At 50.6% G+C, this 69,633-nt stretch overlaps 2 protein-coding genes and 1 non-coding gene across 3 annotated transcripts; 1 reads left to right on the top strand and 2 right to left on the bottom strand.

Moving 5' to 3' along the window:
* Nucleotides 1–1,762: 1,762 nt before the first annotated feature.
* Extl1 (exostosin like glycosyltransferase 1) lies at nt 1,763–18,545 on the bottom strand. Its single transcript, XM_041652625.1, has 12 exons — nt 18,495–18,545; nt 16,986–17,757; nt 10,449–10,539; nt 10,133–10,240; nt 8,764–8,883; nt 8,101–8,233; nt 7,844–7,950; nt 5,767–5,856; nt 5,024–5,110; nt 4,598–4,758; nt 3,558–3,726; nt 1,763–3,403 (listed from the first exon to the last, which is right to left on the bottom strand). The coding sequence occupies exons 2-12, from the start codon at nt 17,735–17,737 to the stop codon at nt 3,221–3,223; spliced, it is 2,001 nt and encodes a 666-aa protein (XP_041508559.1). The 5' UTR covers nt 17,738–17,757; nt 18,495–18,545; the 3' UTR covers nt 1,763–3,220.
* A 5,871-nt stretch (nt 18,546–24,416) lies between these two features.
* Nucleotides 24,417–24,550, bottom strand: LOC121448953. Its single transcript, XR_005974422.1, has one exon. It is a non-coding gene; the product is annotated as a small nucleolar RNA SNORA42/SNORA80 family (small nucleolar RNA).
* An 8,884-nt stretch (nt 24,551–33,434) lies between these two features.
* Pafah2 (platelet activating factor acetylhydrolase 2) lies at nt 33,435–67,365 on the top strand. Its single transcript, XM_041652636.1, has 11 exons — nt 33,435–33,510; nt 39,035–39,169; nt 40,323–40,473; nt 41,171–41,267; nt 48,602–48,670; nt 49,085–49,223; nt 50,944–51,057; nt 56,984–57,075; nt 58,894–59,064; nt 59,895–60,049; nt 64,894–67,365. The coding sequence occupies exons 2-11, from the start codon at nt 39,080–39,082 to the stop codon at nt 64,986–64,988; spliced, it is 1,173 nt and encodes a 390-aa protein (XP_041508570.1). The 5' UTR covers nt 33,435–33,510; nt 39,035–39,079; the 3' UTR covers nt 64,989–67,365.
* Nucleotides 67,366–69,633: the final 2,268 nt, after the last annotated feature.

Below are 69,633 nucleotides of genomic sequence, written 5' to 3'. Positions count from 1 at the left end.
AGTCAGTGCTCTTAACCGCTGAGCCATCTCTCCAGCCCCTATATAGTTTATTTTTATTTTATGATTTTTGCCTGCACGTATGTCTGTGTGAGGGTGTCAGCTCCGGAACTGGAGTTACAGACAGACAGGTGTGACTTGCCACGTGGGTGCTGGGAATTGAACCTGGATCCTCTGGAAAAGCAGCCAGTGCTCTTAACCACTGAACCATCTCTTCAGCCCCTTAATTTTTTTATTTGATTATTATTGTGTATCCGTGCACAAGTATGGGCATTTGTGTTCCACGGTGCGTGTGGGTCAGAGGTCAACTTTCGGGAACTTGTTTTCTCTTTCCGCTGTGGGTTCTGGGTCACCAATCTTGTACTTCCGCCTAGAGTGGTCTCTCTGGCCAGGTTTCTGATCCTCTTGCCTCTTCCTCCTAAATGCTGGGATTACAGGTATACTGCAGATACATCTGGCTCTTTCAATTTTTAATTTTAGATAGCCCACGCTAGCCTGTAATTCCCATCCTCCTGTCTCAGCCTCCTGAGGAGGATTAGAGCATGAACCACTCACCACCTGACCTCTCGTTTGACCCTCTCCCCATCTGTTAAAAACAAAACTAAGAACAAAAGAACAAACTCTGCCTCTCAGCACTGTGAGCGCCCACCCCTCAGCCTCCATTAACCCCAAGATTCTGGATATTAGGGTTATCTGTGTGCCATACCTTTGTGCCTCTCAAGAGCTGGTCATCGCTGTCCTTTTCACGGTTGCCAATGTTCTGAGATAGATCTTGTGCACGTGGTCTAGACTAGCCTGGGTCTCCTGCCCTGCCTCAGCCTCCTGAGTGCTGTAGCGACTATAGACATGAGCTTCTGGACTGTCTTCCTCTTTCTCTTAAATAGTATTTGATTGTGTGTGTGTGTGTACACGTGCGCGTAGTTATCTGCATATGAACCATGTGATTGGGTGTCTGTGGAGACCAGAAGAGAGTGTTGGATGCCCTGGAACAGAAGTTATCGGTGTTTGAGCCACCCAGTGTGGTTGGGAACCCAGGCAGGGTCCTTTGCAAGAGTAGAAAACGCTCTTAAGCACTGAGCCATCTCTCCAGTCCCCACAGGTTTCGTTAAAACCAAGGTTCAGAGAGGCTAAGTCACACAGCCGGCATGAGACACGTCCCGCATACCCTGGGTAATCTGTTACCGCAGGGGTTGAGACCTGCTGAATCCAATGCTGCCTTCCACACGGGCACAACCAACGGAAGGCAGCCTATTGTCCTGCAAAGGTGTCTCCTGTCCCCTGGCTGGCGCTGGCACTGGGTGCCCTCCATCCTTGGCAGGCTGCCTAGACAGCAGCTGTACAGATTCCTCACCCTCAAGTGCTCCTGACAGCGGGCCAGGCCACCACCCCCCACTTTAATCTCTAGTCCACTCTTGCACCTCAAGCATCTGACAGCTCCTGGCTTCCAATAAACGGCCCACTTTCCACACCGGGCTGTGATAGGATCCAGGAAGGACCTGAGTCATACAGGGGCCAGGAGGGAAGCTGCAGAAAGGGGGTGAGAGGCCTCAGGGGACAGACTGTTCCGGCCAGCAACCCAGTCACGGGAGTTTCCACAGTGGCTCAATCCATCAAAGAAGGAGAACACCTGATACCTTGGGCCTGGGTTAGACCCCACCCCCACCGTCTGGAGTCACCCCAGGCCCCCACTACGCTCCCCCTTGACCCTGAGCGCCCGCCACACCATGCAGCTGCTGCGCGGGTATTTATAGCCTGAGCGTGAGTGGGCAAGGACACGTGCTTTATTTCGGAAGTGATAATTCCAGTTCCAGGTGGACGAACCAAGAAAAGTCCCTCCCAGACTCCACTCTTACCTACAGGACACCGAGAACAGCCCTTTCCCCGCAACCAGCGCAGTTGTGAACAGCCCAAACTTTGAGTGTGCAGGCCAAAGTGAGCTTCTGTCATATTCCTCCCGAGTTTCCAGACTGGGGGCTAACACACACCCGTGCCTCGACTTCCCCTCAATTCGCCCTCTGGCTCAGTCTTTAACTCCATAGTCTGGCACTGTGGCTCACGCCTGTAACTCTACTTGGGAAGCTGAGGCAGTAAGCCTGGGTTTACAGAGTCAGACCTCGTCTCACTTCTCATGTCCACCCTCCCCCCACCAAAAAAAAAAAAAATTGAAAGCCAGGATGTAATGGTGAACACTTTTAATCCTAGCTCTCTGGAAAGCAGAGGCAAGTGGATCTCTGTGAGTTCTAGGCTAGCCTTGTCTACTGAATGAGTTCAGGACAGACAGGACTATACAGAGAAACCCTGTCTTGAAAAAATGAAAAACGAAAGAAAAAAATTCAAGAAAGCAAAAACAAACACCAAACTCCATTCCTTTGAAGGGAGAGTAGTGTAGCTGACCTCTAGTGGTTAAGGCTGGTAGTGCAGTACGGCCAGTTTGGTCGCTCCAGAGACCAGCATTTGCCATCTCTGGCACACAACACCCTAAATTCTCCAGTTATTCCTGAGTCCTGGCTTCTTTGCTCACTCTTGATTGAGCCTGGCAACCTTGGTGTCTACGGATGTCTGCTTTCTTTGTGGACTAAGAACCCCAGAGCAGGGGATGGAGTTTTGTCTCGTGCACACTCTGCCCGCCCACTTTCCACAACGCTGATATCCAGTTAATACTCTTGTAACTATAGGTCAAATATTTACGATGAGCGAGGCGGTGGTTGGCGCACACCTTTTAATCCCAGCACTCGGAAGGCAGAGGCAGACGGATCTTTATGAGTTCGAGAACAGCCTGGTCTACAAGGCTAGTTTCAGGATAGCCAGGGCTACAATTGAAACCCTGTCTCAAAAAAAAAAATTAAAAAATAAAAAACTTACGATGCACCTGTCAGATCAAAGAGAGGAGGGCAAGATCCGCCCTCCGGAGCTCCCAGGCCCGTCCTGAGGCCCGGCGGTGTGCACAAGCACTCAGTGTGAACCGTGCCAGGGCTTCGAACCACCAAGGAGGTGAGTGGGCATGCGGGTTAGGGATGGATCAGGCAGAGGTACAGAGAAAGGCATTTCTGGGACCGGGATCGGCTTGTGCCCCGGCCTGTGCCAAACGCAGATTTGCCTCAGCCAGGGGGAGACCCCGCCCCTCTGGGCGCCCTGTCGTGCCCGGCCAACCCAGACGTGACTTTTATCCGTAAAAAGTTTTGATTGGTTGTCTCCTGTCCAGCAGGCAGGTGCAGCGCTTTACCTAGGGTTTCTCTAGACTGCGGTACTTCTTGCGTTGCACGGACACCGGGTCCTTGAACAGCACCGGGTCCATTCGCACTCGAGAGGACACCAGAGGCATGTGGCCGAACCTTGCTGCCACATGGTTGATGCAGTCCTGAGCCAAAGGCTGAGGCTCGGGTCTGGGCCCAGGTCCCTCAGCGACCTAAGAGGTGGAAGGGAAACGTATCCACGAAGCTTGTCTGAGCCCTCACCCCTGCTGCGGCAAGAGCTGGATTAGTCTGCAAAAGAGAATCCGCCCTCTTTCCTTTCCCAGCCCGTGCTTTCCTAGTGCGGACCAGTCCCAGGGGTCCTCTCACCAGCGGAGCGGCGTCCTGGCGCTGCCTGCCATAAGGCACCTTGATAGGGGGCAGCCTGGTGACAGTTGCTACCAGGAAGTTCATCAGGACGTCCACACAGGCAGGCGTGTCGTCTACCAGGGTCCTCAGGGCCTTACTCAGGGAGTGGGTGAAGAGGGTGTGGTAGTACCTGTGAGGTGTGAGGTAGGCTTTAGGGGGATGGGAAAGGCTGCAGGCAGGATCCATTCACCTTCCTTGGGCCCCAGACCTGAAGCTGTTTTCCAAGACCTGTACGCCACCTCCTCACAGGGAGCTCCTGTCCTGGGCATGACCAGGCTCTCCAAGTGCCCTGTGGCTTAAGAGATGGGCAGTAATGTATCCTGTCGCTACAACCCCTCCTTGGGGCCCACCTTCTGGGCTCCCAAGTCTGAACTCAGTCAGACTTGGTGGCAGGGGGAGTATTAGAAGGTTCCAAAGCCGTCAAACATGGCTACGCAAAGACCAGCTTCAGGGAGGCTGTGTACAAGCTGGGCCCCCTCTGCACACGAGGATTATCCTTCTCCATCCTGAGAGCCAGTTCCGTGATACATGGATGAGGTTTAAGTGCATTAAAGAATCACTTTCAAGAGGCCCCGGAAGCCAGGCCTGGTGGGGAACAGTGTCTGTAATCTCAGCCCTCAGCTGTATAGGGAGCCTGTCTCTGAGTCAGGGTTTCCAGACATCCCAGGCTGACCTCAAACTCACCACGCAGCTGATGCATCCTTGAACTCCTGGTCCCCCTGAGAAAGTGCTGGGATTACAGCTGTGTGCCAACATGCCCACTTTTAGTCAGGATTGGGAATGGAATCCAAGGCTTTGCACATGTTACCCAAGTGCTCTGACCAATTGAGCTAGCTTCCCAGCCCAGCTCAAAGAGGAGAAGCCCCCAGATCACATCACTGGGAAGAGGTTTATCTAGGCCTTGACCCTTGACTCCAGACAGCAGGCACCTACCCACCCACTCCTGGGTTGGGACTGGAGCCTCTGGCCCTTTCTCCCTGTGCTGGGGCCAAAGATTGCACCTGTGGTAGAAGGCAGCCGTAGTGAGGGCCATGGAGAATTCATTGGCCAGCTCAGTACTGTAGCCCCAGACACCCTGGGCCTCGTTCCAGAAGTGGTTCCACGTCAGAAAGCCGACCATCCGCTCAGGGAAGCTCTGCCACACCGCAAAGGCAAAGTCCACCTGCAGAGGGATTTAAGCAAGCTATGAGGAGGAACTTTCTGACCCAAATCCTTACAGCCAATGAGGGGAGGCCAGCCTGTCTGAGGGGTTGGGGCAGAGCTCAGGGGATGGGAGCCCTTGCTTGGAAGTTTAGCGTGAGTGTTCCTGCGAAACTCGGGGGAACTTGCCCAGTCAGGAGCAAAGGGTTGGACCTCAGGGCGTGGGAACCTGACGTGTCTTTGGTGTGTCCCCACCACACCGGAAGTCTCTTGGGTCCCGCCCTCACCTCACTGGTAGAAAGAGTGCTGTGGACATCAAGGCTGAGGATGGCATTGGTGCTGATGTTGTCGTACGGGAAGAATCGATCGCTGGCCTGTGGTGGGGCGGAGGGAGCTGAGGGCGTCTCAGCATGAGAAACACCTGTCAACCTCCACTCAGTAAGAAGAAGCCCTTCAGATAGGGTGTAGAAGGGAAAGCCAGGGATGCAGAAGCCTGCCCACAAGCCTAGATGGCAGTTTGCCCTTTGTCTCTAAGGACCCTTTAGTTGGCATCTAGGGTTCCCTCTATTATCACATCTGATGCGTTATTTGAAATAAACCTGACTTGGTGAGATGAGAGTGTCTGCCTAGAAGACCACGGCATGGGGCATGTGGTGTGGCGTTGTGCGGGTTCCCAGCCCCCCCCTTTCCAGCCCACTGTGCTTCTCTCTGCAGTATTTCTCCATGAGCCCACGTTCCTCATCTGAGACCTCACCCCTTATTTGAGACACCCCCGAAGCCTCCTGCCTCACATATTCTGGGAACCTCAGTACTCTGTATTTTCCAGGGCTAGAAGTGGAACCCAGGACCCTGCACAGAGCAGGCAACTGTGTACCAGCAAGACCCACCCTAGCGTAAGAGCTTCGGTCCAATTAGACCCTCAGCTAGAACCCATGGCCTGACTCCTTCAGACCCATAGAGAAGCCCAGCTAGGCTCAGGACATCCCGAGTCAGTCCTCCCTGGTCCCCAGTGGGAGTCCTCCCTCTTCACCTTCCTGTGCCCCTCGATGACTGCCAAGGGCACCGTTGTCTCAGGCCACCTGTCAGGGGGTGGCTCCTCACTGCTCCAGAGGATCAGGATCTAGGAAGAAAGGGGATGTATCTGAAGTCTGGGATTGGGATTAGAAGGGGAGTCTCGGGATGGTCTTTCATAGGGTGGATGGAGAACGGAGCACGGAGAGCAGCTACTTCCACACGTGTGGGAGCGGGGACTTGGTGGATGCATGTCCCTTCACTGCCACCTTCTGGAAGGCAAAAATTCTGGCTGAGACAGGTGGTGGTGAATGCCTGTAATTCCAGCATCTAGGAGGCAGAGGGAAGCAGATCTCTGAGTGGTCGCCCTAGACAGGGTCTCTTTATACAGCCGTGGCTGTCTTGGAACTCACCACGTAGACCTGGCTGATCTTGAATTCAGTCTGCCACGGCTCCCAAGTGCTGTGATCACAGCCGTGTGTCACACTTTACATACCATCCCCGTCTTCCCTCGAGGGTTTGTATCCTCGTCCTTGTCTGCTCGGTCCCAATGCCCCAACTGGAGAGAGGCTCCCTCTTCACCCTGGCCGAGCTACTCCCGTCCTCTGAGAGTCAACCTGGAGTCTTTGGTGGGTCTTTGTTTTCGCTTAGGTGGCTTTATTATTTTATGTGCAGGAAGGTTCTGCCTGCACGTCTGTGCACCAGGTGCCTGCCTGCCTGGTGCCTACAGAGGTCAGAAGGGTCACCAGATCCCCTAGAATTAACGTCACCAATGGTCGTGAGCCATATGGGTGCTGGGAGCTGAACCTGGGCTCTCTTAAAGGACAAGCATTCTTTTTTTTTTTTTTTTTTTTTTTTGGTTTTTCGAGACAGGGTTTCTCCGTGGCTTTGGTTCCTGTCCTGGAACTAGCTCTGTAGACCAGACTGGCCTCGAACTCACAGAGATCCGCCTGCCTCTGCCTCCCGAGTGCTGGGATTAAAGGCGTGAGCCACCATCGCCCGGCTTTTTTTTTTTTTTTTTTTTTGGTTAGGACAAGCATTCTTAACCAATCTTAACCAATGAGCCATTTGTCCAGCCCTGTTTGTTTTTGTTGTTATATGGCTTTTGAGACAGGATCTTTTTTTTTATTTAAGAATTTTATTGTAAAGCTCCTTTACAAGTTTTAAAGATGGAGAGATTCTATTATGATTTTTTAATGATATTAAATAATAGCACGACTTAGAATGTCAGTCATCTATGCAGGCTCACATTCTTCTACTTCAATGTCTACTTTCATATTTCCATTGGTTTGCAGAGCAAGGAATTCTGGCCATTAATGGTTTACTTTTAACAGATGATCACAGTGTTACCTGAGATGGTTTGTGACTTTAGCGTAGGGTTTGTTCCCTTAAACCCTGTCTACCAGCTTAGCATCTGCTCCGAGGCTCCTTCCTCTGCGATTACCTTCTAAGGTGTGGTCACACCAGCAGCCTACACAGATTTCAATGTAAATAAGGAATTTATACTAACACTACTCATATGTAGCCATATTTTAGAAAGCAACTTCTGCTTTTTATGTCTACTGGCAATCTGGTGTTTTTGGAGTGGTCTGTTACATAGAGGCAGGATCTTATTATGTAACCTTGGCTGGCCTTACACTCACTGTGTAGCCCAGGCTAGCCTGTCTCCATCTTTCAGCATCCTTCCAGCTCAAGTGCTGGAATTATAGGCATGAGCCACCACACTTGGCAACCTGTGTTCTCTGGAAGTGAGACTGGACAGTGTCGGTACCAAGAACCGCTAACATTACAGACCAAGGGGAGGAGTCCTCCCCTGTTCTTTCTTTGGTCCTCAGCACTGATGCCCAGGCCTGATCTCAAGGTGAGAAAATGAATGAGTGAATGAATGAGTGAGTGAATACTTCCTTCCAGCCCCACCAAGAAGCACCACCTCTTCTAGGGCTTCGCCAATTCTGATGTAGTTCAGGGAAAGAACAAGGAACCTGAGACTGAAAGCCTGCCTTTCCCCCAGATGTGTGGTCATCTAGGGCCTTGCTCTGCTCCTTGCGTCCACCCTGGGCCCCAGGGCTCCAGCTGTCGGGGGGGGGGGGTCAGACCTGGGCACAGTGCCGGGAACCTGCCACCACCTGGATAAGCTTCAGCAGGGGCTCGCCAGAGACCCCCACCCAGATCAGGGCACTGAAACTGCTCTCAGGGCTGGACCCTGGGGAAGGAGACACAGGCAGTTAGGAGGGAGAAGGTGGAGCCCCAAAGAACCAAAAGAAGTATTAGAGTTTGAGAGTATCTACAGACAAAACTGGAACAAACCTGGGGGAGCTGAGGTCACCTCAAGCTGTCCCACCCCCAGACATACCCTGTTGCAGGTGATAAAAGGGGAAGTCCTTCAGGCTTGTGGAAAAAGTAGGGAGAGCCAGGAGTGCCCCCGGAGGGCTGTTCCACATCAGTGAGGGGTGACCTGATGCACCCCAGATCCTGTCCTGAATGATCTGTGGAAAGAGGAGGCTACTGTCAGGCTGGCTAGTGTGTGGGGTTCAGACCGCAGGCTATGGGTGGGGCCTGAGAAGGGGCAGAGCCTGAAAGAGGCGGGGCCTGAAGAGGGGGCGATGGGAGGAGATACTCTACCAGGACCACTTAGCCCCACCCCTTTCCCTTGGTGGTGCAAAACACCCGAGAAGCTAGAAGCCAGAGGAGCCTGCTTCTGTAGCGGGATTGTACAGCTGACAGATGGCGACATGGTTTTCCCTCCTTTCCTCACTCCCACAGACACAAGTTCTTCCAGCACTCCAGACTGCTTCTGTCATCCATGAGAGCGAGCCTATGCTTGGAACGCACAGGCCACAGACAAGGGCAAGCTAAGACTAGGGGAAAACGCGCGTCCAGGACCACACAGCCATCCGTGCCTAGGTTTTCCCAGAAGCATCGAGGGAGGACCCACAACCCTCGAAGAATGAAAGAGAAGGATGGAGAAGGGAAGGGCTGAGGCGAAACCCGGGGCCCCTGCACAGGAGTCTCTCACCTCTAGTGTGGTGTGGATGACTTTTTCCACTGAAGAGAAGTAGGCGGTCCACAGAAACTGGGTCTGCTGGCGCAGGGAGAGAATCCGCGAAGGGAGCATTTCACGGAGGGCAGTCAGGACCTGAAGGAGCAGTGGAAGAGAAAGAGGAGGCCTGGGGTCTGGGGTCTGGCCCTGACGGACCCCGAAAGGAGAAAGCTGATGTCAGAGCTCTGGGAACTCGGAGCTTCCATGATGTGCACCCTGTGTTTAGGGTCACACAGAACTGGTTTTAAGTGGCACTGAACATTAGGTAAGGTGGCGTGTGCCTGTAAATCCTGACACCCGAGAGGCGGAAGCAGAAGGTCCTTGAATTCAAGGTCAGCTTGGACTAAGAGACCTTGTCTTAAAGAAAAAAAGAAAGAAAGAAAAAAGAAAGCCAAAACACCAAAGGGTAGGAGTGGCTGAGGATGGGGGAGGAGGAAGGGAAACGGGGACTTGGTTGACAAAGTGCCCGCAGAACATGGACAAAGCCATGGGTTTGATCCCCAACACCACATAAACTGTCACCATTGATGCATGCCTGCAATCCTAGTATTCAGTAGCTGGAGGCAGGAGGATCAGAAGTTCAAGATCATTGTAGGCTCCATAGAGGATTTGAGGCCAGCATAAGCTACACAAGACCCTATTCAAAATACCAAATTGGAAAGGGGGAGGCAGTGACTGTCACAACATCTCCAGTCCCACTTTCCCCATCTGTAGAATGGGCACATTAAACGCTTCCTCATAGTTGGTTATAAAGACTCAACTAGAAAATGCCCATTTAATGTTTAGGTCTTGTGGAGACTCAATGGATAAATATAAGTGTTGTGTGCGTGCGTGTGTGCTTGTGTGTGTAAGCCCAAGCATGTTCATGTATCTGTTTCTTTCTGACACTATCCCAGGCTAGCTTCAAACTTCCTATGTAGTTGAAGGGGACCTTGAATTTCTGATCTCCCTGCCTTGTTATGTATCCTGTCGGGGTTGTAGGTGTGGCCACCAGGCTCCATTGCTGCCTTTCAGGCCTCCACCTGACTCCCCAGACGCCTCAAGGCAGCTCCCATGTATTCTTCAGATCCAAGCAAAGTCAGTTTCATCAGATGGAAAAGACACGGAGGTCTTAATTCATTTCCTTTCAGCAGAGCTCCAGAGATCACCTGATCTAACCCATCCCATTGTAGAGATGGGGAAACCGAGGCTGAAAGTGGCTCAAAACTTGCTCTCACCAAGCCGAGTCTCCACCTTCATCTGTATCTATGGGAGCCCTTGAGGGAGGCAATGGGGATAGAAGGGGGCCAGGTTCCTGGGATCCCTCCCCTGACATGCCCCCCACCAAGGTACCCCCCTGAGCTACCTGCAGCGGGAGCCTCTCATCAGCAATGATGGCTGCCTTGGTCCAGTCGATGACTTCGGAGAAAGGCAGCTCCCAGCGCGGGCTAAGGAGCACAGGGATACAGCCGGCCTGGGGGGTAGGGCAGTCATTGGGGAGCCCAGCCCCTCCCTGCACAGACTCACCACCACCCCAATTCACAGTAGCAGTCCCTGCTGTTGGGGGAAAGGATAAGGAGGGTTGGGGGGACAGGGACCCCCTTCCTATGTGCACATGCCCAGCATTCCAGCACTCGAGGATGGAGGTGCAGAGGCTGGGGGATATTCAGGTTGGGATGTACCTGAAGGGCTTGGAGGAAGCAGGAGGCAGCAGATCGGTGGCCAGGAATGAGGCAGAAGGTGGCATTGGGTAGTGTTTCTCCTGGGTGGGTCCTGAGAAGGTACAGGAAGGGCTCTGGGCATGGGAGCCCGAGACAGCTGCCCCTCACTGTGCTTGGCGGCCCCAGTGGCCTTGCAGTGACTTTCCCGCAGTCACAAGATGTGTCCTCAGACAGCCAGACAGCCACACACTGACAGTAATGTAACCAGGGGCAGAGACCTGGCCCTGGCCTCTCCTCCGCTCACTGCTGCTGGGGACTCAGAAACGATGCCTGCCCTTGGTGGCCTCAGACACATCCCTCCTCTTCCTTGTACCTCAGTTCTTTCATTTACAAAGTGGGAGGTTATGGGTCTCGTGTCCTTCCTTCCACTTCCACTCTGGCCCAGTCCTCCACGTCACCCCAGTGACCCCCACATCCAGTCCTCCCCATCACCCAAGAGACTCCACATCCAGCCCACCCTGTCACCCGAGTGACCCCCACATCCAGCCCACCCCGTCACCCGAGTGACCCCCACATCCAGCCCACCCCATCACCCGAGTGACCTCCACATCCAGCCCACCCCATCACCCGAGTGACCTCCACATCCGGTCCTCCACATCACCCAAGAGACCTCCTCATCCAATCCTCCCTGTCACCTGAGTGACCTCCACATCCAGCCCACCTCATCACGTGAGTGACCTCCACATCCAGCCCACCCCATCACCAGAGTGACCTCCACATCCGGTCCTCCACATCACCCAAGAGACCTCCACATCCGGTCCTTCACATCACCCAAGAGACCTCCACATCCAGTCCTCCACATCACCCAAGAGACCTCCTCATCCAATCCTCTCTGTCACCTGAGTGACCTCCACATCCAGCCCACCCCATCACCCGAGTGACCTCATCCAGTCCTCCCCATCACCCGAGTGATCTCCACACTCAGCCCACCCCAAGTGACCTCTGCATCCAGCCCACCCCATCACCCGAGTGACTTCCACATCCAGTCCTCCCCCTCACCCGAGTGACCTCCACATCCAGCCCACCCTGTCACCCGAGTGACCTCCACACTCAGCCCTCCCGCACTGGAGGCCTAGCCGTGAAAGGCTTCTCTGTACTGAGGTGGGCTGGGCCTCCAGCCTGGAACTGTACAGGAAGCTCTTGCCCACAACCCTGTCTTGGAGGACAGGCCTCCTCTGTTTCCCCCCTCCTCCTCCCCCAGCCTCAGAGCTGCGATCAGGTTGTGCTAGTGAGTCTGAGGGAGCGCCCAGAAGCCACAGCCTCCTCAGAGCCGCGATCAGGTTGTGCTAGTGAGTCTGAGGGAGCGCCCAGAAGCCACCTCTCTGGAACTGCCAGTTTAGGGAACCAACGACTGCAATCTAGCTGGAGAAGAAAGGGCCAGAGGGGACCCATGGGTGCACACAGTGCTCAGTGAAGTGCGTGAAGGGGCGACCCATGACCTCCTCAGCTGATCTCTGCTCTGAGTCAGTCCTCCAGCAGAACCAGGCAGCTCCAGTAGAGGAGACTTAGTCTCAAGGAGAGGGACTGGGCTTCCGTGAGAACGAAGATGTGCCAATCCCAATCCCCGGCTATTTCAGCCATCATGCAGGATAGGTTCGGGGTCCACCAGGGGCCTCTGGAAGGAACCACAAAACAAACCTCACCCCTTTGTGACATTAAACCATAGCTCTGGCCAGACAGCCCAGCTCCCCACTCCCGCAGTGAGCTGTACGGAACTAAAAGGAGCCCACAGAGAGAAAAGGGGCCCACTGCATTGACTGTACCCCTCGGTTTCTAGCTCCCTTCCATCTTATGCCCTCTTCCTCGTCCCGAGTGTCCTCCCTGCCCCACGCAGGAAGTTCCTTCTGCTCTACAGCAAAGACCTGGCTCAGTGTCACCTTCTCCAGGAAGCCCTCCTCGATAGCCCAGCCAGCCACCATTCCTGTTCTAAGCTCTTTCCATGTACAAAGATCATTCTTGCAGCTACTCACTGAGATGGAACAGACCGCCATCCTATCCTATCTGACAGGCGAGGAAACTGAGGCCCAAAGACGCCCTTGGTTCTGAAGTAGAGCAAACTACAGCAGTGACGCTCAGCCGTCCTATGCTGTGGCCCTTTAATGCGGGTCCTCACATGGTGACCCCACCACAGAAATATTTTCGCAGCTACTTCAAAACTGTAATTTTGTTACTGTTGTGAATCATAATGTACGCATCTGGGTTTTCCAATCGTCTTGGGCGACCCAAAGGTTGAGAATCACTGCACTATAGCCTCCCCCAGCCTAGCACTGTACCACTGATCACCTGCCTCCCTGACAGGGCTGAGTTAGCAGAGCACGGGGGCTGAGGGTGCTGGGGGTTGCGAGGAGGGGCCCCTGGGAGACGGTGCATTCCCCGCGTGTGGAGGTGGAGGCTGAAGGAACAGCTGTGTGGGGCTGGGAGCGACAGTCAGAGAGGGAACTTGTGCTCTCTGTGCTGACCACCAAGCAGTCTGAGGCTAGTCTACTGTTTACATTATGCGCCGTAGGCCTAGGGCTTCAGAGCCCATGGTGAATGGCACGGTTCTGCCCCCAGCCACGGGGTTCACCAGAGCCTGTCCACGACAGAGCCATAGTGTGGCTTCCATGGTTCCTAGGGTTTTGCAGTCACTCCTACCCTGGAGGAAAATACTCAAATTATATTTAAGTACTGGGTTAATATATAAAAATATAATCAAAGTGTTTATATATCAAAGCGTTTTCAGAGCAGGGCACAGAAACATCCACTCAATTCACATTAACGACGGGAAGATGGGTGAAGAGTTTGACTCCTGGAGCCCATGTAAAGATGGACAACCTTGTCCTCTGACAGACAGACTAAACTTTTTCAGTGGGGAGGGGGATGGGATCATGGCTCCACAAGTAGAACACTGCACACGAGACCTCACTTTGGAGGCTGGAAAGCTGGCTCAGCAGTTAAGGGCACCTCTTGCTCTTGCAAAGGACTCGGGTTTGGTTCCCAGCGCCCACATGGCAGCTCACAAACATCCGTAACAGTAGTTTCTCCAGCTCCTAGGAATCAAATGCCCTCTTTTGCTCTCTGTCTCTCTCCCTCTCCTCTCTCTCTCTGTTTTGTTTTTTTGTTTTTGTATTTTTTTTTTTTGAGACAGGGTCTCACTATGTGGCTCTGGCTGTCCTGGAACACAATCTGTAGATCTGGCTGTCCTGGAACTCATAGAGATCCGTCTGGGTCTGCCTCTGCCTCCCGAGTGCTGTGATTAAAGGTGTGTACCACCATCATCTGGCCTCTTTTGATCTCTTAAAGTATCTTGCATACATATGGTATAATAAATGCATGCAAGGACACATACACATAAAATAATAAACGAATTTTAAGAGACCAGACTTTAGATCCCCCAACACCCAGCGAAATACTGAGGAGGCATGGCCGTCCATTTGTAATCTCAACATAAGGTATGGAGACAGGAGCCTACGAGCAAGCTAGCTAGCTGGACTCGGTGAACTGGTGAGCTCTGGGTTCAAGAGAGGGGCTCTGCCTCGGTGTATAAAGTAGAGAATAATTGGGAAGATAGCCATCAACTTCAGGCCTCCACACGCATGTGCCCACTTGTGCACATGGATCCCCACACATGTGTGGCCACATACATGTGAGCTAGCGTGCATGTATGCACAGGCATGTGCAGAATTTTAAAAACGGAGACGAGACTGGGCATGGTAGCACACATCTGTCATCTCGGTACGTGGGTGGTGGAGACAGGGAAGATTAAGCATTCAAGACCATCTTCATCCACGCAGTGAGCTGAAAGTTCTCCAGCCTGGGCTACAGAGAACAAACAGAAAAGAGGTACTTGGGAGTACCTACACACACCCTGGTGTACAGAGCTCCCCAGAAAAGGAAAACACAGAAAATGATGGAACCAGCACTCGGCTCCAGAAAGGAAACCTGGGTGGTCGAGCCAGGTGGGAGGGGGACGTTTGAATGTGTACCCCTTTGTACCACTGGAATTCTTCGTACTGTGAATGAATCACCTATTCATAAAAATAAAGAAATTACAATTTCAGTGGGCAGGCCCTTATTCCAAAGCAACAGGAGACTATTCAACCAAGGTGGAAAAACACTGGCACGGGGGCCGAAAGTACAGTTCTGAATCCCAACCCCACTGCAGAGTGCTTGATTGGAAAAGTGAGGGGATCTGGGGAGCAGAGAGCCCCTGGCACTCCCCACACACAACTCTCTGAGTCTGTTTCCTGTGCCCTGAGATGGGGACTCTTATCTCTTGTGGGGGCTGCTGGGAGAATCAGCAGTCATGGAGGAAGGTGGGTACAGCTCAGTTCCCTGGGCAGCCGCCGCCACCACTACCTGCCTGCCAGCCAGGGGATGTGGGATGGTGGCAGGGACTGCAGTGCCTCTTTCTCTGGCCAGTGCTTGCTTATTCGGGTTGTCCTCTGGGGCTGGTGTCCCTCTCTCACTCTGTCCCTAGGCAGCTGTTGGGTCTTTCTGAGAAACTGAGGACAAGGACTGCCACACAGCAGACCTTGGGAACAAACTCATCGTGGGAAATGCTTCCCGGAGCAGGGTGGCCACGCATCTGCAGTCCCAGTCCCCACACTCAGGAGGCAAAGGCAGCAGAATTATCGTGTGCTCAAGGCCAGCGGGGTCTACCCTGAACCTTCCAAGTAGGTCAGGGCAAAACAACAACAGCAACAACCACACACATATCTACAGGTGGCCCATCCTACACCAGAACAGTTTCCCTCAGCAAGTACAGTCATAACTAAAGTTAGCCCAGAGAGGGCCTTCTGGTGAGCAAACAGAGCAGTGTGGGCTCAGTGGGCAAAGAGAGGGGACGGTGACCCTGACACAGGAACCTTGTCACCACAGGAGAGTTTTCGGGAGGCTCTGGGCCCGAGGAGCCCCAAGTTCTCTCGTCTCCAGAAGGGCTGGCCCTGGGAATGACAGGGCAGGCTTCCAGGAGGTCTTCCAAGTGCCTCCAGGATTCCTTTCCCTTCAGAGCCTAGCGCCTCGGGCAGAGGCAGCACTGGAGCTTGGCCAGGAGAAGGAGTCCTGGGGGAAGCTGAGCTCAGAATAGCCCAACTGGAGGGTAGGGAGGGAGACCACAGGAGGAGGCAAAACAGAGACACGGGAAGACACCTGAGGACTGTAACTCAGGTCTGCCCTGGGGTGATGGAGAGGGAGCCCCGGGCCCACAGCCTGGGCAACTTTAGAAGTTGGAGTTGATGGCTTTCTGGAGGCTTACAGGTTCACTAATTAGGGTGACAGGCTTAGGTCACTTAGTAATTAGGACGTGTGCCCCGCCCACCAGCACAGGCGGAGGGCTGTCTACACAAGCTCTCCAGGCCCTTACGTCTATGCAGGCATTCTCACCGGTAGGAAGTTCTTTCGATCTGACCTAAGTCATCTTTCTAAACTCAAAGGCTGTTATTTCCTTGAGAGATTAATCTCCAAAATTAGACACAAGAGCAGATTCCAGCTGGGACCAGTTACCAGTCTCTGTGGCTCCCCTGAGGCCTTCGACGGGACTGAGTGATCATAACTCTTGCTTAAAACACAGAACTGTCATAACGAAGGCTCTGGAGACAGACAATTCTGGATTCAAACATTGGCTGTGCTCACTCTGGCCCCGTGGCCACAGGTTAAGTTACCGAGCCTGTATCATCTTTACATATTTTAGTGAGAGTGATTATGTATAATTGTGTGTGTGTGTGTGTGAGTGTCTGTACACACACAGGTGTGAAGGCCAGAGATGGAGGCTGGGTGTCTTTTTCCGTCACTCCCCACTTTATCTTTATTTGTGTGCATGGGCGCCTCCATGCCTTGGAGAGGAGTGTGTGGTGTGTGGACATCAGAGGACAGTTCCCAGACATCTGTTCACGCTTTCTAGCTTGTGGGCTTGGGGACTGAACTCAGGTCAGGCTTGGTGGCAAGCGCCTTTGCCCATCAAGACATCTTTAAATGCAGGGTCTCTTACTGAACCTGAAACCCACTCACTCAGTTAAACTCACTGTCAGGGGCTCTAGGGACCTTCCTGTCTCTACTTCCCCAGGACTGGGCATTTTATGGGGTAGGTGGGGAATGAACCCCTGTCTTTCTATTTGTATGGCAAAAACCATATGACTGGTCTCCCTCCCCCGTCTGCAACCATTGTTTATGGAAGTACTTACACCAAGTGAGTGACAGATAAATGTCTGTTACATAAAACATTACAAGTAGGAGGGACGGGGTAACAGGAATGGGGGAGGAGGAGGAGGAGTAAGCCATGTTAGGTGTCTAAGACTCTCCAAGGGAGAATTCCAAAACCCACCTTTCTATCCCTTTAAGACAAATCATTTTGGTGGAAGTCCACTCTGCTATCTTAACCCCATCTCGCCTGCTGCAGCGGAGACTGGTCAGGACTAGCTCCCTCGGACAGGATGTCACTCTTGTCCTTTGCTTCATCCTCTGGACTTGCTGCTATCGCAGCCCCCTCCCATTCAGCTCCCCAAGGGCAGGTTTACTTACAGCTGGGGTCCAGGGTCTTGTTCACAGTGCCTGTCCCAAGGGCAGGCCGAGGCATGGGTGCGCCAACCACCCTTTTCCTCTGCTACGGCCAGTAAAGTGGCCCCAGGCTGGGGACTATGCTGCCGCAGCTGACCAGGGACCCCACCTCGCAATGGGTGAGCTTCAGGAAGATATGGGAGCGCTACATCGAAGCCTGGTCGGAAGATGTCCGAGGAGGGGCTGGCCTCAGCTACCATCGCCTGTCCCAGCCTGGTGCAGGGAGCTGGGTACAGACTGAGGACCAGATGGTTCCGGCCCCCATTCCAGTACGGAGGCAGGGGCCCGCACGCTCCTCTATGGTCCTGGCTGGGGAGGAAGAGGTGGAGGCAAGCTTCTGCTGGGCTAAGTGCATAGTATTGGGAGCCTTCCAAGGAGTCCAGGATCCTGCGATGAGCCTCAGCGGTTGGTCCAGCTGAAGAGTGCAAAAAGATCTTGAGGAGATTTCCCTTACATTTGGAGGTGTCGAAGCAGGCTCCCCAGGTGCAGCTGCTCCCCCGAGGGGCTTGACGAAGCTGCGGGCCATCTTCTGGGAGTGCCTCAGACTGGAAGAAACTCCGGAGGAAGGCAGCATCCAGCCAGCGGGGCCAGCCTTGGGAGCGCCCTGGAAGCGGCCTGGGTGGCACTGCCAGGCGAAGCGGGAAGAGTCCCAGGAAGAGGAGGAGGAGCCAGACTGACAGTGCCAGCCAGAAGGACTTTCTTCTCCACAGGGGCATGTGGCCATCCACAGCCAGGGCTAGAAGGAAGTTGGGGAAGGTGAGGACCCCAGGGCAGGAGAGAGGGGCTGGGAATCAGCGTTCTGGTCCAGCACCCTCACTGCACAGACGGGGAGACAGACTCACTGAGGGCGGGCTCCCTGCCTAGGTTCAAACAGCGTTATTGGCCACCTGTGGGAATGACCCCTGTGGGAGGTCCTGGCTTTTGGAGCAGGCCTTCCCACAGCCTAGCCAGCCTTTGCCCTCTCATCAGGGCCCCTCTGCCCTGAGCCACCGCTTGGACTGATGTAACCCTTGTCCAGGCCACAAGACCGTGGCCATCTGCCCTGGTGACTGCACTCGCTGACCTTACCCTTGACCCAGAGGCAGGCAGCCAGACTACGGAGAACTAGTCTGGGCTCATGGGGGTGAGCGGCTGGGGGGTGACCAACAGTGATGTGGAAGGAAACAGGGCTGGTTTCTCCCACTCCTGCCTCTGCCCCAATGGCCTTTGAGAATCCCTGGTTACCCCTGTAGTTTGGTGGTTGTCCTTCTGTGGCAGAGCTAAAAATAGATCTTATGCCCATGTGGGCCACCGGGGCCAGCTGAAGTTAGAGTCTGGGTGCAGCCCATGCCTGCTGCCCAGGGGAATGAGAGGATTCGGGATTCTGTTCTTCCCCTCTGCTATGGCCCCTAACCCGGGCAGCTCCCCTGCACCCTCCGGCTGAGAGCTGTCGCAGGGTAAGGGTGCTGTCACAGGGCAGAGTCCAAGACCTACGCTTCGATCCTGCTCCAGCCCCACAAGCGCTGCCGGCAGCTCCAGGTCCCACGCCAGTAAGCATCTGGTCCGTCCAGATCGCTTTCCTAGCTGCAGCCTGACTCCGCCCCGCCAGCCCTGATTGGCTCCTGGCTAGGAGGCAGGGTCTCTTAACCCCTTCCGGTCTCCTTTCCTGGGGTGCTGCTCTGTTTCATTTTGTTTTCCTTTAGAGACAGGGTCTCCAGTACCCCAGGTTGGTTTCAAACAACCTTGCAGCCAGGGACCTTGAGTTTCTGATCCTCCGAGTGCTGGGATTCCAGCTATGTGTCGTCACACCTGGCTCTGGAAGACCAATAATGACCAGGAGGGCGCCACACTTCACTGTGGCCCTGTGCTGAAAGCCTTTTTCTCTCCAAGGTCTTTACCGATGATTCACAGTCACATTTATCTGGCATTTTCCCTCTTGATTATTGTTATTATCATTATCTATATTTTAAGTTTATTTTGTGGGGCTGGGACTGGAACCCAGGGCTCCGTGCCTACTAGACAGCGGTCCACCACTGAGATAGATCACCAGCCCAATTGTTTTTTTTTTTTTATTATTATTATTTTAACTGTTGAGAGATCACCAGCCCAATTGTCGTTTTTTAATTTTAATTTTATTTATTTTTTAAAAACTTTAACTTTATTTCATGTGCATTGGTATAATGATGTCAGATTCTCTGAAAGTGGAGTTACAGACAGCCATGAGCTGCCATGTGGGTGCTGGGAGTTGAACCCGGGCCCTCTGGAGGAGCAGTCAGCGCTCTTAACCATAAAGCCATCTCACCAGCCCTATTTTTATTTTTTTATTTTAACTGTTGAGAAAAGTGAAGCTCAGAGAGGGGACAAACTCTCCCTAAGGTGACCCAGCTTGAAGTCTCTGGGGGAAGATTTGAACCCAGAGCCTGGCCTGATGGGGCTTCTGTTTGTCCCGCTGATCACTGGACGGAGCTCGGCAGTGACTACCTGCATCTGTAGAATGGATGAACAGCATCCTCCCTGGAGGGTTGCCTAGGTAGGTCCTAGTAGAGGCACTGGTGGGGGGGGCAGTTTATCCACAAGGAGGTACCCTTCCCCTGATCTGGGGGGGGGATGCTGACTTGATAGGAGAGCCACTGGGTGACCATTCTATCCTCAGTGAGCAGCCAGCCTGAGGACAGGGCACAGCTGTGTGTCTAGGAACATCCCAAAAACGGAGTCGAAGGGAAACTGACCTCCTGGCACGAAGAGGTTGGTTGCTCAGGGATAGACAGCCGCTCAGGCAAATGCCATTTTCACACAGAAGGTGGGTGTGGGTATGTGCTGTTGCTGTCTTACCGGGCTGGCTTCCTCAGCTGCCTGGAATTGGTGGAGGTTTCCTTCCTGCAGGAAGCTGCCCTCACTCTCCTCCATGTCCTCATGCCGTCTCTGCTTCTCTCCACCCCCCTCTTCACAGTCATCTAACGGATCCTTAGCAGCTCTAACTTGGACCATATTCTCCCGGAGGCACTAAATAAGGATAGCGGTGTAAGTGACTACATCCTGAGCATGTTGGGAATGATGGGAAAAGAGATAGGATCATCATCCCCATTTTACAGAAGCAAAAGCCGAACTCAAGTTCCCTGATACTCTCTGCTTGTATTCCCATGGTTTAGCCAGTTCTTTTGGCTTTGGAGCCTGTCCTGGACTGTCCTGGAACTAGCTCTTGTAGACCAGGCTGGCCTTGAATTCATAGAGATCTGCCTGCCTCTGCCTCTGGAGTGCTGGGATTAAAGGTGTGTGCCACCACCACCCAGTCCCACCACCACCCCCCCTTTTTAAAAATGTTTTATTTTTATTTGGTGTGTTTGAGTGTTTGCCCACATGTATATACGTGTACCATGCTCATGCCTGGTGCCTGTGGGGGCTGGAAGAGGGCAGCAGATTCACTGGAACGTGAGTTACAGATAATTGTGAGCCGCCATGTGGGTTCTGGGAACCACACCTGGGTCATCGGCAAGAACAAGTGCTCCTTCCTGATGAGCCATCTCCCCAGCTCCACCCTCTGCTCCTTTAACCACTAAACAAGGCAATCTCTCTGCTGGGTTGGGGGGTCCTATTCCACCCCCTGCTGTTAGAGGAGAGACCAGTATTAGGGTCCAGGGACCCAGGGGCAGAGTGATATCCTCTAAGGAGTGCTATTGACCTTAAGACTGGAAAGGAAGCAATACTGTTTGCGGTTTTGTTTTGCTTTGTTGGGGCTGCACTGGATTGGAACCTTGGGGCTTCCGTAAGCGAAGTAACTGCTCTCCTACTGAAGTTACCTCCCAGCTACAAAGCAGGTTTGGTTTGGTTTGGTTTGGAGGCTGGCCTTGAAAACGCTTTGGGGTCAAGAATGACCTTGCCTTGCCCTCCCCAGTGCTGGGATTACAGAGGTGGGACGACTGTGCCAGGTTTATATGGTGCCCCAACAAACCCAGGGCTTTGTGTGTGCTACACTATGCAGAAGACTTCGATGAAAATCTTCCAAAGTGTTGGGAAAGGGGAGGAGTGGCGATGTCAGGGGACTCCCCTTGGCTCCAGACACAGGGACAGACAGGGCACAGGTTCAGAGGCAGGCGAGTAGCTGTGTGGCTTGTTTTCCCAGCACCACACAGACTCAGGCTAGATGGGGAGACCTGCTGGGTTAAGCTTAGAGCAGGTGAGCCACAAAGGTGGCCTGGACCTGGGCGACAAGGTTAGAAAGGGCAGAGTCTGTGCATTCTGGAGGTGGTTTGGCCACGGAAGAGAAGAGGCTCACGGATGAGCTAAGTGTGTGCCTTTGGCTGCAGCACCAGCGTCCTCCGTGGAGTCAGGAAAGCTGGCTCTTGTGTAAGGGTAGAAAGGCAGTCGAGTCTGGTGCGCCCCCTCCCTGCAGCTCTGAGGCAGTGAATTCCAACAAAGGCTCTGAACAGTGAAGGAGAAGCAGAATGAGAAAGATGGGTGACCAAGGCTTGAGGACTCCGAAATTGTTCAACAGTTTCGCGTGAGATTGACACATTCTATCCAGAGGGGTTAAAGCATGAGGATAAACAGCTCAAACTAGGTTCAGGAAGTCCGTGAAACTGACCCCACCCCCATCCCCAGTCAACCTGAAAGAAAGCTCTGAGACCAGACTAGCTACCTGGAAGAGCATTAGACCAGTGGTGTCCCTTGAAAGGGACACCCTTCAACCCGCAACCTGTTGAGCTGCTTGTGGGTCCTGCGTCACGCTGTTCCCAGCTTCTGAGAGCTGTCAGGTACTAGGGTGGGCCTTGGTGAGGCAGCTGTCTTTGAGTCATTTCTGCTCCGAGTAACCCCTCACCTGTATTCCTGTACGTAATCTCAATAAAAACTCATTGGTTCATCAAGTTGAACTTTGGTTGTATCCGTACTTTGGTCTGTTTGGGGGCTCCCTATCCCCAGGAAAAGTTTAGTCACACAACAGGGATACTCTGGTCATGCTCTGACTGCCACGGTACCCCCGTCCCTGGGCTCATGGCTGGGTCATGCTGGAAGTGTGTTCCTTTTGCATTGCAGCGCACACACACATACACACACCCTCTTCACCTTCATTCCTGCAGGGGAGTTTCTCGGGCCAGCGGGGCCTGGGCTTGTCTAAACCAATTCCCCACGCTTGCTTGCAGGCTTGGGTGGAGGCAGAGAAGAGGGACTGTCCTAAGCTCATCCTGAAAACAGACTTCTGGGCTGTGCCAAGGGCTCCTGGGGCATCTGTGGGACTTCATCAAAGCCACTAGAAGACCCGTGTCCTGCAGCTGGGTGCTGCTCTACAGGGTGGAAGCCATCATACTGTGGCATGGCCACAGGAAGGTGAGGACACAGTGAGGTGCGTGCAAGGACTGGGTTCAGCGCGGGGGAGGCGAGGCTCCTTTTTTCTGTGATCGTGAGGACTAGCCAGTGCCCCTGGACCTCTAAGCAGAGTGGTTTCTGCCTCCCAGCCAGGGGACAGCTGTTGCCTCCTGCCTGAGGCACACGGATCAGAGAATGGGAGCTAAGGCCACCTCCATGGAGTTTGGTCTGAATTACTCCCTTCCTCCCTCCTCTTCTGTTTCTTCAGAAGGACTGGCTACATCCTTCTGAGAGGAAGGCCCCAAACGTGAATGAACACTGTGGTTAACAGTACAGCCCAAGTGTCCCCATAAACTCCACCCTCCTGGGCAAGTGACCTTTCTGTGCCTCTGTTTTCTCTACTGCATGATGGGAATGCTCAGGATAGCTGCTTCCCAAAGAGGCGGGTGAGGTATTGAGCATGCAATAGTCTGCAAACCATGCCTGTCAGGCGCCAAACAAATAGCACCCCAGGGGCTGGGAGTGTGGCTCCGTGATAGAGCACTTGCCTCCTTTGCCCAAGGACATGGGTTCGATCTCTAGCAGGACTGGTTAGGTCCTCCCACCCCACCAGACACAAGCTGGACTCCAGTGGTTCTCAACCTTTCTAGTGCTGCAACCCTTTAATACAGTTCCATATGTTGTGGTGGCCGCCAACCATAAAATTGTTTTTGTTACCGCTTCACAACTGTAATTTTTCTACTGTTATTAATCATAATTTAAATATCTGCTTCTTGGGGGATTGTAGGTGGAGGCTGCTCATTTGTTTCCTGGCTGCCTAGACCAGAAATAATCACACAGAAACTGTATTAATTACAATACTGTTTGGCCAACAACTCTAGCATACTTCTAGCTAACTCTAACATCTTGAATTAACCCGTTTCTATTAGTCTATGTATCACCACTAGGCTGTGAGTTACTGGTGCCGGCATGTTACTCCTTCGGCAGCTACATGGTGTCTCCCTGACTCTGTCTTCTTTTCTCCTCTATCTCTGCTTAGAATTCCCATCTCGCTCTATTCTGCGCTGCCATAGGCCCAAAGCCAATTCTTTATTAACCAAGGGTAATAAAACATATTCATAGCATACAGAGGGGAAATCCCACATCACCTCCCTTTTTCTGTCCTAAATGAAAAGAAAGGTTTTAACTTTAACATAGTAAAATTACATATAACAAAACAGGTACCAAGCAAGAATTATAGTTACAATATTTAGTTCATTTCCACTTGACAAATTAAGGAAAATACTCTATAATTTATCCTATCTTCATGAGTCTAAAGTTTTATATCTAATTTATCCTTTATCATAACTAAGGAAAACTATAAGTATCTTTCTTTAACTCTTCAAAGATTCTAGAAGGTTATAATATTACCCAAATTAACAGGAAGTGCATTCTAAGCAACTTCCAAAACTCTAGAATCAACAGAGACATCTTGCTGCCTGGACAGTCATCCAAAGTTCTTCTATAACATTGGAGCAACCATCTTCAGCCTACAGACCCATAGTATCTGGCAGACTTTTCCATGAAGTAGGAAATTTCAAAGACAGTTCTGCCTATATTGGCAGTTTGTTAGTCACTTTTTTCTGTGTCCTGCAGGATGCCTTGCAGACTCTTTCATGAAGCAGAAACCTTGAAGGACTGTCTCACCTTCGTTAGGCAAGTATAGCAGTCATTTCTCTGTGGGTCCTGCTTGTCCAGTTTATACAGCATACTGTCAAGCAGTCTGGGCAAGAGCAGTTTCTTGCCTAAATGACTAGCCTTGTCACATTAAAGGCAAATTCCATAATGAGTTTTTTCAGTACCCATCAACCTCTCTGAAGTAATTGGTGCTGCCAGAAGCAGACATGTCTCACTATCATGAAAAGTCCTAAGTTCTTAAAACATTTTAAATGCCATATTCTGTATGTCTTTGAAAGATTTCAAGAATATCTATCTGAAATATAGCTCTGTATATCTAGAAAACCTAACATGACTACAAGCTTGACTATTATAGATGCCTATCTATTAACCTCTATTTCTTAATTATACATTACAATTTTTAAATTTTTTTTCTTTTTTCTTTTTTTCCCCCCTTCTTACTGTGTGACCCACTTCAGTGCCAGTAGCCTACAGGCAGAGGCCAGGCAATGGTTCGGGGCTGCAGATTGCTCTAGCACAGGACACTATGACAGACCCAGGGAAACGGGCCTGCCATAAATCCAAACCCATGCACTATACATTACATTTTTAAATGTGCTGCACAAACACAATACCTTAATCAAGAGCAGAAATGTACATATAACAAAATTGACCTAAAATTTGTATCAATAAACCAAGATCCATACCAATGCAAAGTATTCATCTCTATAGCATATCTTCCTTTAAATGTAAACAAACAAACACAAACAATCATTTAGAAAATTTGGGTGTTGTTCTCTAGACTACTTCCTGCTGATTGGGGGGCACTGTTAAATCAGGTCTTTTATGGTGTATCCTGCGTGGTAAATCCATCTCAGCCAGCAGTCCTGAAGCTGTCATGGATGTTGGACCATCTGGGCTGTTGCTTCAGGGGGTCTTGTTTGATCAAGCCACATTAGCCGGTAAGGAATCCACAGCTTTATGTCCTCTGTGGAAACAAAAACAGAACCTCTTTTCCAAAGCAATGTATCCTTAGACCCAAATTTTGAAGCCAAGATACCTTTAAAATATGTATGTTAGTTTAGCTTAGCAGCCCATACAATGAAATGTTTCTCTGAACTTAGCTCATTCACAGTCAAAAAATTCAAAGAAAACACAATAATATACATAATCCAGAGTCTCTGTGTATTTTTATGTTTATGTAGTTTATTTTTCTTTACTCCTTTAATCTATGACTATCTGTATTCTTTATATTACTTTTACTGTGTCTTTAAAGACTTTGTTTTATTTTTTAAAATCATTTACTTTATTTTTGTAACTATTTTTTATCTCTCTCTCTCTCTCTCTCAAGCCTATGTACATTTTTAAACACACTGTGACCCATTTAGAGGTTTATTTTTATCAGAATCTGTCTTTATTGCGTATATGTAATCATTTTCTGATCAGGTACACTTTTTTTTTTTAATGCTAAGAGGGTGTGGCTAGGACCAACTCCATGGCCCTATCTTTTGGCTCTGCCCAGTCCAACATGGCAGAGGTATGTTCACTGCCTCTGAGAGCCGTGCTCACTGCCCCAGATCCAGGGTCATAGAGGATCTACATCGCTATTAAACAATTTGTAACACACTGCTCACAGACCCCATTTAAGTGCTTGGCCTCTTGAAAGAGCCAGAGCTTATGCAACTAGCACAAACCAGGAAGCCCTCCCCTAAAGAAGCCTTGCAGCCCTTGCTGCCTTGGCTGAGTCAGGAAGACCTCTCTCAAAGGAGGCATGCTTTGGCCTGCAGCCAGCAAACAGAGTCCACCCCCCCACACCAAAATGCGGTTACCAAAAAACTGCGCTAAACTGCTAAACTCAGAATTGCTTTGCAAGTTTTCTCAGGTTTTATGTGGATGTCGTCAGCCCACATTGGCACTCCAGTTTGTAAATGGAGGCTGCTTGTTTGCTTCTTGGCCACCCAGACCTGAATAATAACACAGAAACTATATTAATTAAAACACTGCTTGGCCTATTAGCTCAGGCTTCTTATTAACTAACTCTTCCATCTTAAATTAACCTATTCCTATTATTTTATATTTCACCACGGGGCTCATAGTTTCCCCATAAGGTCCTGGCAGACATCTTTCTCCTCTGGTGCCTATATGGCATCTCTCTGACTCTGCCTTCTTTCTCCCAGAGTTCAGTCTAGTTTTCCCACCTAGCTCTATTCTGCCCTGCTATAGGCTGAAGCAGCTTCTTTATTAACCAATGATAGTAAAACATATTTACAGCATACAGAGGGGAATCTCACATCATAAAATGAACATCTATTATGCAGAGAAAACTGGATGTGGTGAGCAGAACTGTAATCCCAGCTCCACACCCAGGAACAGGAGATGGGAGGGTTGCTATGAGTCCAAAGCTAGCCTGGGCTAATATACATAGTTCTAAGCCAGCCCGGCATTCAGACCCTGTCTCTAAATTTATTAATTAAAAATTTTAAAGCCAGAGGCCATTAAGGACACAGGCATTATACACAAGCCAGCATCCACACCTCGGGCTGCAGGCTGAGTTTTGAGGTCTGGCCTGTCCCATGGGACAGAGTTCTTTGAAATGGCAGGATTGGCCAAACTGAGTAAATAAATTTCAAAGCTTGAGCCTGAAGTTATTTTATTCTCCTGCCTGTTCCTCTGAAATAGACTCTCTGGAGACTTCTGAAGCTGGGGCTCCCTCAAGGGAGTTTGTGGACTTTCTCAGAATAGTCCACACCCAGACACCACCATGTCAGCTCTGACCACCTAGGGATTAATCAGCAGAGCCACCAGGCTGTTACCCAGCAAGCAAGCAGGGTGCTTCAAACCCAGGTGATCAACAGCACTGGCTAGAGGATCTATTTATCCTCCTCTCCGTCCCCAGGGATGGCTGCCTGGCACCGTGAACTCTGCCAGCTTTCTGTGGGCGCCTTGAGGAGAAAGCCCACAGAGAACTGGGATGGGGGGTGGGGGAAGAAGCAGGTCCAGAAGTGAGCCCTGAGGAGAAGACAGAGAGGCCTCAGTCTCATTTCTCTCTGAATCTCGGCTCACCTCAGCATATTAGAGATCGATGCTGTTGTAACTGATGCAGACTGTGCAAGGGCTGGTCCCAGACAGGTACAAGCTCATCTAATCCTCATAACTACCAGAAGAACCAGGCCTTCTATCTGGGCTTCCAGATGAGGGGAGGGAGATGAGGAGAAGCAAGATTGCTCTTCAGGGTTGCCTAGCTGTGGGGGAGCTAGAGCTGGCACCTAGGGCGTGAGCTCTGCCAAACTTTCTACTTTCTCAGTGGACACAGCGGCAGCGTTTACAGAGTCCCTGCTATGGGCCAGGCGGTTACGGGAACCCTGTCGCTGGTCCGCTAGTCAATGAAAAGGAGCAGTTTGGTCCAAAGGGCGGAGTACAAGACACAAAAGAGAAGACGGAACCCAGGTCTGCCCCTCTGGGACAAGGAGGGTGAGCAGAGCAGCGGCAAAGCAGCTGGTGACCCGTTTCGGATTCCCCGTTCTTTCTTGTGATTTCTGTGCACGAATTTTGCTTGATAATAAACGGTACAGCAATCCTCTGGCTCCCTTCATCGCCGGTATTGTGCTGAATACTTTTCGTCTGTCTTGAGTCTTGGAGGTACCCTTTCCTCAACCACTCTTTACCAAGTCACCGACATCAGACGTGTGGTTGTGAGGCTGTGCAGTACACAACAGGTCTGGGGTGTGGGGGAAACACACGTGTCTATTCCAGACTGAGACAGGATGGGCCTCTTGTCATGTACATGATACCGTTACTTGTTATGTACATAACACCGTCACTTGTCATGTATGTGACACCATCTCAGGCTGCTCATATAGCTCTTCCAATGCCACTTCCAAACAAGCCCTAAAGCCAAGCTCTCATTTCCCACCCTACCCCAGTTCAGCTGCCACCATTCGACAGCAAGATCAGGTGCTGGGCTCTGGGCTCTGTTCTCCCTTCCCTCCCCAGCAGCCCTGACCCCAGCTTTGCCTGGCTCCTTACCAAGGCTCTCTTTGTTAAGGAAGGGTAAGCAGCTGGCCCTGGAGAGGCATAGACTTTCCAAAGGCTCAGAGGCCACCCCCACCGCCTCTTCAGTTGGCTCACCCACAGGGGCAGTGTTCCGCTCTAACCACCAGGACCAGCTACCAACTTTCTAGTCCCTGTGCCTCTTGAAACGGTGCAAATAGGTCAGGCCTTACCCATCTCCAGCACCTCCCTCCTGTTCCCAAGGAGACCACACTAGAGAATCTTGCTTCCTGACTGCTGAAGCAGTTCTCTGGGTGCCCTCCCAGGCCATGACGTTCACCCTTCTCTGGAGATCTGTAAGAAGTTCTTTTAGTGGAAGATGCCTTGGTCTGTGGCCTTGGTCAAGTTAAGCAATAGTGTAGCCATTATTTATATTTTCCGTGCGTATGTGGTTATAAGCCTAGCTATGTGTGGGCACTCCTGTGTCCACATGTATGTGGAGACCCAAGGTTGACACTGGGTGTCTTCCTCAGCGACTCTTTACTTTATTCATTGAGGCAAGGCCTCTCAATCGTACCCAGAGCTAACCTGTCTGGCTAGTCTAGCTATCCAGCTTGCTCCGGTTTTCCTCCGTCTCTTCCTGGAGTTGCAGGTGGGCTGCCACACCCAGCCGGTATTTACAGGCTTGTGTAGCAAGCTCTTCATCCACGGAGCCATCTCCCCAGCAGCCCCTGTAGCCAATATTTTAAAGCCAACCCCCAGTAGCTTCCATCAGACTTAGAATAAAATCCACCCAAACTGGGTATGATGGCACACACCTATGATCCACACACGGGTTGCTGAGGCAGGAGAATTACTATGAGTTCAAGGCTAGCCTGGGTTTCTCGCAAGGCTGTCTTAGGCTACTCTTCTCATCCCTGTGACAGAATAGCAGACTAAAGAGACTTAATGAAGGAACGCTTTGTTATGACTCACATGGGGAGGAGACCACTTCACTACTGCATGCACAGTCATGGGGGTGGGGGAACACCGAGGAGCACCGTGGGGGCGGGCAGGAGAGATGAGGGTGCCGAAGCGATGAGAGCAGTGTGAAATTGTAAGAAAGCAGAGAGGAGACCGGGTGTGTGCCTGCCAGGGGCTAGCAGTCGCTGCATGTGGAAGAGGAACGGATCTCGCTGGCAGGAGGACATTGGTCCACACATGGGAAGCGTTCAGGGCTTTGGACAAGGGCTGCTACCTTTGTGTCAAAGCGGCCCCAGAGGGTAAATAAGGACTAATGGCTTGCATGGTAACCTCTCTGCTCCCAACCTGTTCGGCATCTCTCCCCATCCCTAAACACATGAGAGTTTCGTGCCTCCAGGCCTTCTTAGGCTTGGCAGGAAGGCAAGCCTCTGCCAGGCTTTTGATGGCACCCTTGATAACAGGGCTGGGAGCCAGAAAGAGAAGCCAGGAGTGGGAATCGGGCCCTGCCTTGGCCTCTGGCATCTCTGAACTGGCTCTGTCTTCACCAGCCAATTCTGGTGAGAGATTCTGGGAAGCAGGATGTTGCTGAGGCCAAGTAAACTCTCAACGGCCTGGAAGGAGTCAGGAAGCAAGGTGCAGGATGCCCTGCCTGCCCAGCTTCTCTCTGCCTTGTAGAAAAGGTCTCTGATTGCTCTTCTCCAGGGCTCTGTGGTCCTTGCTACTCCCAGCCAGGGCTCTGGTGATCAACATTTACGATGTTGCTCTCCCCAAACCCTGGGATGATGGTGGGAGGGAAGTTCTCTCTCTAGTGGTCTGGAGGGGACTGGCTTTAAGCTGCAGAGGCAATCTTTCCGGCTATTGGAATCATTCTACAAACAATGCGAGTTGGGGCGCTGCACCGTGAAGATGACTCCGGTTCAGAGCCCTCAGTGGCCCCAGGTTGGGCTCCCAGAGCCTACAGAACAGATCACAAAGGCCTGTAACTCCAGTTTCAGGGGATCTGACGCCCTCTTCTGGACACTGTAGGTACAAGGCACTCACGTGGTGCACTTTACATACCTGCAGCCAAAACACCCCATGCACATAAAATAAAATAAATCTTTTTAAAAATTGGAGGAACCAGGGAGATGAGTCAAAGGGGAAGCCCACTTGCTATATAAGCATGAGAACCCGCATCTGACTCCCCAGCACCCATGTAAAAAGCTGGGCATGGTTGCATGTTCCTAAAACCCCAACATAGGTGGACAGAGACGGACGAATCCGAGGCGTTCACTGGCAGGTCAGCCTAGCACAAAGAGCGAGCTTCTAGTGAGTAAGAGACCTTGTCTAAGGCAATCAGGTGGGGAGTGACAGAGTAACACATCCAACATTCTGACCTGTGTCCATATGCATGCACACACATTCACAAACATGCACTGTACACACACACACACTCATACACATGCTCACATGCAGTTTTGAACTGTACATTTAAGATTAGATGTTTAGTGGACAGGAGAGAGGGCTCAGAGATTAAATACACTGTTTTTCCAGAGGACCTAGGCTCTACTTCCAGCACCTACATGGTAGCTCACAGCCATCTTTAGTTCCAGCTCCAGGGGATCTAATACTCTCTTCTGGCTTCCATAGGTATGTATGTATGTATATATATATATATATACATACATACACATGTAGTTCACATACATACACTGAAAACACTCATTAAGATAAAAGTAAATCTTTCAAAAATATTTTAAAAACTTAGAGTGTTTAGGCTGGGCATGGTGTCACATGTCAGTGATCCCAGCCCTTGAGAGACAGAAGGAAGAGGAAGGTATGTTTGAAGCTAGCATGGGCTACATGGTAAAACCCTCCTCTCAAAAAGCAAAAGAAAATTAATGCTGTTTGTTACGTACTAATTTCACCTTGATTTTAGAAAGCAGGGTCTTAATTCAGCAGGGAGGAGGAATAGGGAATCCAAAGTTGTTCATCCAAATACCAGTGAAATCTGGTGTGAATGACTGGGGCTGACAAGACCATGGACACCAGAATGAACAGCGGCTCTCAGCTTATTCGGGAAGCAGAGAGCGGGGTCTGTATTCTTAGCCACACTCTTCTGTTACATCGCTCATCAGAAAGTACATAGTGGGCAAGTTACCAATCTGTTGATGTTTGCCTTCTTTCTTGCTAGACAGAGAGCAGCTTTGTGTATGTTCCCAATCAGATCTCCTTCAACCTGGCTTAGGCACAGGGGAAAGGTCGGCATGGTAGCTGCCTCGAAGGAAATCCTACAGTATTGGAGGTCAGCATGCCTGACTGGAGAGTAGACAGTGGAACTACAACCTCTCCAGCCCCTCCTCTCATGACCGGGGACCCGTGAGTGTTCTGGACCAGCCTGCTCTAGTCCACAGGTTTTTTTGGGGGGAGGGGAGGGATAGGGAGATCCACCTGTCTCCGCCTCCTGAGTGCTGGATTAAAAGCAACTCCAGCACCGCTCAGCTCACCCTAAAATGTTTATATTCTGCCACTGCCACCAACCACAGCTCTAATTGAATCTTGGGCTTAATGTATTGTTGTTATCTCTCTTCTAATGACCTTATCATGGCTCCTGGAGGGATGGTGGTGGTGATATGTTTCAGGAGGAGAAATGAACCTTGAGAAACCTAAACCAGAATTCGAGACACTGGTGACTTGCTGGGACATGGAGATGACGACATATGTAGGACCATTGGCCTCCAGGAGCTCAGTTTGTTGGTGTATGCCTTTAATCCCAGCACTGGGTGGGGAGGGGGTAGAGGCAGGTGGTTCAAGACCAGCCTGGTCTACAGAGTGTGTTCCAGGACAGCTATGGCTACACAGAGAAACCCTGTCTCAAAAAAAAAAAAACATGCAAAACAAACAAACAAAAAGAGCCTTCATCTTGGTTGATGTCATAAGGTGAAGGTAAAGACACCCAGCAAGGAGTCTGTAATTGTTCCATTGACTGAGAAGAAGCAGAGGTTGGGACCGTGGGAGTCATCAAAGTGTCTTAGAGAGTGAACCTTAGAAGCAGGACAGGAGGGCCCACTAGGCAGAGCAGGGCAGGGCAGGGCAGGGCACTTCAAGATACAACAATACCTGGACAAGCTAAAGAGCAGAGGGAGCCATGAGGACTCAAGGCAACTTAGGGTGCCGCGGCATCTCAGGGTGCCGAGGCTTCGTTGCTCGCAGCTGGGGTTGGGCAGGGTAGAGGACCGGAACTCTTAGCAGGGTAAAATGAACAACACCGTAATGGGTTTGGGCCACTTAAATGCCAGGGTAAGAAATTGGGGCCTCATTCAGTAGGTTGTAGAGAACCGTTGGGTATGTGTGAGAGAGCTGTTGAGTATGTGTCGCGATGGTGGGACTTTGACAGTCTTACTATATGATCTAGGCCTGGTCTCTGTGTCCTGAACACCGGGGCTACAGATATGTACCCTATGGTTGAGCTTCATGGATGATTCGGTTTTTGTTCGCATTTATTGCTGGACATTCCAGCCCTCACGTCCTCCCTCTGTAAGACTGAACTCAGTTACATCACATCTGAAATCTCCACACTCCTTCCTTTTCTCCCCTTCCTTTTTTTTTAAAGGTTTATTTATTTATTATGTATACAACATTCTGCCTCCATGTATGCCCACACACCAGAGGAGGGCGCCAGATCTCACTACAGATGGCTGTGAACCACCATGTGGTTGCTGGGAATTGAACTCAGGACCTCTGGAAGAGCAGACAGTGCTCTTAACCACTGAGCCATCTCTCCAGCCCCCTCTCCCCTTCCTTTAAGCATCTTGAGACTCGGTTCCCTTTCTCCTAGCTTGGGCGGGTGTTTTTCAAGGTTCCCACACTCGCTCTGATTCTCCCACCCTTCTCTGGATTCTGCTAGATGGTAAATTCTGTTGATCCTCGAGACAGTATCTTGTTCATCCATGTGTCTCCAAAAACCCAGCACGGGGCACGCAAATGGGGGTGAATCGAAGAAGGAGGGTTGAGATGTGGATCCCCGGATCTCTCGGGCTCCTCCCTGTGCTCTGCTAAGTGGGTCCTCTGAGAACAATGGAAAATCTCAGGTGTCAACAGGGGTGTTTGACAGCCAGAGACATACCTTCAAGTTAAACAATCAGTCTCATATTTTCACAGGAAACAACCTGTCTACAGGAACAAATCTCCGTCTCCACATCTTCCTGAGAACAAAGTGAAGCCAGGTGTATTTCCAGGCACGCCTGGGAACTATGTGAGGGCCAGTGAGGCGGAGGGTTACTTTCCAGTACTATAACCCTCCGCTTGAGCCGTGTCACCTCTGCTGCTGCTCCGCAGACCACCAGGGGGAGCAATCTCACCGTATCTCTGGCCTTGGCAGGTTTCACGCATTCCAGGGTGTAGTCAGGAACTCTGGGAATTGTAGTCCTGGGATGGCAAGGCGGTCTATCGCGTGCGCCTCGGGACTTGTAGTTTAACTCTTAGGGGCAGAACATAGGTTTAAACTCGCATGCTGAATGAATGGAACTACTACTCCCAGAGGGCCACGGGCTCTAGGGCGGTGTCGGGTTTCCGTCGAGCAATCCTTCTAAGATTGCCTCAGAGTGACCAGCTTGACTGGGTAAGTTTGATTGACGAAAGCTCCAATTTTCTACTGAGCTATCCAAAGACCTTTTCGTATTCCAGCCTGGGGCCTTCTTGTCTCTCAGTCTCAGAACCTGCCCGCTAATCTTTGCTCTTCATTGTTTCCTATTCAGACAAGTCCCGTCAGAATCCACCCCGCACCTAAGCCCTCCTAGGGTCACCGCGGACTGCCACTCCCACGCCCCGAGATTCCCACCTTGACCCTCACGTCCCTGAGCGCCGGCTGCTTTGTGTCCTCCACGCTGCGCTCCACTCCTCTTTGTCCTGTTTGTCTTGCGGGTGGAAGAAGACTGCCAAATTCTTCCTCCTGGTGTTGTGAACTTGAAGTGCAGCAGGGGACTCTCACCCGCCGACACCTTGGGCGAATCGCACTGGCTCTCTGGAACTCATTTCCTTCTTCTGTTTTCCAGTGTGTGAAAGTGCTTTGTAAACTGCACGGCCTCCACAAACAACAGAGGTTCTCTTTGTGCCATTTGTTAGTGCCCTAGAACATTCTTATCAGGACAGCCTTTCTGGTTTTGCCGCCTCGTTGCTCAATCCTGTCGCTTGAGATCTTGATGTCTTCATCTATGACCGGGTTATTTCTTCACTTCCTCCAGAGACCAAAGCTCAGACAGGCCCCGAGCCCATGACCCCTAGAGAGCTTTGTCTGAAAGGAAGCCCAAGAGGGGTGCTTATTCTTGGAATAGTTGGTGATGTAAAGTCCACGGGGCTGGCAGAGGGACAGAGCTGCTCGCTGGAAGCAGAACTCCAGCAGGTCAACGCTACAATGAAAGCCCCATCCCTTCCCTTTGGGCTCTTCTGGGCCTCTTTAGTGGTGGGTGTGTCTCAGGCATGGAAAACCTGGGAGAGAAGGATTCATTTTGCCGAAGGAACCTATGCCAGGAAAAATGGAACGCCTCAGCTGGGTGTTTGAAAAGAGAACCACAGCCTTGCTAGTTAGTTGCTAATGTCTCATGAGTAATCACAGTGTACCAGGTCTTAGGCCGTATCAGTTTCCTTCTTGAAGGATCACATGTGATGTGTCCCTGTTTTCCATATAGGAAATTTCGTTAGACTTGGAGCAGTCATAGAGTTAGAATAGTTAGAGCTGCCTCACGGAGCGATAGTATCTTCCCTGTGTCTTCAGTGTGCCACGCACTTTGCACACGTTAATCTTTGACCTTGTGAGTAGCTGTAGATAACAGGTTTAGAGTTAAGGCATCGGTTGAAGATTTCACAGATGTGGCTGGCTGGATTTTTCAGTGGATAAAGACATGGTCACACCTGATGACCTGAGTTCTATCCCAGGAATTCACATCGTGGAAGGAGAGAACCAACTCCTGCAGGTTGTCCTCTGAGCTCCACATGGGTTGCCATGGCACCCCTCCAATAGATAAATAAATGTTATATAATATATATATATAATATTTAAATAAATAAGTAAATATGTATATGTATACACACACGTATAGATAGGTAGCTCTCAACCAGCTGGGAAGTAGCAGAGATGGAATTCAAAGTCACCAAAGCTTTTCTTTTCCTTCTGTAGCATAAGAACTTTATTCTTTTGATAAACACGACAGATTAAAAACTAACTGAACTGAATATAATGGTACCTGCCTATTATCCTAGCACTTGAGGGTGTGAACAGGGAAATCTTGAATTTGGGGCCAACTTGGGCTACCCAGAGAGACCCTGCCTCAGAACAACCGAGGAGAAGAATTGGAAGATTTTAAAGCCTAAAGATAACAGAGCGAGTTCTTGCTGCCTGGGGAGCAAAGAACTACAGGGAGAAAGCATGACTTTTGTTGTTTATTTTCTGAGACAGGGTTTCTTTATGTAGCTGTGACTGTCCTGGAACTCGCTCTGTAGGCCAGGCTGGCCTTAAACTCAGAGATCCGCCTGCCTCTGCCTCCTGAGCGCTGGGATTAAGGGTGTGCGCCATCATCACCAGCTAAAGTTTGGTCTTTGCAGTGTGGAGTTTTCACGAAGGGGAAAGGCATACGTGTGTTAAAAATTAAATAGCACTTATTGGAGAAAGTAATTCTTTTAACAGTTAATTATTTGTGCGTGACTGAGCACCTGTGGACTGTGGTGAATGTGCGGGGCCAGCAGTCCGTCTCCTCTCCTTTCACAATGTACATTCTAGAAACTGAACACAGACCATCGGGCTGGGAGGCAGGCTCCTTTGCCTGCCGAGCCATCTTGCCTACATTAACCCGTGTGTTTCTGGGTGGCCATGGCGATTTGTGCGGTGAGATGGTGGTAAAGTCCACAGGGTACACTCAGGGTTTGTTGCGTGTGTGTGACCATGCGTGTCTGAATGACAGACCCTCTCTCAGAGATCCTCAAATCCTGTTGACCGGAAACACCTGGGACTTGAAAACATTAACTTGGAGCTGGGAGCGTAGCTTGTAGAGTGCTTTTTTTCTTTTCTCTCCCTGAAAATGGAGGAAATACAGTTAGGGATTGCAGCGAGGTTGGGTAGTAAGTTCATAAACCTCTGACATAGATTTCCCACGGATGTCATGGGAAGCAGGTCACCGAGACTGCCAGGCTAGACACTGCACCTAGCAGCCTCTGTGGGGAGTTCGGGGGAGGGGGCTGTGCTCAGAGCTGACAGGAGGGAAGGCCAGATTTAGCCAACTTGTCCCAGCAGACTAGGAGATCTCCCTGGGCCTGGCTGAGGGAGAGGGCCCCAGCTAGGCACTGCCATGAATTGTGGAGCCGAGGTGAGCAATGGACACCCCTGACTGACTCCCTTGCCGTTTATGATATCTCTTCGTGGCAGTTTGCAAGTGAGATTGGCCTTTAGCCCCCATCTTGTCCTTGGGCATCAGTCGACACGAGCTTGGGGAACTCAGGCTGGTTTCCGTTTAGCCCCAGCCTGGTCAGTTGTCGTTTTTGGTTTTTATTTTTATTTCCAAGCAGAACTTAGCTGCTGGGCCCTCTGAGAAGCCTGCCAGCATCACCAGAGCTCTCTACACCCCCACCTCTGTGACTTTCCTGATGCTCACCCTAGGACTGAGCTCAGCTGAGACCTAAATCCCCTTCCACAAAACCCTGACCCCGCCTCACCTTCACCTCCCTGCTGGCTCCCAGATCTGCACAGTTGCCAAACGCTATTGATTCTGCTCTTCTTGCCATCGACGAACGTAGCTAGATACTTGCTCCTGCCAGGTACCGTGCAAGGTACTTTAATTGCGTGGTTTCATTTATCTCCATAGCAACCACAGGACTGAGCCAAATCCCCTTATGCAGATACAGAATGAGGTTTAGAAAGATTAGGTTAAGATGCCCAAGCTAGATGGCAGAGGAGCTGGATTGCAGGCTTAGGTCATTCACGGAGGACTGCTTAGTTGCTAAGGCGCTTGTCTCACAGATGGGAGGACCTGAGTTCAGATCCTTAGGGCTCACAGGAGACAGAAGCAGGTGGATCTCTGAGTTCGAGGTTAGCCTGTGTACACAGCAGGTTCCAGGACAGTCTGGGCTACGTAGAAAGACCCTGCCATTAAAGAAGCAGCAGCCAGGGGCCAGTGAGGTGGGGAGATGCTTGCTGCTAAACATCTCTGGGACCCTCAAAATGGGAAAGAAACAACCCCTCCAGTTGTCCTCCGGCACCCACAAGCGTGCTGTCACGCATGTGTTTCCACACGTTAAATAAATAAAGGTAATTTTAGAAATGAAAAACAAACCAGACTTGATGGTTCACTACAACCTCAGTGTTGCTGAAATGAGAGCCAGCCAGGCAGATCCGGGAAGCCTGTGTGGCCAAGGTCTAGCTCAAGAGAGACCCTGCCTCAAAGGGTGGGGTTGGCCTTTGACCTCCGCATGCCTGCAGCGTGCATGACACAGATGCATGGGAAGGTGTACACACAGCCCCCTTCGGCTCCTTGCAGCCAGCACTGGCTGCCCCGTGTCTCACAGGCCTTTGGCTAACACTTCCCTGTCTTTCCTGCCTCCCCCTGCTCTCTGCTCCCACACTCAGGGGACACACGTAGTCTCTCCCTCTCCTCAGAACTCCAGTGGCATTTTGTCTCTCCTTTATGAGAGGATCTGCAGCAACTCTGCTGTCATGTGATCCACATGTGTCCTGTAGCTGCAGCCTTAGCTCTCCAGTGGGTGCCCCCAGCGGCAAAGGGGGAACCTTCCGGGACTCCTCCTCCTTCCCTCCAGCTGCACCGTCACTGCTGCCACAGAACTTAGCTCCCCTCCTCTTTGTGATAGTGCGGGTCTTGGAGTGTGCATCGGAAAGCCGAAAGGGGGAAAACGGATAATAGAAAGAAAAACCATCTCCTCCCAACATCATTTCACAAGAGACTCTTTGGGGGCTCTCTGGGGTTTCCTTCTGGACCAGATGATTGGCAGTCAGGTGGTCTGTGTGTGGTGATGGTTATGCTGGGACCTTGAGCAGCTCACTGAGTCTCTAAGGACCTTGGCTTGCTCAGTGATGCATGCGTGAGTTTAGAGGTGGAGGCCAGGGGAGATTGCCAGGAGCCTTAACGGCAGCCACCTCTGAGGTCTCTTCTTGCCCAGGCTTGCTCCGACTTGCACACTGATCCTCCCAGAAGAGGAATCAGAATAATGTCAAAACAAACCACGTGGGCTCAGGACCCTGCCTGTGCAGTTGGTTTTGGCTATCACGGATAGGAATCTAAACTTTATTGCTTTAAACGGGGTGGGTTATGGGCTAACCCCCGCCTTCCCCCCTCCCCCCACCGCGTCCTAGCCAGGGTAACGCTCTCTGCCCTGGTTCACTGTCTGTAAGTTTGGTCCTGATACCTCCTTTCTCAGAGAGGTGCTGAGAAGGTTAGATGAAGCAGTGTCTGTAAGGAGCACAGTCCAGTGCTAGCAGAGGAAGCAGTAGGAGACGCTAGGTCTCAGTGGGTGCTTTTAGCCTTAAAAGGACAATGTTGTCTGGGCGTGATCACTACAGCAGTTACTGCTGGGTGAACACATGGTAGGTGTAGTATCAGCATGTGTTAATCCTGAGGCAGGACCTCGTGCGTCCCAGGCTGCCCTTGAACTCATGATGTGGCTCAATGATGCCCCTGACCTAATCCTCCAGCCACCACTTCCCCAATGATGGGGTTACAGGTGTTTATTACCACAACTGTGTTATGCAGTGATAGGAATTGAAACCAGATGTCCTTGAAGGCTGGGCAAGCACTCTACCAACTGAACCATGCCCCCAGCCCTTGTGTTTGTAGGTTTTGAGGGAACTGAGGATTAGCTCATGGCTATCCTCTCCTCACCCCACCAGAAGAAAACGAAGAATGCAGTCTGCAGGGCTGGGAGGGGAACACTTGCTCACACGTGCGCACACCGTCACAAAAACAGCAGCCACAAAGCCAGCCTGTAAATATTGGCAAATCGTGAGCGTAAATGATGCATTGAGTGGCCGACAGGAAGGTTGGGGTGATAAGGGCGCCAGGAAGTAGATAGGGTTGGCGCATGACCTAGAGGAGCAACAGCGAAGAAGAGACCAGCAAGAGGCTATTCTGTGTTCTGCTCTCCAGGCGGCAAGTTCAGGACGCGCAGGCTTTGATCCCGCTGGTGATGAGATGGGGACCGGACAGTCTGTGTGCTTCCCAGCCATCTCAGGACCCCACCATGTTGGCTGCACAGATGTGATGGAGGGTCAGAGTCCTGAGGTAGGTGTCCCAAGCTCCGTCCCTGCACTACCCCACGAGTCCCGCCCATGTGGGGTCTTCACCACTGTAGGTCCAAGCACAAAGTTCTGGGGGCCTGGGGTACAGGTGAGCTGGGCTTGGGTATCAGCCCTTAGGCCTCTTTTCCTGTCTTCCTGCCTTTTAAAAAATTCTTCTTTCAGCTGGGCAGTGGTGGTGCACACCTTTAATCCCAGCACTCGGGAGGCAGAGGCAGGCGGGTCTTTGTGAGTTCGAAGCCAGCCTGGTCTACAAGAGCTAGTTCCAGGACAGACTCTAAAGCTACACAGCAAAACCCTGTCTCGAAAAACCAAAAAACCAAACCAACCAAACAAAAAAACTCTTCTTTCAAAATATTAGAACCTTCCCAGTTGACGGGGAAACTCAGTTCTTTCTCAGGCGAGTGTAGGCGGAGGGGTGGGGGCACAGGGGCCCTGCATACTGGCCTGACTCTGTGCCTTGGGTGGGAGGATGGTATCTCCTGGTTTCATCTGCTTCCCACCTTCTGAACCTCCTGCCAGTTTCTAGGCGTTTCTTTCTCTTTGTTTCCCCCTCTTCTTCCTCCTTTTTAAACATTTTTTTTGAGACAGGTTTCTCATGTAGCTGGCCTCCAACTGGAAATGTAGCCAAAGTCAGCCCTAAATAAACCCCTGGTCCTCCCATCTCTGGGACTCCAGGCGTGTGCCACCAGGGCCCCACAGGTTCTTAGGTTTTTGTTCCTGATGGGTGGACTCTCCTCTGGCCTGTGAGAGACCCACTTCCTGGTAACCTCTCTCCTGCTCCCTTCTGACCAAGCATCCTGCTGCCTCCTGAGAGGCAGCCTGGGAGAATGGCCTGGGTGACCTAATGTGCCACCCTGTTCAACCGAAGAGCAAATCCAGTTCCGCCGTTGGCACCAAGCCTGGGCCCACGAGCGCGTGATGTTTTGGCGTGGTGCCGTTCCGGGATGTATTTAAAATGCAGCCTGACAACTGGAAGAACATTAGCTATATGTTCTTCATGCTCACAACAAATTGTCTCTGGGTTTGAGGAAGCCTTTGATTCTCTACGTTGCAGTCCAGCCTGGCTGGTGCTGGCTCCTGCTGACTCCCAGTGTCTAGGCTTCTTGGCCCAGTTGCTGCTCTCTTCTTTTCCCCAGGGGAGCTTCTTCCGACTCTTCTACCCCTGCCAAGCATCAGAGAAGTACGAGCAGCCCCTGTGGATTCCCCGCTATGAGTACTGCTTGGGCCTGGCTGACTACCTGCAGTATAACAAGCGCTGGGTGGGGTCTCTGTTCAACCTGGGCTTCGGTAAGGCTGCCTGGCCCGGGGCCCTTCCCAGTGGCCTGTTTCTGTCCCCAGGAGAAACCTAGGCAGACACAGTCATTTTAAGCTTGTACAGTCCAGTCCTTGGTATGGAGAGATGGGAGAGATTTGAATGTGTGAGAATTTGGGTCATCGCTTCCAATCCAGGCTTTGTAATGTACTGACAGGGGGCCTTAGGCAAGTTCCTTACCCTGTTCGCCTGCCAGGCTTTGTAGAGCTGTGGGGCCAGGTATGGGAAGAGCCTCTAGTGCAGCGTTTGGAGCATCAGATGGGGACATGGCTGCGATTCCTAAATCTAGCACGCATTCCTACCTGCTCTATAGATCACAGGACCTCATACATGCTAGGTCCGTGCCCTGCCACTGCCTCACATCCCACTAGTCGTGCGCTCCACTGCCACCCCAGCAGCTATAGCAGACAGTCTTGGTCCCAGGGAGCATCGCCACCCCTGCAGCATGCCCTCTGGGCCACTCTGCCTCCTTCATCCCAAGTCCCCACCCCAGGTGTCCCCATGATCCGGGCATCTTGCACATCTGCCCCAGACTTCTTCAGTACTGCCTCTGTGGATTTTTTCCCCCTGGTGAGAGGAGGACCACAAATGCCCACCCCTTCCTGTACTCAGGCTGCCCCTGGGATTGTAGTTCCGGGCAGCCAGAGATGCTACAGCCTATGTCTCTGCCAGGATCTTGTCGCTTGCCTGTTAGCTGGAATGGCCCCTTTAAGACAAAGGAATCTGGATACCCCTTGATCATCTTGTCCCATGGCCTGGGAGGCTTCAGGTAAGAGCTTTGTCCCTTGCATCGTGAGGGTTGTCGTGTCTTAATGCAGTCTCAGAGGGTCTAGTAACAGGTGTCTCACCTGCTGCCACCTTACTGCCCATCTGCCCGTTGGCATAGCTGGGCCTTCCCTCCCTAGACCCGGGCTTCTTCTTTTTTTTTTTTTTTTTTTTTCCGAGACAGGGTTTTTTTGTAGCTTTGGTGCCTGTCCCGGAACTAGCTCTTGTAGACCAGGCTGGCCTCGAACTCCCAGAGATCCACCTGCTTCTGCCTTCCGAGTGCTGGGATTAAAGGTGTGCGCCACCACCGCCCGGCTAGACCTGGACTTCTTAAGGCTTTCCACTTGTGACTCTCTTTTACTGGACATCATTACATGACCGCCCACTGTCAAAGTATGTAAAATAGGAATACAGGTCAAACATTTGCTGGTAAGAAATCATAAAGGAGCCGGGCGGGTGATGACACATACCTTTAATCCTAGCACTCGGGAGGCAGAGGCAGGCGGATCTCTGTGAGTTCAAGACCAGCCTGGTCTACAAGAGCTAGTTCCAGGATAGTCAAGGCTACAGAATGAGTTCCAGGACAGCCAGGACTATGCAGAGAAACCTGTCTTAACCCCCCAAACAAGGAAATTGATTTTAAAATGATTTGGCACGCATATCATTTTTACTACTCATTAAAAGCAAAAGCAAATTTGCCTCTATGAGCTGGATGGACTTGTTTATGCTGAGAATGTCGCTTACAGAAATACCTAGTACAAAATGACAGAACCATGCTTAGGGGCATTTCAGAAATTGGAAATTCATCTTAATCCCAAGCCAAGATTCATTTAACACTTTTTTTTTATGTGTGTGAAACTCAAATTAGCATCCCAAACACCAGTCCTTTTTTTTTTCAAGATTTATTTTTATTCTTTTTAATTATGTATGTTGATTGCGTGTCCGCGTGTGGGTATGTGCCTGTAGCTATGTGCGTGTGATTTCGAGTATTCACGGAGGCCAAAGGTGTCAGGTCCTGTGGAGCTGAAGTTGCGGAGAGCTGTGAGCCACCTGATGTGGGGTGCTGGGAATCAAACTTGGGTCCTCTGGAAGAGCAGCCAGTGTTCCCTAACCACTGAATCATCTCTCCAGCCACCCCAGGTGCCAGTCTTTAAAAATCCAACATTCCAATCCAATCCAATCCAATCCAAAACTAGACTAACTTGATACCAACACATGGAGGAATGATGGTGGAAACACGAAAGGTCTTCGTTTTCTGTGATTAGGCCCAGAAGAACAGAGATCTTTGTACGGTAAAAACACTGTAATTCGTGGGACGCAGCAATATCAAATCTGCGCCCAGGTGTTTCCGGTAGCCTTTTTGACATAGCCAGGCACGATGGCATGGCATAGTACACGTGCGTGCAGAGCCCAAGGCGGCAGAGAAGTTTCCAGATACAGCTTGGGCAAAGCAGTGCCAGAAACACCTTGGATTCATATGCCATGGATTTTTAATTAATTTCCGGTCGTCTGGGGACATGCTAGCCTGTGCTACCTAACCTGCAAACCCTACCCCTGGCAGTTGTATACCACAAGGGCTGGAGAAAGTTCTAATACTCTCTGAGCCTGGGTTTCAACATCTGCCAACTGGATCCGTGGTCTCCCACGTGGTGGTTTATGAGATTTTTATTGGACTGGTTCCTGCTAGGTGCACAGCCCTCCAGTTCTCTCCCCGACATTGGGCTCCCAGGGCTCTTTCTGTCCACACCATGGGGTGTAGTCTGCTTGCTCTCCCTTAGGTGTGTTAGTGCACTCTCTGTCGGTTCATCCGTAATATATACACGCGGCTTTATATCCCAGAATGCTACACGTCTCAGACGCTGTCAACCCTCCAGCTCTTGTCTGCACTACAGGCAAGGAGATCTGTTTTCAAGATGGCGGAGTGTAGTGGCTCACATTGGTCAGTCTGGAAGGCAGAAGCTGCAGGGTCCTCAGTTCAGTGGGTGCTGTGTGGTGATGCCCTGTCTTACACCAAAAGAAGCCCGGATCTGACCTTGCTAGTATCTTGAAGAGTGCCTGGCAGATTGAGGTCTCAGTAAACATTTGTTGAGTACATCAGTGTTCTTCTAAATGAAACCTTTTTTTCTTTCTTTTTTCCCCTCCCTCCCTCCTTCTTTCTCTCTCTCTCTTTCCTTCCTTCTTTCTTTCTTTCAGAGTGTTAGATCCCCTGGGACTGGAGTTACAAATGGTTGTGAGTCACCATGTGGGCACTGGGAATCAAACCCGGGTCCTCTGGAAGAGCAGCCAGTGATCTTAACCACTGAGCCATCTCTCCAGGCCCTAAATGAAGCATTTTAATAGCTTTTTTAAAACTTAATTCTGTTTTTACATTTTCAAGTATTGAGATTGGAGGTGCACACTGCACACCTGGTTTGTCCCTTTCTGAGGGTGCCCATCCTGGCTTTTCTGTGAGACTGAGTTTCCAAGCACTCTATGTCCTTCTCAGTACTAAACACAATTGCAGCGTATTTGAAAAATGATTTATTCTAGTTTTTTAATTACATGTGCGTTCATGTGTTTTGTGTGTGTGTGTGTGTGTGTGTGTGTGTGTGTGTACCTGAACATAGGTACCTGAGGAAGACTGTAGAGCATCAGACCCCTGGAGCTGGAGTTAGAGGTGGTTGTGAGCCTCCCGAGGTGGATGCTGGGAATTTGGGTCCTCTGCAAGAGCCGTGCTCCCTCTTGGCTGCTGAGACAGCCCCACAGAGCATCTGTCACTTGTGTAATTGTGTTCCAGTGTCTGTCCTCCCTGCTAGAGTAGCCTCTGTGAAAGCAGACACCACGCCTGTCTTCTGTGCCCCCATGCGTATGACAGTGTCTGGAGTCAGTTTCCCAGGGAATACTCATTCGTAAAGGAACACAGGGCTGTTCTGCTGGATCCCATTCATTCACCAACCTCTCTTAAGTACCGGCTGGGTGCAGCCCCCTTGGCACAAAAGGAAGGTGGGAAATCCAGACATAGACACATTCAGAAAGTCACTCATGCTAGAGGAGCTGGTGTACAAACGTCACTGGCCAGTTAGCGATGGCAGCAAGTGGCGTACAGACAAAGCAACTAGATGGACCCAGTGGAGATTAGGTGTGAAGCTAAGGCTGGGAGGCGAGCGTGTGGTTTTCTATTCTGGTTTCTTTTGTAGTAAACTGATAGCGAGCCTGCTTGTGAGTATGAGAGTCACACTCAGCCTTCAGAGCCGGGTGCGTGTGTGTATGTGCGTACGTGTGCATGTGTGCGTGTGTGTGTGTGTGTGTGTGTGTGTGTGTGTTGGCCTATCAGAGAGAAGAAACTAGGAAACAGGCATTCCCCACTCATGGCTACGCTGGAGAGAGCAGTGAGCACGTGATCTGGAGGTGACCCTTTGACTAGGAAGCTAGGGACAGTCCAGCCCTCAGTAGACCAGAGTGAGCCCGTACAGACGTCCTTCATTAACCTGAGTGAAATTCCAAGAGGAAGAGGGAGGGGGTCAAAGAACATTTTCCTTTTAGTTTCTCTGGTTAATTTCACCTTGAAATTCTTCCCTTGTTCACGGATGGGTAGCTTCCCATGCGAGGGAAGAGCCTGAGCTGTAAATACTGCCTAGCTGGCTTCCAGAATGCCACTGCTCCCTGTGCTCCCAGGGAGGAGCCTGTGCCTGTAAATGTCACCTAGCTGGCTTCCAGAAGGCCACTGCTCCCCGTGGTCCCCACACGGCCCCCTGAAGTAGGCAGATAGGCATGCCTGGACCCTGAGCAGCGAGCAGCAACTTGTCTACATCACACAGTACACACCGGGAAGGGATGCAAAGTCATTCATCCAGTTCACTGCCTCTCTGGAAGCCTGGGAGACGCTGGAAGGAAACCTTAGAAATCGGCTCTCCCTTGGTTGTGAAGGTATGTTTAACAGACCACACCAGATATGAGGGTCTAGAGCATGATCAAATTCATTCATTCCCCGGGCACATTGTACACGCCCATACTCACGGCCCCCGAGAGGCCCAGAGCATCGCAAGTGTAAACTAGGCATAGGCTGCAAAAGAAGAAAGCAACACCCACTCACAAACAAAACGTCTTTATTTCTCTCTCAGTTAAAGGCAGCTAGAAGGGCAGGCACAGGGGCATCTGCTGATAACCCACCACTTAGAAGCTAGAAACAGAAGGATCAGGAGTTCAAGGTCATCTTCTGCCAAACAGTGATTTTGAGACCACCCTGGACTACATAAAGCCCTGCATCAAAACACAAAGAAGTGGCTGAGGGGAACCAAAGACAGACGTTTAGGGCTGACGTCACAGTTACATGAATGTATCAGAGAACCAGACTTTATAATCTTTTTTTTTTTTTTTGATTTTTCGAGACAGGGTTTCTCCGTAGCTTTTGGTTCCTGTCCTGGAACTAGCTCTTGTAGACCAGGCTGGCCTCGAACTCACAGAGATCCGCCTGCCTCTGCATCCTGAGTGCTGGGATTAAAGGCATGCGCCACCACTGCCCGGCCAGACTTTATAATCTTGCTCTACTATGTATGGCTTCCATTATAAAGTTATCTCATGCCCTATGGGGGCTGCTTTTGTTCCAATCTATGTCTGCATCCCAGGCAATCTAAAGGAGCACTCTATTTTTGAAAGAAAATCTCTGGGATACTCTTATGTGATGCAGCTTCATTTGTTAGGACTGTTTGATCTATAAGCTGTCAGCTCTGTGTGAGTCTTTAAGGTTTAAAAGATGGTTGGTCAGTGCTAAGAAATGCTTCCGGTGTAAAATGTGCACCAGAGTACAAAGTCTGCATGGGAGTAAAAGTCTGCAATAACATTTCATTTATTAAAAGTTTTATTATAGGGGGCTGGAGAGATGGCTCAGTGGTTAAGAGCATTGCCTGCTCTTCCAAAGATCCTAAGTTCAATTCCCAGCAACCACATGGTGGCTCACAACCATCTGTAATGAGGTCTGGTGCCCTCTTCTGGCCTACAGACATACACACAGACAGAATATTGTATACATAATAAATAAATAAATAAATATTTTTTTTTAAGTTTTATTATATTTAGAAATTAGAGTGGGTTATACAGATTACAGCAGGTGAAATAAGGTAAAAGTATAACAGGCTATTATAGCTTAAATAAAATAGATCAGTAAAGTTAGACTTCTTTTTGCTTTTTTTGTTTTTTGTTTTGTTCTGTTTTCTTTGTTTTGTTTTGGTTTTAGTTTTTTGAAACAGGGTTTCTCTGTGTAGCCCTGGCTGTCCTGGAACTCACTTTGTAGACCTGGCTAGCTTTGAACTCACAGAGATCCGTCTACCTCTGCCTCCCAAGTCCTGGGAGTAAAGGCATGCACCACCACTGCCCATCTCTTCTTTTTTACTTAAGAAATAGATTAAAAATATTTTTTTAGTTGTTTGTGTCTGCGTGTGTGTATATGCACTTGTGTGCAAGTGTCCACTGTGGCCAGAAGAGGGCACCAGATCCTTTGGAACTGGAGTGATAGGCAGTTGGAGTAGCAAGTGCTCTAATAGCTGAGCCGTCTTCTTCAGCTCTCAGTTTCTTCTTACTTGTTTTGAGACAAGATCTTGATGCATAGACAAGGCTAGCCCTGAACTCCTGACCCCACCTTCGTGTCTCAAGTGCTAGGATAGCACGTGTGTACTAGCATGTTTGGCCTGCCTGCCTGTCTCCCTTTCTTCCCTCCTTCCTTCCCTCCCTCCCTCCCTCCCTCCTTCCTTTCTTCCCTTCCTTCATTCCTTTTTTGACAGCAACTCATGTAGCACAAGGTAGTTTGTACTTACTATATAACTAAGGATGACTTTGTACTCCTGATATTCCTACCTCTGCCTTCCAAGTTCTGGGGTTATAGTTATATGCTACCTCAACTGGCTAAAATACCTTTTTCTTTGTATTTTTTGCAGTCCTGGGAATTGAACCCAGAGCCTTGTGCATGCTAGGCAAATGTGCTACCGCTGAGTTACAGCCCATCTTTTTTTAAAAAATGTGTATAGGTGTTTTGCTTGCATGTATATCTGTATACTACATGCATGCAGTGCCTCTGGAGGCCAGAAGAGGGTCCCAGATCCTTTGTAACTGGAGTTACAGATGGTTGTGAGCCACTATGTGGGCGCTAGGAGTCAAACCTGGGTCCTCCAGCAGACCAGTCCGTCTCTTAACTGCTGAGCCAGCTCTGCAGTCATCCCAATGTCCCTTTTTAATGTTAAAAAACATGACTGCTTGAAAATTTTCAATTGCTTTTGATTTGTCTGTGTGTTTAAAATTTATTATCATCACTTGGTGCTGTGGACTCATTGGTGGAAGGTAAGAACAGCTGTGTGGAGTAAGGGCTCTCCTATTACGTGCGTCCTGGGGACCACGTTCAGGATCCTAGGCTGGTGAGGCAAATGCCTCTACCTGATGAGCCTTCTTTCCGGTCCTTGTGTGGTGTTTGTCTGTGGTTTGTTTTTGAGACAGGTTTCTCTGTGCTGTAGTCCTGGCTGTCCAGGACTCACTCTGTAGACCAGGCTGGCTTCAAACTCACAGAGATCTTCCTGCCTCTGCCTTCCAAGTGCGGGTGTTAAAGGTGTACACCATCCCCACCTGGCCCCTTATGAGGTTTTAAAAAGTATTTATGCTGAGTACTGTGACACATGTTTTTAATCCTAGCACTCAGGAGACAGAGGCAGGCGGATCTTTGTGAGTTCAAGGCCAGCCAGGGTTACATACATAGAGAGGTCCAGAACAGCCTGGGCTATCCAATAAGACTCTGCTCAGTGGGTTTAGTACTTTCTGTACAAGCATGAGACTGACTTGAGTTTGATCCCCAAAGCCTGTGTAAAGTCTGACCATGGCCACACACACCTGCAACCCCAGTTCAGGAGTGGATGAGGCAGGAGGCTCCTTGGAACTCTCTGGCCAGCTAGTCTCACAGAATCCATGTATTCTAGGTTTAATGAGAAACCCTGACTGAAAATAATAATAATAAGGTAGAAAGTGATTGAAAAAAGACACCCGACAACATGGCCTTCACATGCAGACACACACGTGTACATACATGTTAACACACAGGAACGTGTCCACACAAATCCATTAGCATAGTTAGAATCTAGCTGGGGTTGGGGTAGACTGACTCAATGGGGTGGAAAGGCAACTCGGGTTGAAGATTGACTTGCAAACGCCCTGCCTTCCGGGATGGACCCCGGAGCCCTGGGATGAGGGCTGCCTTGTCTGGGGAGAGTACTCAGAGGACCACCCGTGACAACTACCTAGCCAGTCTTTTGAGGTGACCGCCAGCAGAGTGTGGGTGAAGCTGGGCCGTGGTTTTGATCTCTTCTCTCCGTGGCTCTCCAGGGCACTGTACTCGGCCTTCAGCATGGAGCTGGCCTCCCGGGGCTTCGTGGTTGCTCTCCCGGAGCACAGGTTAGCGGATTCCAGTCAACTGCGGTCAGGTGGATGCCTGTGAGCTAGGGTACAGGCTAGTCACTGTTAATGTGTTATTTCTGTAGTTCTGTTTGTGGTGCTGGGGCCTCAGACCCACACGCATAGCAAACATTCTGTCCCTGAGCCACATCCCTGACTCCCCGCGTATTATTTCTAATGACCACACAAAACAGTTATCATATCCATTTAAAAGATGCTCAGTAGCTGGCTGAAAGTGACAATGGGCTCAAACCCAGGTCTGTCCCCAGCCCTTCTGCTCCCCTACGCATGCCCCCATCTCCTTACCTGCCAGCCAAGCAGAGAGCCCACGTATCATGGTCGGAGGGGAGGGCGCGGATAAAGGGGAGAAATAAGCTCACCGCTGTCTTCTTTCTGGTTGCACGTGTGCTTCAGGGACCAGTCAGCTTCGACCACCTACTTCTGCAAGCAGACCCCGCAAGAGAGCCAGCCCACTGAATCGCTGGAGGAGGAATGGATCCCTTTCCGCCGAATCAAGGAAGGGGAGAAGGAGTTCCACGTTAGGAATCCCCAGGTAGGCTTGTGCCAGGTGGCATAGTCGCAGTACCACGATCAGAATGGCGAGGTGGATTCACACCCTCTGTCGTTAATCCAAAGATGGGACCCAAATCATCACGGCCAAATTAAAGCAAGCCAGTAATTAAAGTAAGCTTTTTTACTCCTGTACACGGGCTGCCTCCCCAAGGTAAGTTTCAAGACATTAGCCTTAGATGTGAGGAAGCCAAGTCTTTTGCAGCCTGTGGGTTTCTAAATGGGGGGTTTGGTGGGCAAAGTTGTTGAGAATAAGCGTAACAAGTTAGTCCCTCCCGGAACAAAGACATGGCTGCAAAATGGGCCTAGCAAGGCGGTCACAGTCATAACAACGTAGTCATAGTCATAACAAGGTAGTCGTAGGCGGTCATATAATCTTTTGAAGTGAAGAAGGGTTGTGAAATGGTTATAAAGAACTGTTTGAAGCAAAGACATGACTGCCGTTCCGGAACAGGCAGTACAGACCATTGCAGTGAGGCTTACAGGTGGGGCCTAGGTGAGAAACAGGTATAATCATAAACAGGAGCGAACCGAGTTTGTCTTTACTGTAAGATGGCTTTTACACCTAAGATGGAGGCCGGCTGGTTCTACAGCATATCGTGGTTCTGGCCATCTTTCCGTCTCTCCAGCGCATACCTGAAGCTATCACCTTACAAGGGAGCAGCGTTTTTAGTTCCTAGTTCTGGAGATGGCAGCCCAACGTCAGGTGGACCTATTGCTTGGGGCCTCTGGTGAAAATCCCAGATGGCAGGGAAGGTGGGGTGTAGTGACCTCCCCAATCCCTCTTCAGGGCAGGTCCCCAGTGACTTAAAGACCTCCCACTGAGCCCTGCCTTCTAAAGACTCCACCTTCTAATAGCATCCCCAGGGGGAGCAGGCCATTAACATGAACCTTCAGTCAACCACAAGCAAGACTTTTAACCACTTTTCTTTCTCAAAAGCCTCAGTGTAGTGGCCTGAGCTCCCCACATCCGTGAGAATAGATTAGGTATGACTCACAGGGCTACTGAGGTTGACAGAGTCCATTTTAAGCCTGCTTAGGTGGCAGCAGAGCTGATTGGCTCACGTTGGTAGGAGGTGAGGTGAGTGGGACCTCTGGGGCAGCCTCACAGCCATGGAACTTGCTCTCAGAGGGGGCCAGTCCATCCCTGTCTCTGCATAACTCCCGTCTGCAGGCTGACTTTCTTTCTGAGCTCCTGCCAGACCCTGCCTGCTGATAGTTAGCCATCAGCAAGGGACCAGGCTCTGGGTGTTCCCTGGTGCTCCATCGCAGAGCCAAGCTCAAGTGTGCAAATTCCTGGTAAAGGATTCCTAGCCTGCAGAGAAAGAGGCAAGAGAAAAATTCCCACCAAATAAACCCATTGTCTGGTTGTTAGGGGCGGGGCGGGGTCAGTCCTTAAAAGGCGGGGTTAACGGGAGAAGGGGTGGCAGACAAAGGCTTGAGAATAATAAGAACTCTGACAGCTCCTTCTGTTGGCAGAATGTTCTCATGCACATCTTCTCGTGTGGCCGTCCTGGTGGGCCTGCGGGTAGGCTAGTGGAATCCAAACTCCTGGGTCCACTCTCTACGATCTCAGTATCCGTGTGAGCTGCAAGGGACCACAGTGTCTGCTGAGATGCAGTGGGCAGACCCCCTCTCCTGCTGAGTTCTGTGGGGGCTGAGTTGTGGTTATGGGATGCTCCAGCAGACTGGCTGTGTTGCAGGTTCACCAGCGGGTGAGAGAGTGCGTGCGGGTGCTGCAGATCCTGCAGGACGCCTCTGGCGGGAAGACGGTCCTCAATATCTTTCCTGATGGATTGGACCTGATGACCCTGAAGGTACGACAGCAGTTGGGATGGCCCAGAGCTACCCCTTCCTCACAGCCTTACTGGCTCACAGCCACCAAGAGCACCGGGAGACATCAGGTTGGCATAGTGGGATCTAGGGTCTCAGACTTGGCAGCTCTGCACCCTGATGCCCCCTCTGTAGGCTCAGTTTCCCTGTGCATGTGTGCCCTTCATTCTCACCAGATTCCAAGCAAGAAAGATAGTTGCTAAAACCCAGGCCTGTGCCCAAACAGCCCCAGAATCCAAAAGAAAAGTCTCTCTCAGCTTCTAGGCTGTGGCTTGTGTGGATGACACAGTCTGCATGGCCTAGTCGCTGTGCCAGGCGAGAGGGTATTCGGGTTGGCCTGCCTGAGCTATGCCACTTTTCCGGTCAGAGGAGCTAGGACACCAGGACGAAGGGTCCCACTCTGCCACATGGCTAGAGGGGACAGTTCCTTCGCAAGGGCAGGGTGTTGAGGAACAGCAACTTGTCTACTTCAGGCAAGTAGCTAAGAAGGCTTCTAAGGGAGTCCCAAGACCCCTCCTAGAAGGCATGACATTGTCCTGGCTGTGGACTTGGTGGCTGGGGAGGTACAGTTTCTGCCTTCCAATCCCTTTTCTCCCCTAATCTTTTTTTTCCCTCTAATGTCAAAACAAAATGTAGTAGCACCCCCCCCACACACACACACAGTGTTTTTTTTTCATGTTAGCTAGTTTTAAACAGGGTCTTGATTCATATCCCAGACTAGTTCAGAGCTCATTATGTAGCCCAGCCCAGAACTCATGGCGGTCTTCCCGCCTCAATCTCCCAAGTGCTGGATCATCATCATCTTCATCTTCATCTTCATCATCATCTTCTTCTTCTTCTTCTTCTTCTTCTTCTTCTTCCTCTTCCTCTTCCTCTTCTTTCTTCTTCTCCTTCTCTTTCTCCTCCTCCTACTCTTCCTTCTCCTCTTCCTCCTCTTCTTCTTTTTTCTTTTGAGACGGGGTCTCATGGGTCCCCGGCTGGCCCCAAGCTTACTGTGTAGATGAGACTAGCCTCAAACTCTTGGTCCTTCTGCTTCTATCTTTTGAGTACTGGGATTTCAGGTATGCACAGCCAGGTACTGCTTATGGCATATTTTGAGTGTTCATGTAATATTCTACTGTGTGAATAAAAATTCTGCTGTGGAAGGGCTCCCCACATAGACTCACAAAGTCGGCATCATGCCTCTGTACACTGAGTGAAGACCATCATGAGTCTGATTTAGTTACGAACGTGGTAGAGGAGCCGCAGAGATGGCTTGGCTTGTGGTTAAGGACTCGGGTTTGATTCCCAGCACCCACACGGCAGTTCCCAACTGTCTGACACTCTAGTTCCAGGGGATCCAGCACGCTTTTCTGGCTCTCATGGGCACCAGGCACACAGACAAAATACCCATGCACATAAAATACAATTAAAATTTAAAAAGAAAAGAAAATGGCACCAGTTTTAACCTGGGACTTTTGTTCCCAAAAACCTAAGTTTTATGTCTCAACACCTCTTGAAAATCCCACATGCCCGTGTGTGAGGCAGAGTCTGGACTCCAGTGGGCATTGGTGACTGCCTGCTGAGTGGAGAAGCAGGTGCCCCAGTGCTGAAGTCCAGACCACCTGCCTGAGATCTGAGCCAGGCACTGAGCAGCAGCAGCCACTGTCCAGGTAGATCTCAGAGGAAATGCGAAACCAACCAGCTCCCCCTCTCTCTCCCTCCCTCCCTCCCTCCCTTCCTTTCTCCCTTCATCTCTCTCTCTTTTTTTTTTATCCACCAATTTCCAGTCTGTAAATTTATCCTGTATTGTTCCTAAGAGCGAACAGTTGGGAGGAGCCACCTGTTCCTCTCAGAGCCCCTGGGAATGCTAATTGCTAGGACCCCTAGACCCCTCTCAGTGTCTTCACCCAATAGAAACGTCTCTCTTGTCTACTGTTCACAGGGTGCTGGGGGGTGGGGGGCAGGAGGCACTCCAGGGCTCCAGGCTCCTTTCAGAACTGGGATTAAACTTGGAGCTTGGTACAAGCTAGAAAGCTGCTCCACCACTGAAATGCATCCAGCCCTTGGCTCCCTTCATCCGAGGGGTTCTGCCCTCTGCACTCTTGAACTCACTTGTGCTACATGCATTAGGCCTGCAGAAGGGCATGGGCTACATGCATTAGGTCTGCAGAAGGGCATGGGCTACAATGCATTAAGTCTGCAGAAGGGCATGGACTACATGCGTTAAGTCTGCAGAAGGGCATTGACTACATGCGTTAAGTCTGCAGAAGGGCATGGGCTACATGCATTAGGCCTGCAGAAGGGCATGGGCTACATGCATTAGGCCTGCAGAAGGGCATGGGCTACATGCATTCGGCCTGCAGAAGGGCTTGGGCAGGGAAGCGCCTGAGAGCTTTTATAGATGTCCTTGGAAGTTAGACTTTCAAATATATATATTTATTTTTGTTATTTGAGGTCATGTGTTAGTGTGTGCACCTGCATGTGGGTGTGTACAAGTATAGAGGCCAGAGGTGTGGATTCCCCTGGAGCTGGAGTCACAGGCAGTTGTGAGAAGCCAGACTTGGGTACTGGAAGTCAGATCTGGGTCCTCTGCAAGAGCAGCAAGTGCTCTTAACCAAACTTTCAGCTTTGAAAGTTAGACTTTTGCTCATGCTGTTAGCTAGGACTCCGTCACATGGAACTGCAAAGAAATGGTCTCGTTGTGTGTCTGGGGACAGATTTATTGAGCAGCCAGCTGTCGGTTTCCGAGTGATGTCAAGCGTAGCCATAGGGAAGGACGAGGCAACCCCTCTGTACTAATACTGCTATGCATGGACACGCACTGGAGGAGCACCTGTGGGGAGAAGGAGGAGTGCCCATCCTGTCTGCTTGTCTTCCCAGTGACAAGGTCTGTGAGGACACTGAAGAAACCTTCACTGGTTGGGAGCAGGAAGCAGGCAGCTGGTGGAAAGGAAACTGGGGATGGGAGACTTCTCTACAAACCTGAGTTTGGAGGCCTGCGAACAGTCACTTAGGTTTTAAAAGCTAAAAAGCCCATTCACACCGGACGGTGCTGGCACACACCTTTAATCCCAGCAGTCAAGAGGCAGAGGCAGGTGAGTTTCTGTGAGTTCAAGGCCAGCCTGGTCTACAGTGCTAGTTCCAGGACAGCTAGGGCTGTTACACAGAAAAAAACCTGTCTGGCAAAACAAAACAAACAACAATAAAAGATCCCCTCCTTCCCGGTGCTTCTCTCAGCCGAGGGGGAGGATGGACACCTTCCCTGGGCTAGACGTTGAGGAGAGCAGGGCTTCTGAACACAAAGCCCGGGGAGATTTCCCCAGCCTCTTAGCAGGCGTCAGCGGTGGCTTTTTATAGAGCCACGCTTCAGAGGATTCTGGGATCAACCCGGAATAGATGCAGAGCAGTGAGAGCGCACAAAGCCTCCCTGGCCTGTGGGTAAAAATCAGGACAGCCGTGCAGAGGACCTGACTTGCTGTCTGCACAAGTGGGCCTCACTCCAGAGCTAAATGGGGAGGGGGGCGGGAGTTCCCTGTGCTCCCCTCTGTGCGCTCTGTGGTATCCTCCAGGACCAGCTTGTGAGGCTGGAACTGTGGACCAGTGGTTCTCAACCTTCCTAACACTGCAACCCTTACAGCTCCTCATGTTATGGTGACCCCCAACCATAAAATTATTTTATTGTTACTTCATAACTAGTTTTGCTACTATAATGAATCATAATGGTAATTTTTTTGGAGGTAGAGGTTTGTCAAAGTGGTCGGACACACAGGTTGAGAATCACCGCTGTAGAGGATGAAGGGGGCTGCTTCTCAGTGTGTTTTCTGATGAGCTGGTGGAACCCTGGCAACACATTTGAACGCTTGCCCTCAGCAGATAGTAGTGTTAGCAGGGGGATTACAGAAGTCAAGCTGAGCCGGTGTGGGGGCACACACCTTTTTGTTTATTTGTATTTTGAGATGGGGTTTCTCTGTGTGGCTTTGGAGCCTATCCTGGAACTCACTCTGTAGGGCAGTCTGGTCCTGAACTCACAGAGATCGGCCTGCCTCTGCCTCCTGACTGCTGGGATTAAAGGCATGTGCCACACCTTTAATCCCAACATGTGGAGAGAGATCTCTGTGAGTTTGAGGCCAGCCTGGTCTATACAGCGAGTTCCAGTGCAGTCAGAACTGTTACACAGAGAAACCCTGTCTTGAAAAAACAAAAGAAACAAACAAAAAAAATACCCTGTCTCGAACTCCTGCCTCTGCCTCCTTCAGCACATCCTATTGGCATGCGCCACCACAACCAGCAAAAAATACCCTGTCTCAAAACAAAACCAAAAAGCATAGTCCCTTTAAGGTTGCTCACACCAAAGATCAAAAGAAAGGGAACTCTTCAGGTGACAGAAAGTCCCCTAGTCCTCTTTTGCTTCTCTTTGCCATGCTGGGTGTCAAACTTGTAGGCTTTTCTGTGCTTTTTGCCACTGAGCTACACCCCAGAGACCAGAGATTCCTCTTTTTCTTTTTTTTTAATTGTGACAATGTCTCACTATGTAGCCCAGGCTGGTCCTGAACTAGGGACCAGTTGTGTAGTAGGGAGGGCCGCTAGTTGGTTCCTGGCCGCCCAGCTAGCTTAGAAATAATTCACATAATCACACATAAAATGTATTAATTAAATCACTGCTTGGCCCATTAGCTCTAGCTTCTTATTGGCTAACTCTTATATTAATTTAACCCATTTCTATTAATCTGTGTATAGCCATGTGGCTGTGGCTTACCTGCTAAAGTTCCGGCGTCTGTCTTCGACAGGGCTACATGGTGTCTCTCTGACTCTGCCCTTCTTTCTCCCAGCATTCAGTTTAGTTTTCCATGCCTAGCTAAATTCTGCCTGCTATAAGTCCAAAGAAGTTTCTTTATTCATTAATGGTAATCACAGCATACAGAGGGAAATCCCACATCACCTCCCCTTTTCTGTTTAAATTAAAAAAGAAAGGTTTGAACTATAACATAGTAAAATTACATATGACAAAACAGGTATAAAACAAGAATTACAGTTACAATATTTATATCTATTTTATCTTTTATTGTAACTAAGGAAAACTGTAACTATAACTATAAATTCTTCAACTCCTCCAAAGACTCCAGAAGGTTATAATATTATCTAAGTAAACAGGAAGTGTGTTGTAAGCAACTTCCAAAACTCTAGAATTGACAGAGACATCTCACTGCCTGGACAGTCACCCAAAGTTCTTTTTTTTTTAAATGTTTATTTATTATGTATACAATATTCTGTCTGCATGTATGTCTGCAGGCCAGAAGAAGGCACCAGACCTCATTACAGATGGTTGTGAGCCACCATGTGTTTGCGGGGAATTGAACTCAGGACCTTTGGAAGAGCAGGCAATGCTCTTAACCACTGAGCCATCTCTCCAGCCCTCACCCAAAGTTCTTGTGTACCATTGGGGCATCCATCTTCAGCTCACAGGCTCATAGTATCCAGCAGACTTGTCTGTGAAGCAGGAAATTTCATAGACAGTTCCACTTATATTGGCAGCTTGTCTGTCACATTTTTCTGTGTCCTGCAGAATATTTGGCAAACCCTTTTGTGTAGCAGGGACCCTGAAGGATGGTCTCACCTTTAGGCAAGTTCAGCAGTCATTTCATTATGGTTCCCACATGCCCAGTTTATCAAGCAGTCCAGGCAAGAGCAGTTTCTTGCCCAAATGACTGACAAACTCCATAAGGAGCCTCTTCAATGCCCATCTTCCTCTTGAAGCAGGATCACAGCATACAGAGGGAAATCCCACATCAGTTCTGCCTCAGTGCTGTGCCGTCCTCCTCTGGCCGGAGGCGCAGATGGTGCAGGTTCAGTGGCATTGCGCCTCACCTCATTCCCTTACAGCTGCTTCTCTGTGAGTGTCTGCTCAGCTAAGTTCCCTGGTTTCCTCAGGACGGCATCGACATGAGCCGGGTGGCCGTGATGGGGCACTCCTTTGGAGGAGCTACAGCCGTTCTTGCTCTGACCCAGGAGGTCCGGTTTCGGTGAGTACCGGTGACGCTGATGCCATCAAGCTTCACATACCGTTCATTCATTCATTCATTCACTCATCCCGCAGGGATGTGTTGCACAAGGGTTACGTTCTGGGCACGTCACACACCATTCATTCATTCACTCATTCATTCAGCAGGGATGTGTTACACAAAGGTCATGTCCTGGGCATGTCATACACTGTTCATTTATTCATTCATTCAGCAGGGATATGTTACACAAGGTTTGTGTTCTGGGGACTGTCTGACCAGCTGAACAAGGTCTGACTTCGAGAGATTACATTGTTGGGGGAGGAAAGTGACTAGCAACTTCGTAGCACTAAGTACAATGAAGGAAAATAAACAGGCCAAGAGATGTGACCTACATACCCATGTCACTGTGCTATATAGAGGCTGAGGCAGGAGGATCACAGAGTTCAAGGCAAGCCTAAGGAAGACCTTATCTTAAAAAAATAATAAAATAAAATGAGAACACCATTAAAGGATTTTAAACAGAGCAGTCAGTCTTAGATTTTAAAGAACCTCCTGGCAACTGTGATGGAGCAGAGCAGCTCAAAGGGCTAGGTGGATGTGGTGCAAGGGAGAGCAAAATGGAGAGAGGATGAATACACATGAGGGTAGAGAATGGGGAGCACGGATGTAGTCGGGAGCATGGATGGAGTCAGGGAGCACGGATAGAGCCAGGAGCACGGATGGAGTCAGGGAGCACGGATAGAGCCAGGAGCACGGATGGAGTCAGGGAGCACGAATGAAGTCGAGAGAATGGATGGAGTCAGGGAGCACGGATGGAGTCAGGGAGCACAGATGGAGTCAGGGAGCACGGATGAAGTCGAGAGAATGGATGGAGTCGGGGAGCACGGATGGAGTCAGGGAGCACGGATGAAGTCGAGAGAATGGATGGAGTCAGGGAGCACAGATGGAGTCAGGGAGCACGGATGGAGTCAGGGAGCACTGAAGGAGTCGAGAGGATGGATGGAGTCCGGGAGCATGGATGGAATCAGGAGCACGGGTGGAGTCAGGGAGCACGGATGGAGTGGGGGAGCATGGATGGAGTCGGGGAGCATGAATGGAGTGGGGGAGCATGGATGGAGTCGGGGAGCATGGATGGAGTTGGGGAGCACAGATGGAGTCGGAGCACAGATGGAGTTGGGGAGCACGGATGGAATCAGATTCATTTGAATTGTCGAGCCTTGGTGATGTATGAGAGCAAGGAAAGGGGAGACGGAGCTTTGCGGTTGCACCTGTCATTAGGTGGACAGTAGCTGTCCCCTGCTGAGATGGGGGTGGAGTGGGTGTACCTCTGACTCAGTGCCATGGTTCTGCTTTTGGTACCAGGAAGGTTATGGGTTTTCTGCCACACAGGCTCTGGGCTGACGTAGCGTCCTGTGAGTCAAAGCTCCGAGTTGTGGTTCTGATACCTTCATAGTGTCTCGCTCTCCCCTGGTGTCCTGGGAGCTCCTGAGATGTACGGCCTTTCTCACTGATTTCTGCATCCACAGAGCTCTGGCCACAGTGGCCACTCAGTGACTATTGAGTGAATTCAGTGATTGAGTGAGCTGACATTCTGCAGAGCTGGAGTGTGTCACCTGAGGGTAGATCCAGAGAAGGAAATCTGACCCATGCTCTGGGGGAGTGCAAATTCTAGATGGCTCTTTGGGGACAAGCAAAGGGGACTGTGTAAAATTGTCTTAGGAGGGTGTGGGTTTCTGAGTCATCCACCCGAGGGAAAGAAGAGTCCCTTTCCATCCTCCTCCACCCTAAGTATGCTTGCCTGGGTTTCAGTGACAGCTCCAAATATCTGCTTTATCCCAGGTGCGCTGTGGCCCTGGATGCCTGGATGTTCCCTTTGGAACGTGACTTTTACCCCAAGGCCCGGGGCCCTGTGTTCTTTATCAACGCTGAGAAATTCCAGACAGTGGAGAGCGTCAACTTGATGAGGAAGATATGTGCCCAGGACGACCAGTCCAGGATTGTGACTGTCCTGTAAGTATGCCCCAAAGGCACGACCCCTGCGTCCTGTTCATTTTTTAATCAGCTGGGTCTCCCTTCATTTCTTCTAGGTTATCCAGAACTTTCTATATGTTCAAAGAGCATCTAAATGTTGCTAGAATCCCTATGTCACAATTCCTGTAGGGTTTCCTGTGTCTCTCTTCTCTGCTTAGGCCTGCCCACAGAGTTTATGTAGCTGCATGGTAGGATTTACTTAGTAATTTCTGGAAAATGGGTGTTTTGGGTCTGGGTGGATTCCAGACATCTCTAGTCTCCTATGGGGATTTGGAAACCGTGGCTAGAGAAGGCTTTGACAGTTGGGGGGATTTGTAGAATCTCCATGATCATCCAGTTCACAGAGGTTATCCTAACATAGGCCCTTCTTCTAAAAGTCACTCAAGCACGCTGATCCTGTTGGTGCACACCTGTAATCCCAGCACATAGGAAGCTGAGGCAGAGGCATGAAAAGTTCAAGGCCAACCTGGGCGCAGTTCTGGCAGATAGGGGAAATGTTTCATGGATAAAAGCTGTGGTGTAATAGGAACAGCAGGTGCTGGGAACCTCACCTTCCACTCCCAGCTCCCCTCTTACGGAGTCACCCTGCTTCCCTGTATTGTCAGGCATGGCGATCTAGACATCCAGCCAGGTGCAGCCAGGCACACCTCGGTTCCAACCCTAGCTCGGTCCAGTGTCACGTCTTTCCTTCTCAGACTCTGTCGCACGGAAAGTACTTCCCGACAAGGTTGCTGGGAGAGTTGCACACGGTAGGCACACACGTGTGCCCGATCTCAACCCTCCTACCTGTCGTTTCTCTTTGTCTCTAGCGGAGCTGTTCATCGGAGTCAAACCGACTTTGCTTTCGTGAACGGCAACCTGCTTGCTAAATTCTTATCCAGTCACACTCGTGGGACCTTGGACCCTTATGAAGGACAGGAGGTTATGGTGCGGGCCATCTTGGCCTTCCTGCAGAAGCACCTTGGTAAGGAGGCAGCTGGGGCTCATGGAGCACACGTGGGGTCCCTTGGGTCTCCCGCAGCACCGTGTTCTTTCGTGACACGACGAGGGCCCAGGAGAGTCATGGCACATGACTGAAGAGTCATTTCCTGAAACTTTGCTCACCTAGGCCTTGACTAACTAGAGAATGAGCCTGGCCTGGTCACCTGACCTTTCTGAGCTGGGACAGTACATCTTCCTCTCTTTCCTCCACCACCTTGGTCCCCAAACTTACCATCACTTTATGCATTGTGGGCTCTTTATGGTAATAATTGGGCAAAATTTATGGAAGATTGTTTTTAAAGAAACCAAACATGGAAGGATTATGACCAATGTCATAAGTCATAGAGCAGCTAAATAGCAAAGCCTTTTGAGGTCCGTGGTGTTATCTCTACCCAGAGAGGGTGTCTTCTTTGGTGGACAAGCAAGCTGGCTTTTCCACTGGAGATCTGGATGTTTGGGGTGATCGTCTTGGGTCTGGTGAGATCATTCTGTGGGTAAATGGTACTTGTGCCTCAAGCCTGCCGACCTGAGTTCAACCCCCAGAACCCACACAAAGGTGGAAGAGAGAACTGACCTCTGACCTCACACACTCGCTGTGGCATGTGCACACGAGCACGCGCGCGCGCGCACACACACACACACACAAATATTGTAAAAAGAAGCTAATGGTCTAATTAAACTTTTTTGGGCCACAAAGACTAGAAGTTTAGTTTACCTCAAGGGGAAAAAAAAGTGAGCTGAGCGGTGGTGGTGCACACCTTTATTCCCAGCACTTGGGAAGCAGAGGCAGGTGATCTCTGTGAGTTCAAGGCCAGCCAGAGCTATACACAGAGAAACCCTGTCTCAAAAAACAAACAAACAAAAACAAAAAAACAAAAAAAAAGGAAGGAGGGAGGGAGGGAGGGAGGGAGGAAGGAAGGAAGGAAGGAAGGGGAAAGCCTGTAAGTTAGTTTCTGAGGTACACCTGGACCCAGTGGGTGACAAAGTCAAGGATGGATGTGGTTTTCTTTCTCTGCCCCTCAGGCTCAGTGTGTGTCTACCTTTTCATGTCTTCCTCAGCCTCTTCCATTGTTTCTGTGCTCTCTGTCCTGAGGTGTCTGCTCACTTTCTGCTTCCTTAGAACATGGCTCAGCTCGGGCCACCGGCGGCTGGTTCTCTCTCCTGTGGGTCACAGCTCAGCTCAGGCCACCAGTGCCTGGTTCTCTCTCCTGTGGGTCACAGCTCAGCTCGGGCCACCAGTGCCTGGTTCTCTCTCCTGTGGGTCACAGCTCAGCTCCGGCCACCAGTGCCTGGTTCTCTCTCCTGTGGGTCACAGCTCAGCTCCGGCCACCAGTGCCTGGTTCTCTCTCCTGTGGGTCACAGCTCAGCTCGGGCCACCAGTGCCTGGTTCTCTCTCCTGTGGGTCACAGCTCAGCTCGGGCCACCAGTGCCTGGTTCTCTCTCCCGTGGGTCACAGCTCAGCTCGGGCCACCGGCAGCTGGTTCTCTCTCCTGTGGGTCACAGCTCAGCTCAGGCCACCGGCAGCTGGTTCTCTCTCCCGTGGGTCACAGCTCAGCTCAGGCCACCAGTGCCTGGTTCTCTCTCCTGTGGGTCACAGCTCAGCTCAGGCCACCAGCGGCTGGTTCTCTCTCTATGGGCTCCCAGCTTTCCTCTTCAGCTTCCACTGCTCACCACTGTATGGGGGGTAAACTTTCGTTTTATTTGCTTATGTACTTACTATGATTATTTATTAACACTAGATTCCCAAAAGAGGTACTTGGTTGTGTCAGTTCATCTTTGCCTCCCGAAATACATTGTGGGGCACCGTCCAGCCCCAGCCTGGAGCTTTCATGATCACATGTCCCTGTCAGTGCAGTTAGCATAGAGGGGAAGCACCATGACCCTCATGAAGCTGACCCCTCCCAAGCCACTTTCATCAGGAGGCAGCCCGGCTTGCCTGGACCAACCTCACAGCAAGATCTGATGCCTTATACCCCACACACCCACACACTCCACACATACACACTCACTCACTCGACACACACATACACATGCATTCACACACAGACCCGCACGTACACACCTCTGTGCACACACATATACACACGCCACACATATACACACTACTGTAATCTTCCAGCGAGATCTGATACCTTATTACTGACACACACACACACACACAAATGCACGTCCATACACACAGCTGCTCTGGTTGTCCCCAGAGTTGACCAGAGAAGCTTCAGGTAGTACGTGGCAGCTCTTTAGATATTTGTGGTCACTTCTAATGTCCTCTGTTCATTAGGCTAATGGCCTGGGGACCTGCAGTGGTTCCCTGTTCAATTTCCCCATGCAGTCTGTTGCCGCCTTCCTTTGGGAGCAATTTGTCAGGGCCTCTTTTAAAGAGACATGCCCTGACTGGAACATGCTGTAGTAGACATGGGGCTCTCCCCTGTGCTGTGGACACAGGTCTTCCCCTGCATAGCCTGGATACATTCCTGTTTCCCACGATGTGTGCAACCCATTTGGTTTGGGTTGTGCTCGTGTTTAAAATACACCTGCCCTGTTAAGAACGCATTGCTGCTTTAAGGCAGATTTGCAATTCTGGTTGTATTTCCTCTTTTCACCTTGCAAATTAAGAGCAGAGAACTGTTCCTACCTGAGTTTAGAAATTGGCAGGGGGCTCAGAGACATGCCTTTGCTCCTGAGAGAAAGGGGTGGACCCACTTCCCAGGGCTTGAGTGGCTGCTGCTCCCGGTCCTGCTCACACCTCCTGTTCCCCTGAGCACACGTCATTATAGGAGCCCACGATTAAAGACTTAAAGACGACAGGGCATCTATGAGTGGTGGTGCACGCCTTAAATCCCAGCACTTGGGAGGCAGAGGCAGGTGGATCCTATGTGAGTTCAAGGCCAGCCTGGTCTACCTAGTAAGACTCTGTCTCAAAAAGAAAAAAAAAAAAGCTGACGGTGACAAGGGAGCCCATGATGGTGTGACCAGCTCCCTTTGAAGCAGAGAGTTGAAAGGAGAGACCAGCAGAGGAGGAGGTGGCAGGAGTCAAGGCTGGAGCAAGCTTGCTGGGTTCTGATGTCACCAGTACTTGTCATGCTCAGTATTCTGGATACACTGTCTGTCGTGTCTGATCTGGAGATGGTCCTTCCAGTAGTTTCTTTGATTATTTATTAGCTTCATTGTTTCAGATGAATATATTAGAGCTTAGAAATTTTCTTTAATCTGTAATTTGTTCAGGTTATCTGGTTCTGGTGGCAGTGCCAGCATGCAGCCTGACTGTGTAGCCCCACAGCCCATGCCCCTCTGTAGCACGAATTCTAATTGTTCTTAATAATAAAAACCTGGAGTCGATACGGGCGGGTGAAAGTTGAAGGATCAGAGCAGCAGCCACTAGAGTTCTTACCTCTACCAATACTCAGACCAAAGGGGCGCTCCTGTCTCTACAAATCCTCAGACTGCATCCGACCCAGCTCCTATCTCCTCCTGCCTTCATATTCCTCTCTCCGCCCAGCCATATCACTCCTGTCTCCACCTCCCTACTGCTGGGATTAAAGGCATGGGACTCCCAAGTACTGGGATTAAAGGTGTGAGCCACCACTGCCTGGCTCTGTTTCTCTTTGACACTGTATCAATGTAATGTAGCCAAGGGTAGCTTTGAGCTCACAGAGATCCCTCTGCCTCTGTCTCCGAGTGTTGGGATTAAAGGTGTGTGCCACCACTGCCTGGCCCCTCTGGCTAACTAGTGGCTTAGCTCTGCACTCTGATCTTCAGACAAGTTTTATTTGCTAGATCACAAACAGTCTATCACCACACCCTTCATTGTGTGCCACAGTGTCGTGTACAATGTCTCTGACCACAGCACTCAGTGACTGCCTAGGAGCACCCAGAGGGTAGACCTGACTAAGGGAGAAAAGCCAGGGAAGGGGCTGCTAGACAAGACCATCTGGCTTTGGTCCCGACTGATGAAGAAAGGCCATCGGGAGGGAAGGGACAGGGGTCATCTAAGACAGAAGGCCTGGTAGTATGGGAAGTTCCCCCACTTCCTGATCTCAGGACAGGGGGTTCTTGATGGGGGAAGGGAGTGAAGTGGGCAGAAGTCAGGAGCAGCAGCCTATACGTTTGCTGAAGGGCATGGATCTGAGCCCCCAGTCCCTGAGGAGCCTAGGTTCCAGGCAGGAGGATGGCTACAGGCGGAGGATGGGTGAGGCGGAGAGGTGAGAACCAAGAGTGTGGGTGGCGTGGAAGCTCTTGTGATGACCCAGGTGAGAAGAGAGAGCAGAGTCTGAGTAAAGACGCTGTATCTTCACCCGCTGGCCTTACAGAGGAAAGAAGCTTCTAGGTGCCTTGTCACTGGGGACTAAAATGAACCAGAGGTGGCCCAGCAGCCTCTCAGCTGCCGCCTAATGCCTCCAGAGCCCAGCGATGCCGCCTTCTCAGTGAAATCCCGCTCCCTTCCTGCTAACTACCCATACCTCCTCTTCCTCCTCTCTGTCCCCCACCTGCCCTCCTGGAAGATGACACATCTCCTCTTCCTCCCCACACCTCCTCTTCCTCCCCACACCTCTAGCTCCTCTTCCCTCGCTCTGTCTCTTGCTGAACGACACTGCCTCCCTCTTGCTTAAATGGAAGCCACCATGCTACCACAGCCTCTCTGGGCTTGCCTAAGTAGACCCAGCTGCCCTGACTGCTGGGTCTCCCTCCTCAGCTGCCCACGAGGCCGCCAGACCCAGTCCTTTTGGTATCTCAGGTGCTCCCCTCTAGGGTGCCCCAGTGACCCTGTGGAAGCTGACCTGACTCTACAGTGGTCTGCTAACCCTCTTCCTGTTTGTGCCCACCCAGACCTGAAGGAGGACTACGATCAATGGAACAGCTTCGTGGAAGGCATCGGACCAGCGCTCATTCGAGGGAGCCCACCACATCTGGCCAGTTTGTAGGCACAACTGGCCATTTGTAGGTCACTCGAACTGAGTTTCCACGTAGGAACCGCCCAAGGATACTTGTAACCTAGTGGCAGGATCCTTTCTCAGAGAGTGAGAGGGTGTAATCAGACTCCTGATTGGGCAGCTGGGCCCTTTGCTCTTGGAATCGTTGATCTTACAGCTCAGAGCAGCTTGGGAACAAATCACTGGCTCATGGGAAGCTGACATTTCCTCCCTCCCTCCCTCCCTCCCTCCCTCCCTCCCTCCCTTCCTTCCTTTTTTTCTTTTTTGTCAAAGACTCGTATCCCAGACTGGCTTTGAACTTACTGTGTGAGGATGACCCTCCTTCCGAGTGACACCCATTGTCACTATGCCTGATCTTTATCCAGAGCTGATGATCAAACCTGACCTGAGTTAGTAACTGTGAAGTATTAGGTGCTGAGGATCTGTCCCCGATGACAGTCATCCCCGCCTCTGTCCCAGGGCCTGTTCACTTCAAATAAGAACAGTGTCTAGCTGCTTGCCAGAGCTCGCTCTCTCGGCTTGGGGCATTTCTTCTGTTCCAGCCATAGTTACCACGTGGAATCAGGAGCAATAGGTGTCATTATTGCTAGCCCCAACTCCCACCACAGCCCCCACACCCAGTATTTTTGGTGTCCATTGCTCACCTCAAGGAAAACCCATGGATCTGTGGTTGCTGCTCCGCACTGACTTTACAGAGATTGCTGTATAAGTTAGGCCACTATATTAACTGAGCCACATCCCCGGCCCTTGGTGAGTTAACTTTCTGAGGCTGTACTAAGAGAATAAATCATGGGGTGGGACTGGTTGAGCCCCCAGCCCCAGATTGAACCCAGTGAAGCCTGGATGTGAAGACTTGACTGGGTGAGTCCGCTTCCTCATCGTGGGCTAGCGTTGCCTCTTGAATGCAAGCCCCTGCTCTCCTGGTGTTCTCCACCTGACACCTGTTGTCCCAGTGTTGTCCTGCTATTCTCCACCTGCCACCTGTTGTCCTGGTGTTCTCCACCTGTCACCTGTTGTCCTGGTGTTCTCCTGCCAGGTGTTCTCCACCTGCCCTCTGTTCTCCTGGTGTCCTGCCTGGTGTTTTCCACCTGCCACCTGTTGTTCTGTGTTTCCCACCTGCCTCCTGCTCTCCTGGTGTTCTCCACCTGATGACACCTGTTCTCCAGGTGTTCCCCACCTGCTTCTGGTGAGGTACAACACGAGGTCGCTCTCTGGTTTCTCACTTTTCACTCTCCCTGCTGTATAAGAAACAGTAATGGGCCCTCCGTCCTGTTACTCTTAGGAGCCCATGCGGAGCCAACAGTATTGTCCTCAGAACCCAGAGAATGATCAAGGAGTCCCTCAGAAGCTGAGCGCCTTTGAGGGTTTGCTAGTGTATCTTGTCAGGAAACACCCTGAGGAGGTGGAGACAGGCTGTGGACTATTAATGGGGCCAAGCTGCAATTTGCGCAGACCAGAGGGTACTGGGTTGGTCAGCTCAGCTGTGGGAATGTTCCTAGGGAGGTCTGAGGTCAGCTTGGTCTTGCTTCTTACCTCCTGTGCCATGAACCACCAACTTGCTCCAAATATGGGTACTTTAGTCATCTGGGTTTTTTTTTTTAATTTATTTTTTTTTGGGACCATCACCCCAAATTTAAGAAACAGACAGACTCTGCATCCTGTCCTGTTGAATATTGGTGCTCATGCTTGCCTAACGACATGCTGTAATACGCAGTCTGTTTAATCTGCATTAGAGCAAGCCGGGGAACGCTCTGGAAATGGCTTCTCTTTGTTTCCCTTTGTTTGCTAGTCCTGTTGAACCACATGGAAATCTTGGGGAAGAAAGGTAGTCTTCCCAGAGTTCCAAGCTCTGTGGGAAGGCCCACCTTGAACTGTATCTCCGCCATACAAGACATGTATGTCACCCGAGTCTAAGGAGGGAACCCTAGGAGGGCAAGTTCAGAAGGGAAGTGGATCTCTGCGCAGTAGTCCAGAGTTAGGGCTACCAAAGCAAGTCAGTCAGGAAGCTCTCTCTCTCTCTCTCTCTCTCAGAGGCGAGGCTCTACAGCCACACAGCAGGGCTTCACTCTGGCTCCACCACTGCAGGAATCAGGGCAGATTCTGTTGTCTTCCCAACCTCAGTCCCCGCATGGGAGGGGCTGTGTTACAAACTGTTGGGATGACTGAGTGAAGGGACGCATGACCCATGGATTATTAAATGTACATTTCCCACTTCCATCACATGCACTTTCTAACTGTCTGTGTATCATAGTAAGAATGATCCACATGATCTCCGTCCTTCAAGGTTTGTTGAAACGTGATTGTTGGCCCCCTTGATGTCAACTCTGTCATTGTTCACTGTGTGATTAAAGAGCCTGTCTATTCTGAAGTCGCTGGCTGGATGGCTTCTTTCCAAAAGAGCACAACATATTGGTCTAAACTGGGATCCTGCAGCCTCCCACCTGGGGACCAGAGTCCCCCTGTACCCACAGGACTATTCCTAGGCCACCCTAAGAAGATGATACCTTGGGGTCACCTATGGGAGCCATAGCACTTTTACCTGAGACCCCAAAATAATACAGGCGCAAAGCTGTGAAGGCGACCTAGATCTGAGACAAAGGACCCTCTTCGTTCAGAATGATCTGCCAACAGTCCGTGTATCTTCTGGATCAGGGGGATCGTCCCTATAGGAGAACTATCCAGTAAGTCACGAAACCATGGCCTCTTTGAAGAGGTTTTCTGCACAGAAGCCCACACACTTACAGGGTGTGTGCGCATGCGTGTGCACATACATGTGGAGACTGCAGGCTGACGCTCCACTTTAGTCTCTGAGGTAGTCACTCACCGAGCCTGCAGCTCACTGATTTGGATAGACTGGCTTCCGAGCAAACCCCCTGGGATCCTCCTGTCTCAGCCTCCTAGGCACTTGGGGTCTCACGTGGGTACCACTGCTGTCTGTATTTCTGTGTCTATATAGGGATCAAACTCAAGTCCTCATCCTCATGCTTATGTGGCAAGCATTTTGCCAACTGAGCCATTCCCCAACTCTAAAACCAAGGGCTGGCATTCCTGGGTGGGCTCAAGTCACCAAGGTTTTTTTTGTTTATTTGTTTAAAAAAAAAAAACAACTACATGCTTATGTTTGCTTATTTGTTGATTAGTTAATCAGCTGATTGTAAGAGAGGGTCCTTTTAGTTTTTCTCACTAGGGTTTCTCTGTGTAGCCCTGGCTATCCTGGAACTCAGACTGTAGACCAGGCTGGCTTCGAACTCACAAGATCCACCTGCATCTGCCTCCTGAGTGCTGGGATTAAAGGTGTAAACCACCACCACCCAGCTTAAGTCACCAATATTTTGGATAACAGTGCTCAGTTTCAACCTCATTTCACTTTTATTTATTTTAAAGACAGGGCCTCTAAGTAGACCTGGCTGGCCTGGAACTTGCTATGTAGTCTGGGCTGGCCTCTGACTCCCCGAGATTTGCCTGCCTCAATCCTACCCCTGCCCCCTTTTTCCCAAGTGTTGAGGGTTTGCACACACTAGGTAAGTGCTCTTCCACTGAGCCGCATCCCCTGCCTCCTTGTGATGCTTATCCTCACGGTGAGAGCATGGCAACCATCTACTTCCAGTCTTAATTTCTTATGCCAAAGCTTGCCACCTGGCACTTTTAATACCCTGTGCCATCCAGAATGAACCAAAGTGCTTGTGCCTGTGCCAGAGAGGTTGGCTCCAAGGCCTGCGGCGAGAGGGGACACTTTGGAGCCTGTCCTGAAACTCACTTTGTAGACCAGGCTGGCCTCAAACTCACAGAGATCCACCTGTCTTTGTCTCCCGAGTGCTGGGATTAAAGGCACCACCACTGCCTGGCTATTTTTTACTTGTAAAACAAGAACCCTAGTATTGTGTACCTCACAGAGTTATTGAAATCGCTAAACGACGTTTCACACAGTAAGGACTTGGTGGCCACGGAAGACTCAGCAAACACTAGCGCTACCCATTGTTCCGTCTGTGCCTTCGCAGCTGAAAGGCTAGGCATCATTTCTCCATGAACTGAACAACCAAGGCAGTCTTGGTGTAAACAGAGTGCCCGCCAGAGTGCAGAAGGTCTTGGGTTCTAGCCACAGCAGTGCCAAAAGGAGGTCAAGGGTCCATTTTCATTCTAGCGTCCCCTCACATGAAGCCTTTTTTTTTATCTCTGCCACAATCATTGTGTTCTCTGCCAGAGTGAAGCTAAGAGAAGAGAGACACTCCTGTTGGAGGAGTTCCCTTGTTTGTTCCCGGCTGCCTAGACTCGAAATAATCACTCAGAAACTATATGGCTTAAATCACTGCTTGGCCAATCACTTAAGCATGTTGCTAGCTAGCTCTTATATCTTTAGTTAACCCATTTCTATTAATCTGTGTATTGCCACATGGCTGTGGATTACGGGCAAGGTTCTATCTGGTGTCTCTTTCCCAGCAGGGCTATGTGGCTTCTCTTGACTCCGCCTATTCTCTCCCAGTATTCAGTTTAGTTTTCCCCGCCTACCTCTATTCTGCTAAGCCACTGGCTGAAATATTTGTATTCATTAGCCAATAAAAGCAACACAGAGACAAAAGGACTTCCCACACCACACTCCCGTTATGTTTGCTCTGATTTCCTTGATTCTCACATCAGA

The sequence above is a fragment of the Microtus oregoni genome, unplaced genomic scaffold (genome assembly GCF_018167655.1).
Source record: "Microtus oregoni isolate MIOR12 unplaced genomic scaffold, Mior012 000005F_ref0000423, whole genome shotgun sequence".
NCBI lineage: Eukaryota > Metazoa > Chordata > Mammalia > Rodentia > Cricetidae > Microtus > Microtus oregoni.
Note: the sequence above shows the minus strand (reverse complement) of the source record. Positions and strands in the feature narration are given on the sequence as shown.

Coding starts and splice junctions, on each gene's coding strand:
- Extl1 (XM_041652625.1), bottom strand. CDS start 17,737: ATGCCCCTGTGGAGAAGAAAGTCCTTCTGGCTGGCACTGTCAGTCTGG. Junction 7,951..8,100: donor CTTTTATCACCTGCAACAGG/GTATGTCTGGGG, acceptor CTCCTTCCCCAG/GGTCCAGCCCTGAGAGCAGT. Junction 3,727..4,597: donor ACGGCTGCCTTCTACCACAG/GTGCAATCTTTG, acceptor CACACCTCACAG/GTACTACCACACCCTCTTCA.
- Pafah2 (XM_041652636.1), top strand. CDS start 39,080: ATGGGGACCGGACAGTCTGTGTGCTTCCCAGCCATCTCAGGACCCCAC. Junction 57,076..58,893: donor ACCCAGGAGGTCCGGTTTCG/GTGAGTACCGGT, acceptor GCTTTATCCCAG/GTGCGCTGTGGCCCTGGATG. Junction 59,065..59,894: donor TCCAGGATTGTGACTGTCCT/GTAAGTATGCCC, acceptor CTTTGTCTCTAG/CGGAGCTGTTCATCGGAGTC.